The following is a 72,089-nucleotide window of genomic DNA, read 5'->3' as shown; positions in this document are numbered from 1 at the left end:
GGAGCTCTGGCCCATATGGTGGTGGAGGCCAGGAATTTGCTAAACCAGGACACGAAGGTGACTATGGTGGTTCCAGCAGCAGCAGTAGCTGTGGCAGTGGCTGGATGTTCTAATTACCTTACAGGAAGGAAGGAAAGCTTAGCAGAAGAGGAAAATGAGAGAAGTGATAGGGAAGTTACAGGTTACAGCAGATATGTGAACTTGGACAAACACAGTGGTAGCTGGGCCTAGCTGCTACACAGAAGACTAGTTTTTAGACAATACTCCAGTGTATGGGCAAGGACTGTATTCGTGACTAATTGTATAACAGGTCATTTTAGCTTCTGTTCTGTGGGAAGTGTACAGTATGCCAACAAAGGGTTTTACTGTAGACCTTTTTTCACTCATGCTCTTGGTTGCTAAATGTAATAATCTGATCATGATGCTGAATAAATGTCTTTTTTTTTTTAAGAGAGAAAAAAAGTAAGAAAGCAGTAAAATCCTCAGTGCAACAATTTTATTAGTACTAACCAGCAATTGCTTTAAGAGAAGATGCTACTGATTTAATATATTTGCCTGTCTATCTGTCTATTTACGTATCATCTATTGTCTATGTTTATCAGAGTTAGATGATGTAATTATTGCTTTTTGATCAAATGAAGATCCTGAGATTATTATCACAATTTCTTTATAATTGGTTATTTACTAATGACCAAAAACACTTTAGCACCTTCTATGTGCTCTGGGCTATCCTTGTTCTGGAAAATACAGTGATAATCAAAGGGTCTACTTGTGTTCCTAATGGAATATATAGTCCAAATACTTTATCAACTATAATCTGTTACACAAACCAGGAGTAAGAATCCAGTTTCATAACTGTAATTAACATTGGGCTGTGATTTTAACACTTTCTAAAGATTAGCAAATCACATTTTAAAATGTTACGAAAAGAGTTTGAAAAACTACAAGCCAGCAGGCAGTTTTAAGTTTTAGAGCTAATTAATTATAAATGTAGTTTTTTGATTTATCATGTTGTATTTTTCATGTTTGGTTGTTATATCTTAGAAGTCTGCTCTTTTCAGGGAAGGGACGAGAAAAGAGTGATCCAAAAGGGAGCAGAGAAGGAGTAACTGGGAGGAGTAATGGGAAGAGCAATTATAATCAGGATATATTGTATGACGAAAGAATCTGTTCTCAACAGAAGAGAAAAAAGAGCATACTATAATGTAACTAAGGAATAAATCATGGCAGGAAAAGCACAATATCACTATGGACTTCTGAGCACTCATTCTATAATACATTGACCCAGCCCAACTGCCTTTAAGCAAGTATTATTAATAGAAAATATTTGGGACCTTAGTTCATTAACTCCTGAGATTTGATGTCATGAAAAATTGACCTACTCTTGGCAGCCTGCTGTCCTTCCTCTGAGTGCCACCAGGTCTCCCCCTCCAGGGGACATGGTCAAGAGACTTGATACCCTATGAGCATATACAGGGGGAGGTAATCCTCCTCATGAACAGTCATAGGGGAGGGGAATAATGGGAAAATGGGAGGGAGGGAAGAATGGGAGGATACAAGGGATGGGCTAACCATTGAGATGTAACAAGAATAAATTAATAAAAAAATTAAAAAAAAAAAGAAAAATTGACCTACTATATTAAAATAATATTCTTATCACTAAATCCTGCATATATTTTTGTCTGGTAGTAAATTCACTGGAAATAACATAATGCCTTTTGTTATAGCAGGATATACACCTATTAAAGTACGTTTGTTTTCCTTGTGTTGATTCAGATCAATTAATTGAAAGTTTATTCTGAATCAACACATTTCCATTGTTTACTAATGTCTAATACCTTACTCTTACTACAGATTGAATTCATCCCCTCTACTTAATGGTGAATGTGACTGCTGATTAAGATATGTGAACATTTATTCACCATTTTCAAGCTATTGTAGCCTTGTAAACCCAAACTTTTCTACATCTGTTATTCACACCTAATTGCTTTCCTTTCTCAAATGCTTGTAGATATGTTTTTACAGAATTATTGTTTTAAGGTTTTCTCTGCATTGGCATACTGTTCTATAATTTTGTTTATTTAAAGGATTTTATTGGTCTCAGATTTAATTCTTCATGATATTATAATGAATCTAAATTATTGTCTTATCAATTGTTTCATCTTATTTTTATTTTGTTGTCTTTATTATTCTTTTTATTTGTAATGATCTATAATTTATTAATTTTGTAATAGTATATGTTTATCAAAATGTATCTTTAATAATGTATCCTTAATGTATCATGATAACATATTAGAATGAAGCAGTAAGCAAAGGATAGTTAGAAAACAAAAACATAATACAACAGTAATCACAGACAATTTTAAATTTCTCTTCTAATTCTGTGTGAACTAGAGTAGCCATAAATAGGTCATTTATAGATAAATGATAGATACATGATAAAAAATTCTGTGATCAGCTTTACATAGCCAATATTAATTCTGAAAGCAGAAATCAGCTGTAACTAAAACATGAATTGTCATGCATCCTCTCACAGAATCAGACTGAAGACCATCCACTCCTGTAAGCATCTTTTGTCTTTTTTTATTTATTTAATTTATTCAGATTACAACTAAGTTGTTATTCCCTCACTTGTATCCTCCCATTGCCCCCTCCCTCTCTATTTCACTCTATTCCCATCTACTAGGTCTATGACAGAAGGGGACCTCCTCCCCCACCATATGGTCGCAGCATATCAAGTCTCATAGTTAACTGAATTAGTTGTTAGAAAATGAAACAAAATTTCCCAATACAACAAAGCCAAAACTTTTTATTCATTTTTCATTAAAAATAATTTTATTTCTATTCATGTGTATGTGTACAGGTGGCCATAGAATCCAGAAGAAGTTATTGCAACCCAAGCACCTACGGATAAAGGCAGTTGTGAGTCATCCTGTGAGTTCCAGGAACTGAAAACAGAGCCTCGGTAAGAGGAGCAAGTGCTCATAACCGCTACTCCTTCTCTTTAGCCATCAAGAACAACAGTTTTTAGACAATTATAGTCAATAGTCTCCATATATGGCCACTTTACACATGAAGAACCAGAAATATATGATCTATTCTCAGGAGAGAAGACAAATGATGATTTGTAGCATATTTAAGGCAGGTATAAATATTCGCAAGGATATAAACTATGCTTAAATAGATGAATATATAGAAATCCTTGGAAAAATGATAGGCATTTTAAATTTCTCATGGTAATTTGAAAGTATAAAATATATATTTAAAGCAAAAATGTCATTTTCAATAGTCTGTTAAAATGTAGAGGAAATTGTCCATAAATATAAAGACTAGTCTATATACTTATTTAATCTTAGTCAAAGTGAAATTAATTTTTAGAAACAGCCTATTGAACTCTGTTCAACACAAATAATAGTACATGGTGAAGGAGAAAAGGAATTGAGAGTGGGATAAAAGCTACTATCAAATTTTGGAAAGATATGAATTAATAATTTTATAACAAGGTCAATAAATAAAGGAAGGAAATAATACAGAAACCAATAGGCAGACCTATTATGTTCAATTGAAAACGTGAAACACAAATAAATTACTTTAATAACAGTGAGATAGATATTACAAACAGAATACAAAATTAGACAATTCTAACCTGGAATTACTAACCACAAAACGCTCCTGAGCAGCATCTTTGATACGATTAGAAGGAAAGAAAATATATACCTGGTGTTCAGGATTCTAGACACACATTCATACACACACACATCCCACAACACACACACACACATACACACACAAACACACACTTCTATATATAGTTTCATACCAAAACATTAGAGTGGTTTATAGAAATATTATTTGTCCTCAAAATCATATGGCTTATATAATATAGATTAGATCATTATCCACGTGCCATGTAGTAGTACCATGATGCCAAAGTGTGAAGTGCCCACCACATCCAATGGACTCTGTAAAAGAAATGTCCAGTAGAAAAGGAGTCCCATGGGGGGAAAAAAAAAAAAAAAGACAAGTACCACAGGGAGAGCTGCTCCTGAACTGAGAAAACAGTCTTTGTCAGATACAGTACAAATGTGAGAGTGACTTGTCCAGGAAAGATAAAGGGAGACCTAGATTCATACCAAATTTCATTGTATCTTCAGATTTTAAATGATCTTTTTAACAGTTACAGTCCAAAAATTTTGGCACTTTATTTTGTTCCTTCTCTAAAACTAATGCTGTATTTTCCAGTGTGCTAATTCTAGTTTCTTCTTTTCTGTACAATGGACTCTGCCACAGTCTCTGTCTTTACCAAATGAGCCGCAATCTGATCCTGAACTTAGATATTAGCACCAATCCATTTCAACTGATGGTTTTGTTCCTGTTGTATAGGAAGGCTTCAAGAAAGCCAATAGTCAAGGTTGAATGTGATGCACTTTTAGTACTTTTATGATGTACCCTTGAATGGCTTTGTTTTTCTTGAAAAACCTCCCCAAAGAAGTTGTAGATGAGGAACCCAAGAGCAGGAACAAATGGAAAGCTTACAAAACACTGTTCACAAATACGCTCTTTTGCCCAAGCAACCAGCAGTATTTTCTGTAGTGAAACATTTATGAGTGCATTCTCGTACAAATTTATATCCACATAATCTCAAAATCACATTTAATGCTGGAGTCATCTTGATTCAACTCAGCTCATGCCAACCCAGTTTTCATCCTGACACAGAACTCGTAGAGAAGATGCCTATACGACACAGTACGTGCTCAGTACACACCAGCATCCTTTCTGTGCTGGTACCCTCTGAAGCATGCTGCTGCAAATTCCCCTTGAAGGTATGATTTCTCTCTGTAGCTGCTAAGCTCTGTTTACTTTCTGCACAGCTTCTGATTAATTTCAGTTCTGTTGTCAGCCTTTACCTCTCATATAAAACCAGGAGTTATGTTTTCTCTGTTTTTGTTGACTATGGAATCGTGATGGTTTTCATTGTGAGTGAACTCTGAAAGCCTGCTGTTTATTTGCACAGCCACATTCTATCTTTAAGTCTGCCCTTGTATTTTGAAAGAAGTCATTTTGACCGATGTTTCTTGAGTATTTATTTACAAGTTATATTACTTAATTAATCCTTTGCATATATATGTGCATCTGTATATGAAGTACGTGTGTGTGTGTGCATGTGGGTACATAGGTATGAGGGCACAAGTGAGTATGAATGTCTACTAAATCATTATCTATCTTATTATTATTTTCTTAAGTTTTGTTTTAGTTTTTCAATATATAAGGGTTTATTTTTATTCATTTATTTTTGAATATTTCATTCATGAGGAATGGTTTAATGTATTTACTAGCACTTCCTTTCCTCCTTCAAACTCCTTTGCTTCCCATCCACTCCCTTTCAAATTTACATCTTCATTAATGATTAGGTGTGTGTGTGTGTGTGTGTGTGTGTGTGTGTGTGTGTGTGTGTGTGTACTTGCTGAGTCTGTTTAGTGTTGCTCTATATCTGTTTAGAGTTGACAGCTTGGCATGGGATAATCTCTCAGGTGTTCAACTTTGGAGAAAACTGACTTCTCTCTCAACAGCTATTAATTGCTTTATAGTTCTTCCTCTAGAATTAAAGCCTTGGCATGTAAACCATTGTCATTGTGCAAGTCTCTATTAAGTGAACATGTTTATATTTTTGAGCTTCCTTTATGTATATAGTAGACCCTATCTCACAGCAGGCTCTCAGTGCTCTGCCTCTTACTATCTTTCTTGTCACTCTTTCACAATATTTGCCAATCCTTAGGTCTAGAGTTCTTTTGTAAATATACCATTTTGTTTTGGTTTACCATGGTAAGTTTTTCTCTAGTATTTTAATCAGTTTTGCCTTTCTGTAATGGTCCCTGTCCACTGAAATAAGAAGGCTTCTTTTAGAGAGGTGAGAGATACCCTTATCTGTAAATATAAGAATAAGTTTCTTAGAATGGTGTTAAACTTTGTAATTTTGGCAATAATAGGTTCTTGTTTAGGGTTCCTGATCTCACCAGCTAAAGGCATGTGTATGGGTTTAAATATTGGGAAAGAATTATCTTCTACAGAAGAGGCCCTAAGTTGAAATAAATGGCCTTTAGTTACACTAACATTAAATGCCATTATTACTTCCTTGATAATATATTTCCATATGAATTATTGTTGCAGGTCACAGGCTTTACAGCTGGGACTGCTGATTGCTTTCTATCTTTGGTTGCTTGAATAACATCTTCAGATACTTACAAGAGAGAATCACTGGGAAGGGAGATTTCAGGTTAGTTCCAGCTGGATTCCTCCAAGCCCTGTGTCTGAAGTAGGTTGTATCTTCAGAAACAGGATTTTACCTTCAAGCTCTGGGAGGGCAATCTCAATAATTTATATTGCTTTGAGAGTGTCTTGGCATATCCTAAACAACAGCTTGAAAGTAAATTTTTTCTAACTGGCATGGAGTTTTTCTTCAATAGTCTATGGCTCTTCTGGGAAACATTATCATGGTAAGTGGTGTAACTTTGTTTGAACTACAAATATAATTTATCTGTCTATCTATCTATCTATCTATCTTTCTATCATCTATATATCTATCAATCATCTATTGACCTATCAATCTAACATCTGTCATCTACACAAATGTATATATTTACAAATTATATAAATATATTATAATTTATAATGTAAATTTCTTCCTTCCTACCCAATTCCTACTTCCATTTCTTTCTCCCTTCATAGCAATTTCCCCCTAACACTCTACGTGCTTTATTTAACTTCATATCTGTCTTTTAATAACACCCTATATCCAGCTATTGATGCCCATATGGACATGAGTGTAAGCATCTACTGAAGCATCTTACCAGAAGATACATCCTCATAATAGAATGATTCTACTCCCTTAGAAATTAACAACTGCCCATAGCTTTGAGCTATTTGAACCTGATATCCTACATCAATCTATGCCAGAATTTTGACTGAGCTGATATTAAACAGGAGTTACTGATCCTACCCTGCAGGTAGCAGGGATTGCTGTGATAGCCGCTGTTACTAGGGCTCTGACACCTGAATACAGAACCTTTTACCTAAACAGAAATTGATTTATCCATTGAGCTATCTCCTACCCCTGAGATTATTTTTCAATATCCTTCCTGAAAGTTAAGACTCAAGTATTCTCAACTGCTGAGGCCAAACAAAAGCAGACATATTTGCTTTCTCTTAATCTCTCAACTAAATCAAATTATAATTTTGAGCTAAATAAATAATGAGAATCCACATTCTTTTTATTATGTAATAAATCAAGTTATATGACTTTTTCATTTCTTGTGGTCAAGTGTCTCAACATTGATATTAATTATTTACTTTTCTATATACTTATATCCAATTCATCCTGAAACTATGATCTTAATTCATAGCTGAGTCTTCAGGCATTTCTTTTCAACTCTAGTTCTTGGAGTTTATAGTGAATCTATACAGACTAAACTTTTTACATTATTTTTAGTATCTTTTACTCAAATTTCTTTTCTTTCTTATTAAAGACATTTATATACAACTTATCCAATAACTTTTTTAAAATACTAGTTAATATATTTAATTTATATATTATATATGTTCATAAAATATATTATATCATAAATTATATATTCTATAAGTTAATTATTATACACATATCCATTCACATATTCCCTTATACAAAAATTTATTTCCTTTGGTGTAATTTATATTCTAGTTTCAGAATGTAGAGAACATTCAATTTTATTGTTCTTGAAAGTCTGATCCATACCAAAGTTTTGCAAGTTTTTATTTTTAAAAAAATTATTTAATATAATTTATTCACATTACAACCCAATTGTTATTCCTTAGCTCTTATCTTCTTGTTCCCACCCTCCCTCCCTCTTTTGCCCTACTCCTCTCCCCTAGATCTCTGATAGGGGTGGCCCTTCTCCCCCACCATACGACTACAGCCTTAGCCTGCATCCCCTTCCTCTGTGGGCCCACAAGGTTGCCTTGTCAATGGGCAATGCTCAAATCACTGGCACCAGATTTCATGTCAGAGGTAGTTCCCACTCTCTGCTAGGTCTTTGTGGAGAGGAGAATGGTGGTTTTGCTTTCTGTCTCTCTGTCTTTCTCTCTGTCTCTGTCTCTGTCTGTCTGTCTCTCTATCTGTCTGTCTGTCTCTGTCTATCTGTCTCTGTCTGTCTGTCTGTCTCTGAGTCTCTGAGTCTCTGACTCTGTGTCTCTGTCTCTGTCTCTCTGTCTCTGTCTCTGTCTCTGTCTCTCTCTCTCTCTCTCACACCCTGCACAATAATTTTTTAAAATACTGATTTGGAGGATCCAACTGAGACCCATCTGCTCACTTTCCACATCTCTGCCTTTTCAGTCTTTGGTAGTTCATAAATTCTCTGGCCCTCTTAGTTTTTGTTTCCTTTTGTGTTTCTTATACTTCATTGTCTTCATTTCATGTTCTCCTATAGATTTCCCCAAGTGACTTAATTCTCACCGGATTCTGTACTTGCTACACATTGATATCTCCTAAATTCCCCTTCAATCTAAACCTTTCTCCAAAGATAATTCTTTCTATCGTTCTGTAAGTCTTAGAAGCCTAAAGATATTTTTATTTTTATTTTTTTTACTTATTTTTTTTATTAATTTATTCTTGTTACATCTCAATGGTTATCCCATCCCTTGTATCCTCCCATTCTTCCCTCCCTCCCATTTTCCTCTTATTCCCCTCCCCTATGACTAAAATTATTTTTAATTGACTTAATTTATATCCTAGTTTCAAAATATCATCTATGTTTCGTTTTCTCTATCCCCTCTTTTCTCCTTTCCTCCCTCTCCCTTCCTTCTCTCTTCTTGTTTCTTCTCTTAGCGCGCGCGCGCGCACACACACACACACACACACACACACACACACACACACACACACTGAACCACAAAAATAGAAAATTTTATGTTTCTTATGATCTGCTGTCTATTGCTGTTACAGTATAGTCTAACTCTAAATATCTACACTGCTACATTTAGGGCCCATTGAGATATAGTCTTTCTATAGCTGCCCTAAGTTCTTAAGAGAAGCAAACAAGCATCACTGTATTGAAGTCTACCGTAATATAATATGACACATAAATTCCTTCAGACATAGAGTGGTTGAGTTGCAGAAACAGTAAGAAATGATGACTTAATCCTCCTGTAAAATTTCCCTTCATAGTATCTGAGAGTACTATTTTCCAGTGGTGTTAAATATTTATTTTTTTCCTACATAAGGTTTTCACTTTATGCCTAGAACTTTCAGCAAACATATATGAAGACTGGAGAATCACCTATATGTCCATCTGACAATGTGCAAAAAGTAGGATACCCAAAGTTATAAGATTTGATTTTATTGTTTTTATTATGCATGTGTGTGTGTGTGTGTGTGTGTGTGTGTGTGTGTGTGTGTGTACAGGTATATACTCATGTGTAGGGGTGCCAGTGAAAGCCAGATCATTTTTAATCACTGAGCTTCTCTCCACTCCCAAAAGATATAGAATTATATTTTCAACTACATTATCCAATGTTCCTCTAGAGAACTAACATAATAGAAATGCAAATTTTTGGTGTTAATATATTTAATAGCATATCATTGCATTTTTAATATCTTCAGATTTATTTCAGTAATTCTGTTCAAATTTTGACTAATTTAATATACTTTGTATTAATTTAATTTTTAAAAGCCATGGTTATTTTGAGTAACTAACTTTAGAAACTAAAAAATCCTGTAGACTTTTTTTTACTTTATTGTTAAAGTTTGAAATTATGAAATAATTGAAGAGCATTATTTTTGTTTTTAATAATTTTAGTGTTTGATTAGTAAAATTTAACACCTGTTAATAACAAAAACATAGAAAGAAAAATAATGAGGGAAATAAAAATATGGTCAAAAGAAACAAAACAGATATTTCTCAGAATTAGATATGATCATAAGATCTTTTTATAAAATTGCTTTTCAATTTTTAGCATTCTAATTAAAATATAATTACATTACTTCCCCCTTCTCCCTTCTCTTTTCTCCACCCAGTGCTCCCATATTCCCTCCCCTCTTGTGAAACTTTTCTAATCTTATTCACTCTATCTCAAATTGATGGTTTACTTACACACACACACACACACACACACACACACACACACACACACACACACATGCACAACTGGCTGAGTCCAGTTAGTGTTGCTTGAGTGTACATGATGTCAGGGCCAATCACTTTGAATCAGATAGCCATTTAGAGGCCTCATTTCTGGAAAAGTCTAAATCTCCATCTCTCAGAAGCCATTAGTTTCTAACAATTTGTCTATGGGTGGGAATCCTGGGATTTCCCCCTTTTTATGTTAGCAAGTCTATTAGTGTCATAAATTCTTAGATCTTGTTTAGGCAGCCACATGGTTGAGGTATCATGGGTTTAGATATGCTCTCAGGCAAAGTTTTTATTTCTAGGAAATACAAGCTTACATCAAGTTCCTGTTCCCCTGTCTCTTCCAGTATTCCTACCCTTATTCTGTAATGATTCCTGGGTCTTAGGTGAAGGAGTTATCTTGTAGATGTTTGTGCTGGGCTGAAATCCTCACAATCAGTTAGATTGATCAATTATGGCCAGGTGGGGTTTTTTGTAAATGAAGAAAGAAAAGAAAAAAGTGAAAAGAGACTTTTTTTGATGAGAGGAGAGCGACACTTATACATGGGAATGAGCTAATTTTCAGGTACTGTTAGGAGTTACACTGGTCTAGTAAAATGGTCAAAGTAATTTATTTCTAAGACCTCAGAAGCCTCAGTTGGTTGGTCAGGATTTTAGTACCAGGCAAGGTTTCCCCACTGTAGAGTGAGCATTAAGTACTATTAGATAGTTGTTGGTTACTACCAAGATATGAGTGCCACTGTTTCACTGTTAGTGATACCTTGTCATGTTAGCTATTCCATTAGTTCATTCACATCACAGATAGATAAGACTATTTATTTATTAAATCCCTTTTTATTTTTCATACCACCTTCAGTTACTATAAAAACTAGACTACTGGAACGGTGATTTTAGGTTAGAGCCAACTTGAATCGTTAAAACCCTATGTCCAAACCATGGAATATTTTAGTAGTAGATACTTACTTTCTACCTCTGAGAGGCAACTAAGGGCATAAGAAATAGTCTATATTGTTTTAGGAGCCTCTTGTAGTACCCTATCCAATAACTTGAATGGAGGTTTACCATGCTTTGTATACAGGCTTTTGTTAGCCTAAGACATTTTAGAGCAATGTGTTAGGTTGACTTGGAATAGTTAAATAATTAGAATCCAGCTTCTAGTGCTTTTTTCACCTTTTCAATGAATGTAATACGATGGCTCTTAATTTCTATGTGCTTACTATCCAACTTAATAAGTACTTATGAAGGTAGCAAAGGGCTTTCAAAAAAAATTAATAAATACCTCAAAGAACTAGAATCAGACAAGTGAAGTAACTGAAATACAGGAAAGATATCTGCCATCATGTCTCTCTGTGTTCCCTCTCCTAACCTGATCCCTCTCTACTACCACTCCATCTGTCTTTTCTACTTCCCTTTCCCAGTGATATTTGAGCATCCTCCCTTGGATTCTACTTGTTACCTATCTTCTTTGGGTCTGTGCATTGTAGTATGTTTATCCTGTACCATATGGCAAAAGTCCATAATACGTGAGTATATATATATAACCAAAACCAAAGTGTCAACCTAATTAGTACACATCACTTTATTTAGTTCAATTTTAACTCTACTCTTAAATATCTTTGGCATTTTTTTCTGCCTCAGATATTTTCCCAAGGAACTCTAGGGACAATGAGCAACAACGACCAGCTTGCGGGTGCTGGCAGCTCAATGCAAGTCCTCTGCACGAACAATAAATAAGCCCTCTCGATGACCAAGACAACTCTTTAGCCATCACATTAGAGTGCAAGTTACCCTTTATATTAAGCACAATCCAGAAAGTGTGACTTGATTAACAGGCATAATTGTAAAGGTGCAAGTTGAGTATTTTCCATTTACACATATTGTCAAAATACGGTTATGGGTATTTCCCATAGGCACCCCTTATCCTGTATCATTTTTCTCTTTTCCACAGGGAGAATACCATATTTTTAAAAAGTCTTGCTTTGGCTGTATTATTTTAGTCTATGAAACAGATGGCTTTCAAATTACTGAGGCTGCTCTTGAGAAATGTGTTAGAAGTGCAGTCTTATGCAAGAACATCTTTACACAATTTCTTTTTTATGTGAATTTCATTTGTGAGACTGAAATTTTCATGTAGTAGACAATTCATAAAGTTAAAACAATAGAAATTTAACCTTTTTTTGTATTTTCTTTAATTAATAAAGTATGTTAAAGGGAGATGAAAAAATCCTTAAATAGACTAATGACATATTAGTGAACAAAATTTTAAGTAAATTTAAGTTAATTCAGGGAAGTAGAAGAAAACAATTTTAATTCTCATCAATTCATTCATTTTCTCTTAGTGTCTTCACAAACAAATTACCTTATACTTTTAGAATGAGTCTATCATTTTCAAATCTAGATGGTGAATAATCTTCTTTATAGTGTCTATTAACCCTTTCATATTCACTTTTCATAATGTATATGTTATCTTCCTAAAACAAGTACTTTTTATAATGTTCAAATGCTTTAAGATCTCAAGTAGACTACTAGGTGAGACAGCTTCCCCAATCCCCTGCTTGCAGGTTCCTCCAGGCAAACTCAGCAGCAGTGATGCCTGCCCCATGCCCTCTGCTTGTGTAAGTCATCTCCCAGGTCCCAGCTCTACCTGAAATCCTAGAGAAAGCAGCCATCAGGGACTAACAGAGATAGCACTTCTTAGAGACTGTCCGAGGCCAGCAGCCAGTAGGGCCTACCAGCTATCTCAGAAGCCTACTGCCACCAGACATCACCATGCTTGCCAATAACAGGAACAGCCAGATGACTAAAGGCTGATATAAAAATACACTCACCAATACCTAGGGCAATATGGCAACACAAGAACGCAGCAATGCTACACTACAAACCCTGGCTATCCTAACATACCTGAAGAGGAAAAAATGTAATCTTATGAAGATAGCAGAGGGCTTTTAAGAAACAATTAGTAAATCCCTCAAAGAAATAGAATCAAACAAGTGAAGTAACAGAAATACAGGAAAGATATCTGCCATCATGTCTCTCTGTGTTCCCTCTCCTAACCTGATCCCTCTTTACTATCACTACATCTGTCTTTTCCACCTCTCCCTCCCAGCAATATTTGAGCATCCTCCCTTGGATTCTATTTGTTACTTATCTTTTTTGGGTCTGTGCATTTAGTATGTTTATCCTGTACTATATGGCAAACGTCTATAATAAGTGAGTATATATTATACGTGTCTTTTTGGGTCTGGGTTACCTCAACTAAGGATGACCTTTTATAGCTCCATCAATTTGCCTATAAATTTCATGATTTCTTTGTTTTTTATAAATGAATAACACTCTATTGTGTAAATGTACCACAGTTTCTTTATCCATTCTTCAGTTGAGGGACGTCTAGGCTGTTGCCAGATTCTGGTTATTAGGAATAAAGCTGCTATGAACATAGTTGAGCAAATGTTCTTGTTGTACGGTGGAGCATCTTTCAGGTATATGCCCAGGAGTGGTATAGCTAGGTGCTGAGGTAACACTATGCCCACATTTCTGAGAAAGCACCAGATTGATTTCCAAAGTTATTGTTCAAGTTTGCACTCCCACCAGCACAGCAATGGAGGAGTGTTCTAATTTATCCACATCCTCACCAGCATGTACCATCACTTGCTTTTTGATCTTAGCCATTCTGACAGTTGTAAAATGGAATCTGAAAGTCATTTTTATTTGTATTTCCCTGATGATTATCGATATTGATCATTTCTTTAAGTACTTCTCAGCCTTTCATGATTTCTCTGTTGAGAATTCTGTTTAGCTCTACTCCACATTTAATTTGGTTATTTTGTTTGTTGGTATTTAATATTTAAGCTCTTTATATATTTTGGAAATTAGCTCTTTGTCAGATATAGGATTGATAAAGATCTTTTGCCAATTTGTAGACTGTCATTTCATTCTATTGACAGTGTCTTCTGCCTCACAGAAGCCTTTTAGTTTCAAGAGATCCCATTTATTAATAAATATTAGAGCCTGAGCTGATGGTGTTCTGTTCAGAATGTTGTCTCTTTTGCCACTGAGTTCAAAGCTGTTCTGCATTTTCTCTTCTAATAGATTTAGTATATCTAGTGTTATGTTGAGGTCATTGATCTACTTGACCTGGAGTTTTGTGCTGGGAGATAAAAATGAATCTAGTTGCATTTTTCTACATGTAGACATCTAGTTAGAACAGTACTCTTGTTAAAGATGCTTTCTTTTTTCCATTGTATGGTTTTAGCTCCATTGTAAAAAATCAAGTGTCCATAGGTGTGTGCTTTTGTTTCTGGGTCTTTGAATCTATTTCATTAATCAACCAGTCTATTTCTATGCCAGTACCATGCAGTTTTTATTACTATTGCTTTGTAGTACAGCTTGAAGTCAGGAATTGAGATACCTCCAGAAGTTATTTTATTTTAAAGGATTGTTTTAGCTATTCATTTTATTTGATTTTTTTGTATGTTTTCACATGAAGTTTAGAATTGTTCTTTAATTGTCTGTAAAGAATTGCATTTTTTTTCCCTTGGGGATTGTATTGAATCTATACTTTTGGTAAGATGGTCATTTTTACTATATTGTTCCTAATGATCCATGTGTATGACATCTTTCAATCTCCTGATATCTTCTTCAATTTCTTTCTGTAGAGACATTAAATTCTTGTCATGTATGTCTTTGGCTTCCTTGGTTATAGTTATACCAAGATACCACATTATTTTTGGCTACTGTGAAGGATGTAATTTCCCTTACTTCTTTCTCAGCCTGTTTGTTGTTTGTATATAGGAGGGCTACTGATTTTTTTCTTTTACTTAATCTTGTATCCAACAACTTTTCTAAAGGTATTTATCAGTTGTAAGAGTTCCCTGGTGGAGTTATTGGGGTTACTGGCATATCATCCACAAATAGTGATACTTTGACTTTTGACTTCCCAATTTGTTTCCCCTTGTTGTCCTTTAGTTTTCTTATTGCTTTAGCTAGGACTTTTAGTACTATATGGAAGCTATATGGAAAGAGTGTGCAGCCTAGTTTTCTCCCTATTTTAGTGGAATTGAGTTGATTTTCTCTCTATTTTGATTTTAGCTTTTAGTACATTTATGTATGGGCTTTATATCTCTTGATTTTTCCATGAAGGGGTGTTAGAGCTTGTCAGAGGCTTTTTCTGCATCTAATGAGATGATCTTATGATTTTTTCCAATTTGTTTATTTGGTGACTTACACTGATCGGTTTTTGTATGTTGAACCACCCTTGCACCCCTGGGATGAAGCCTAGTTGGTCATGGTAGATGATAAATATGTGTGTGGGGGGATCTGACCTGAGTAGAGTGGAAACAGGAGGATAAAAGGCCTGTAGATAAAAGAGAAAATGGTGATAGGAACAGCTCTGTGATAAACTGGAGATCTAAGTCAGGGTAGGCTCCTGCATGAATATTAAGGGAAATCTTAGAGAGACTCCTAGTATCAGAGGCTACAGATTCTTAGGAGTACACTCTCTAAATAGACAAGACTCATAGTAGAGGGACGAGAACACCAACCCATCCACAAAAACTTTGACCCAAAGTTTACCATGTCTACAAGATGTGCAGGGATAAAGACAGGGGAAAGATTGAGGGAATGTCCTACCAATGCCTGATGAAACTTAAGACCTACCCCAGGAGACAAACCAACCCTTGACAATATTAAGGATACTCTTCTGTGCTTTCAGACAGGAGCCTAACAGAGTTGTCCTCTGAGAGGCTCCACCTAGCATTGCCTCGAAGAACATGGTGAGATTCACAACCAAATATTGTGTGATGCATAGAGTCTCATGGAGAAGTGAGGAGAAGAAAATGCACCTAGAGGTGAGAGTAGATCTACCAGAAGACCAACAGAACCAACTAGCCAGGTCCCAGGGGGGGATTGGTGAGACTAAAATAACAACCAATGACCATACATGTCCTACGTCCTCCAACAGAGATGTAGTCAATGAGAAGCTCAGGCTTCATGTGAATCCTCTAGTAAGAAGATCAGAGGCTGTCTCTGATATAAATTCAAATGCCAGCTTTTTTAATCACTCCCCCTGATGCGACTGCCTTACCAGGCCATAGGAGATGAAGACAAGTAAAGTCCTCATGTGACTTGATGAGCTCGGGTGATCAGGAAGGGGCAATCTGCTTTTCTAAGGAATAGTAGAGGGAAGAGGAGCTAGGAGGAAGGAGTATACTGCAGGAAATATTTGAACTCAGGTCAGAAATAAAAAAACGTAGAAACAAAGAGAATAATGCAAAAAATCAACTAGAAGATGATTCTTTGATAAAATCAGCAAGATAGACAAACCCTTAGCCGATCTAACTAAAAGACAGAGAGATACTCTCCAAATAACAAAATCAGAAATGAAAATGGTGAAATAACAACAGACACAGAGGAAATTCAAATAATTATTCGGTCTTATTTCAGAAGACTGTACTCCACAGAACAGGAAAATGTAAATGATATGGACAATTTTCTTGAGAGATAACAACTTACCAAATTTAAATCAGGATCATGTTAACAATTAAATATCCCTATAACTCCTAGGAAAATAGTTGCAGTTAAAAGTCTCCCAACAAAAGGGAAAAAAGCCCAGAGACAGATGGTTTTAGAGCAGAATTCTACCAGACATTAAAGAAAGAGCTAATACTAGTACTCTTCAAATGATTCCACAAAATAGAACATAAAAAACATTGACAAACTCATTTTTGGAAGCTATAGTCACTTTGATGCCTAACACATACAAAGATTCAACCAAGAAAGGAAAATCAGACCAATATCCCTCATGAACATTAATGCAAAAATACTCAATGAAATACTTGCAAACTGAATCTAAGAGTTAATCCAAAATAACATCAATAGTGATCAATATTCTTTATCCTTAGAATACATGGATGATTCAACATATGAAAATCTGTCAATGTAATTATTATATGAAACTGAAAGGAAAAAACCCACATGATTATCTCATTAGATGCTGAAAAATCTTTTGACAGAATTTAGCATGCCTTCATGATAAAAGCATTGGGAAGATCAGCAATATAAGAACCATACCTAAATATAACACAGGCAATATATAGGAAGCCAATATTAAACATCAAATTAAGTAGAGAAAAGCTAAAGGCAACTCCACTAAAATCAGGGACAAGACAAGCCTGTCCATTCTCTCCATATCTATTCCACATAGTACTTGAAGTTCTACCTACAGCAAAAAAACAAGTAAACGAGATCAATGGGATACAAATTGGAAAGAAAGAAGTCAAGGTATTTCTGATCACAGTTGATATGATAGTAAATATAAGTGACCCCAAAAATTCAAGCAGAGAACTCCTACAACTAATAAACACTTTCAGTAAAGTGGCTCTATACAAAGTTAACTTTTAAAAAACCAGTAGCTCTCTTTTATACAAAATATAAACAGGATGAAAAATAATTTAAAGAAACAATACCCATTATAAGAGCCAAAAACAATATAAAATATCTTGGTGTAACTCTAACTAAGCAAGTAAAAAACATGTATGACAAAATTTCAAGTCTCAGAAAAGAAACTGAAGAAGATATTTGAAGGTGGATAGATCTTTCAGTGTCATGGATCTGTAGGATGAAGAATAAAATGGTCATCTTACCATAAGCAATCTACAGATTATATGGAATTCCCATCAAAATTCTAATGTAATTCTTTACTAGCCCATGAAAGGGCAATCCTCAACTTCATATGGACCTTCATATGGAAAAATAATATGGTTGAAAACACATGAGCTTGTGTGCATGTGTTCCTCTCTTTGATGTCAAGTGGTCTATCTTGGATGTTATTAGTTAGACAAAAATATACTTTCTTTTTTTCCTAAACCAATATCCTACACTTGGCCTGGAGCTCACCAAATAGGCTAGGCTAGCTGGTCACAAGACCAAGGAATATGTTGGCTCTGTTTCTTAACAATTAAACTTTATTATACAACCCAACTATTTTACACAAGAGGTCAAAAAAGGTTAAAGGGAAACATGAGTAAACCTTCTGGTATCCATTCCATAGGATAGGTCCCTAGGTGTCTCTGGCCTGTGCATTGGTCTGGCCTGTTCACTGATCTTTTTCCACGATCCACCTGTGCTTAAGCTCTGTCCGAACCTACTGCTCCTTTCGTCCTTGCTGCCTGTGGCTCACGTGCATGGGCCTGTCTCCATCTCCCATCAAGGTTCCATTAGAAACACAATAATCCGGGTGGAGTCCACCAATCTGCTCCTGAATTCCAGACCAAGGATGGCTCCACCTAGTCTACCTCAAGGTTAATCTCAGGGAGTATTTGTGGTATGTCAAAGGGCAAAGCTTGACAAGAGTGCTTTCACCTGTGAAAAAGTTTTCAATCCTTCCCACAGGGATAGTCCTACATCTACCTCTCCAATGTTAGGCTAACAAGTACACTCCATTGTGCCTAGATTTTTATACAGGTTATGAGGACCAAATTTGCACCATAAGTTCTTGTCCAACAGAGGCATCTTCTCAGCCTCATCATTACATTTGTATTCTGCTTATGATTTTTTGTTGTTATTTACTCTGACATATAGCAATTCAGCTTTTTCCCCTAGGCTAGAAGAGCCCTTCGTGTACTGGTCATTCTGACACCTGGTTCATTAAAGACTTCTTCTTGAATGTGTGTACTTTATGACCTTTGCATTTTTCCATTTTCCTCTATTCTTTCATGCATTTCTAGGTGAGAGACATAAAAGAAGCACATAGAGTGGAACTGGAAAAATTGCAGGAAAATGCAAACAACCAGATGAAAGAAATAAATAAAACGGTTCAAGCTCTGAAGACCTATAAAGAGGCAATGGAAGAAACTCAGGAATATACAAAAAAACAGATGAAAGAAATCCAAAAATCAGTTCAAGATCTGAAAATGAAAATGAATTCAATGATAAACACACAGACAGAAGAAAAACGAGAACGTGAGACCTCAGAGAAGAAGGCGAGCAACACAGAGGTGAGCTTTTCTAACAGAATCCAAGAGATGGAAGAACGAATCTCAGGGCTAGAAGATACAATCACAGATATTGAATCAACCATTAAAGAAAATGCCAAATCTGGAAAACTCCTGACACAAAGCATTTCTACTTTAAAAGATATAGATCCAAGATTACTTTTTTAAAAAAAGTTGAAATTGATTGCCTCCTCCCTTTTGTTTCTTTACATCTTGACTGAGATGTAGGGGTTGAGAAGTAACATTAAAATGTCTTAAACTATGTAATTATAGAGGCTAGAGTGGAATATGATAGACATGTGGGAACTAAAAGGGACATAATCTTCAGTTATCCACACACCATGAGATGACGTGATCATCACATGGATATGTATCTTCAAGTAATAGTTCTTACGACTACTAGGACAGCATTTAAAATGTAACTATACCATTTGTTGTTACCTCCTTGACAGCATGTATTAAACACTGCTTAGTAGCAAAATGATCTTCAAAGAGTTGCTAATGCATCATGATACTTAAAAAAAAAAAAAACTCACTTAACTTCTTCATGAGATTGTATCTGGCTTGATTACAAAAACTCTATGACAATTGCTTCCTAATTTAGTGTTGACTACTTCTAAAATGGGATCATGAATGTTCCCTGAAGACTGAGATTTTAAACATTTCATCCTCAGAGTAATTCTTTTGGAAGCTGTTGGTTCCATTAAAAAGTAGGACTTAAGCCAGGCAGAGCAAGGCAAATCTCTGTGAGTTGAAGGGCAATGTGGTCTATAGGGCAAGTCCAAGACAGCCAAAAATACACAGGTAAACCGTATCTTGGAAAAACAAAACAAACAATGCCCCAAACCAAATCACACCAACCAAACAAAAGTGGGACCTATTGACAAATATGCTTTTGAAAGGGATCCTATGGCCCTGGTGTTTCTGTTTGCTACTTGGATTGTGACATAATGCCAACATATAATCCTGTCATGTTGTGGTGTTTCATCTCAGACATAAAATAATCATAGACCAAACCTTCAATAATCATTAGCCAAAAATATATGATTCTTTCCTGACATTCACTGTGCTAGGCATTTTTATAATAGTGAGAAAATGCTAAGACAATTACTCACATATGGTCTTGTCCATCCTTATTCTCCAGCAGTGATTTCCATTGTAAGCACTCATTAATGGCTCAGAAATAAGAGTTATTTTATGTCTAAAATGATCCTTCTGGGACTTTGTTTTGGTGAATACAGAACTGTGTTGAGGAGCTATTAGAAATAAGAAATCTGTCTCACACATTTCAAAACTCCAAACATCATTACAAATTCTTTATAGTGAAAAATATTAGGAATTCCACACTTTTATTGTTGTAGGAGATTGAGAAAAGAGATAGGAGATATTTTTGAAAGTTTCCTAGAAATATCTTCCTTTCTACCTCACCATTTACCTCACTATTTCCTGCATTCTGACATTTTTTAGTACATTAAGGTATTCTATAGCATAGTAAAATAACTGGTCTTTAAGACTGTGAAAGTCATTGTACTATGTTAAGTGGTTTTCAAAAGAAAACAAAGAAGTGGGCTTAACTTACAGGAGAGATACACATTGGTCAATCCCTTTCTTCTCCTTTCCCTTGAAGAGGTTCTATTTAAATAAGACAACACTGACATGCATGGTTGAGAGTGTCTATATCTAGAATATATTTTAACATATATGAGAGGGTATATGTATAGTCCTACCTATAAGCATGAAGAATAACTAGTTGAATGACTTCTAATAACTGTGCAATCAAATTATCAAGTTTAAAATTTTTGTAGCAATTTATTTAGACTTTTTCAAAAGAACAAATGATATAAATGTAACTTGTATTCACCACATGCAATTGTTGTCTCAGAGGCTTACTGCTGATTAAGCTCATGCGTTCTACCTCTTTCTGAACTCTGCCTGGCTGGTTCAAGTAAGTTGTTCTGACTCACACTCCTCACCCAGCTGATTGGTTCAAACGGAATTCTCTCAGTTCTATTAAATTGCTCTGCCTGGCTTCAAATGAACTCTAGCAATCTTTTAATTTTCGTTCTCTGCCTCATTCTGTCTTCACTTTTGCAACCTGTCTCTGTAATACTGCCCCAGTAAAAACTGCCTCTGAAATGCTATCAACTGAAGTGCCATGAACTCAACTCCACTACATAGCCTCTCAACTGACTCCCAAGTGTTGACTCTCAACTGACTGCTGACTGACTGACTTAGCTGATTTGCTCTATATACTGTTTTTGTTTGTTTGTTTGTTTTGTTTTGTTTTGTTTTTTCCTTTACGAGCCAGGGCTTCTCTGTGGAGTCCTGGCTGTCCTGGATTCACTTTGTAGACCAGGCTGGCCTCTAACTCATAGAGTCAGCCTGCCTCTGCTTCTGCCTCCCAAGTGCTGGAATGAAAGATGTGCACTACCACTCTGCACTGCTTGTAAGTAGACTCTCTACCTTATCTTCTCTTATGCAAGTTTGGCTTATCATATCTCTGACTCATTCTGTCAAATCTTTCTTTGTTTTGTCACTTTGTCTGTCTCTAAATTATATGTCATTATTTGGGATTAAAGGTGTCTAATAAATCCTCCCTGTATTCAAGTCAGATCCCACAGACATGGGTCTTTGGATTTGATTTGTGGCCAGAACAGCCATGTTGCTACGTCAAAATTTCTCTAATATATGTGAAACGAACAAAGAAAGGATTAATCCATAGAAAGCATTAAACAAGGTAACAGGAGGCTGAGGAGACAAGATAAGAGAAAAGGTGAATCTACTGAAGTAGATTTTGTTCCCAAAAAAATGCCATAATGTTATCTAATTCTTGTATGTGTATTTTAAGAAAATAAAACATTAAAAATAAATAAAATCACCCAAATAGGGCTTTCAACGACATTGTTAAGATACCCAACTGGTGAAATGTTACATGAAAATAAGAACAGTATTCTATCTTATTATTCTATAACTTAGTGAAAGGCTCAGGGCCTCCAGTCATGTTATTTTTGTAACAACTGAGGAGAATTGTGTAAATGTCTGAAAAAGGAAATAAGAATGTCACTCTAATTAATTTTCAGAAGAGAAATAATCTTTTCTGCTGTTGCCTTACATGTGAGATATTTTTCAACCTAATATGTAACATTACCATTTCAGTCTTACCAAGATTGCCCAATAGTTCTATTATTACATTTAAACACAAATTTTTCACAAATGTCTCACCAAAGAGAGAGAAAAACAAACAAAAAAATATATAAAAGAAAAAGAAATCAGTTCCCACTAATCTCATTGAAAATTTAAAAACAGACAAAGTGAGAATTCAAAGTAGGTGGTACAACTGAAAGATGTTTGGACACTATGTAACACTGGGAAACACTGGATTTAATTCAATTTGTCTGTTCCTAAAACTTAGCAAAATTTCACACTTTTATACCAAATACAACTTAAATCAATGGAAGAAAAAATGAGTGTAAAAACTATTTCAGTATACAATAAATACACTATATTAACTAATAAAAGAGAAAAATGTAAATAGGATACATACCTTATACACTGTTTAGTGATTTGAATAAAAATGGCTCACATAGGCTAAAAGGGAGTGGCACTACTGTTAGGTGGGGCCTTCCAGGAGGAAGTATGTCACTGCAGGTGTCCTGTGGGATTTCTGAAGCCCGATCCAGGAACAATGTCTCTCTCCCTTCATATAGACTGTCGATGCAAATGTAGACTCTCGGCTACTTCTCCAGCACCGCCTAGTCTGTTTCTGTGCTTCCTGCCATGATCATAATGGACTAAATCTCTGAACTGTAAGCTAGTCTAAATTACATGTTTTCTTCTATAAGTGTTGGCATGATCATGTCATCTCTTCACAACAATAAAACACTAAGATATACTGTTACGAATTATAGAAAGAGTATTCTTGTAAATTTTCCACTCTAAGTAGCATGCTTAATGTGCTCTTTACCATAGTCCTTAAATATGTAGGGAAGGGTATACGTCTGAGAACAGAGAGCAGATCATGGTGCAAATATATGAGCTATCTGTTCTCTAGTTTTAAGCACAAAATGTAAAGATGGCTATGTATTTATTTAGAACCTTTAAGCCTCCTTTTCTTCTTTAATTCTGTCTTTACCACTGTCACTTCCAAAACTTGCTTTTAGTCTTGGCCTTATGGCAACTTAGTGTGATAACTGTGGGTCTTATATGCCAGTATAAAAAAAAATCCTAGCCTTCAATCTAGCTTAGTATTTTCTTTTTATACATTCTTTTTCAAGTAAATTAAGCTTCCCGTTATTGGTTTTAGCTTAAAAAAATAGGAAACAGGACAGAGCTCATAGATTTGCTGTGAAATTTCAAATACTCCTTACAATGTCTAATTTAGTGGGAGCAACTGTACAGTAATGCTGGTTCCCTCTCCCAGGAGGATCCTGGCCCCATTCTTCTGCAGCCATGCCGTTTGTCTCCCTTGGCAAATCACTGCCATTTTATCAACACAGTCACCTGGGATGCCTTCTATCCTCCATTTTCAGGTCCTTTTAATTTCATGCCTGAACTATTTCAATAGTCTCTTGTCTCTGATCTCCAGCTTATTTCCCCTTCCATCCCTCTTGTTCACTGTTGCCAGACTAATCTTTCTAAAGTGTCATCCTGATGCTGCCATTTCTTTGCTTAAAATATTTAGAGAATTTATACTAGATACAAAGAGAATTTAAAACCATTTGCTGACAGCAGAACAGGTTGCCACAGTAGGATTTAACTAACATTTGTTACTTGGAGTCTAAGAACCAGGCATTTTACACACATTTCCTATAATCCTCAGAGCAATGAAGCAAGACAGGGATTGTTATTTCTTTTTATAAACAGGAAATTGTGGATCAATCAGAGGTTGGAAATAGCTGAAATACAGCAGCTAACAAGTACGAGTGGATAAAGAGGTCTCTTGTTTTGTTTCCGGAAAACGTTTTGTCCTTCTTCAATTATAAACTTCCAAGCAAATGAATACTTACTCTGTACAGTTCACATTTCTGTATCTCATTTGTTTCCAGCCATTTGGCTCCATGGTGATATCTACCATTAAGCTATGAATCCCTTGCAGGGAAAGAGGCTAGTCTATTTTCTTTTCTGGATCATATAGCCCATATCTGGAACAGAAGGTATATTCAGAAAAACTACATATTGACTGAAAAACTACTATATTAAACAGAGAAACAAGACATTCATGATGCCTGATGTGGTGGTTGAGATTCAAGAACAATTTGAGTTCTTCACAGGTAACATTGTTTCTAAGACGGTGAAGGTGTTAAGCCTGAGAGAGGTGTGTTGGAATCAGACGAGGGACTGGGGAAGAAAACCAACTGTACATTATGCATTTAAAATTTTTTAAATTACATGATGAATTTTACCTATCCTGTTCTAGTCTCTGATTAGTTATTGTGGGTTTCATTAGTGTTCAATTCACAGTATACCTTTTATGTTCTAGTGAATCTGCTACCTAAGGATCTATTCTAATAGTAATCTTATTTTATAAGGAAATTATATCATCTGTCTTAGGAACAAACTATCATTTTATTGTCTACTGGGGATATTCTCAGTGTAACCTTTATGACTATTTTTTGTTTTGTTTTCTCGTTATTGTTTTTGTTTTATTTTGTTTTGTTTTTGAGATAGGATTTCTCTGGGTAGCCTTGACTGTCCTGGACTCAATTTGTCGACCAGAATGGTCTTGAACTCACAGAGATCCACTTACCTCTGCCTGCCCAAGTGCGGGGATTAAAAGTATGTGCCACCATACCTGCCTGCTCAGGGTAACTTTTAATAAATAGTAATATACAATTTTTAATCTCTCTCTCTCTCTCTCTCTCTCTCTCTCTCTCTCTCTCTCTCTCTCTCTCTCTCTCTCTCTCTCTCTCTGTGTGTGTGTGTGTGTGTGTTTGTGTGTGTGTGTGTGTGCGCTGATATTTTTGGGGTGGTGATTGCCAAGAAATGATTAGAGGACATTCATATCTGCATCTAGATGTTTCAAATATATTTGTGAAGAATAATTTAATACAAAATATTTGCAAGTTAAACCATAAAATTTAATAAATATAGTGACTCTCAAATTAGAAAAAATAGATAGAGCCAATAGAGTTTCCCATTTAACTGCTAATACAATATGAAGATGGTTAGGGCTTTAAAACATTCAATAAAATCTCTTCTCACACAAACAAGCCCACAAGCATGAATTTCTGGTCCCTCGATAGCTGAGTCTCCTTGCAGAAGAGAATTGGCAATAAACATTTCATAATTCCTTGCCTCCTAGCAACAAATGGTTAGTAGTATAAGTGAGCTAAACTGCTCTTGGAAACAAATTACTAGTACTTAAGCAGAGGAAATTTTGGAATTAAGTACAATTGCAATTTCATACTTCAGTTGACATATTGGATAACAGCAAAAATTAAAAAATAATGCAAATAACAATGAAATAATCATACAAATATCAAAAATAAAAATTAGATCTTTAGTATTACTGTTACTTGAAAATTGAATTTTGATCAGAGCTGATTAGAGTTTTTGGAATTTTAGGTCATAAAGAATTAACAATAAAGGAAAAGAACCATGGAGCAACAATAGATATTTATCATGATTGTAAAAACGCTCCTATTTATTCGATTAGGAAAATTTCCATTTTTTTCCTGAGTGGCCAGGCCTGTCTGCTTTGCAACATAATTGGTTTCGGCTGCTAGCTTTCTGACAAAGTCAATTATTTCTTGTATGTCTTGTGGTCCTAGGAGAGATCTCAATACCTACTGAGTTTAGTTTGAAGCAGCTCTGTTATGGACTGAAAAGGGAGAACGAAATCATGATTCCTCTGCATGAAATGTTCTGCATACAAATGCAGTCAGACACAGGAAATGTGATCAATTCCTGTCATCAGCATAGGGAATTTGTCTTTTCGTTGAAAGCATTCCATTTTTTTTTCTCTTAAGTGATAAAATTTAAAAGTCTTATAACTGTAAGCTTTCAAAATAAATTAATATATTTTCTGCTACTCAACTAGATTTTATATGAAATAAGGATGAATATGGCCCTAATTCTTGATACCAACTTAGAATATAGTCGTGTGGGAAAATTAGGTATATGTGTGTGTAAATAGTCAGGAAACAGTTTCTCAAGGTATTCAGTTACAGTTTCAAATTGAAGAGACAGTTTGGTCTTGTCCTCTTGAACATGGAATAAGGCCCTACTAGTTTCCCTTCTTTGGTCCTTCCAGCGACTTGCCTGGTCTACATCCATTACATTTGTGACTCTTCCAGTGGTCCACTGGTTGGTCTATACTTCCAGTGGTCTATACTAGTGACCCCATAGCCACAAGACTTGGCTGAGACTCAAGTAGTTTACTTGTGTCCTCTTTATCTACTTCCATTGTTCCCTGTCAGGGACCTCTACCCCAGCCCCCTGCTGCATCATTTACCTCTTAATCTCAGTTATTCTTCGTTCCCTTCAGACAGGTCCCCCTCCTCGGCCAGACCCTTTGCATCCCTCTGTTGAGCTACACAGCAAGTCTTACTTAAGCAAACTCTAGGATCGTCCCCTCCTGCTAGACTATCATCAACCCCACCCACTACACTGATCAGAGACTTCTTACTGAACCCAAAGTCTGAACAATAATTTTAGATCTGGGGATAATCAGACTTATATGCTAAAATACAGTATAGACCCAATATTGAAAACTAAACATCCTTCTTCTGTTCTAAATCATGTCAGATTTGCATAATAACAAGTAAATAACTGAGCACTCACCTAAACAGGCAAGACCAGATAAAAACACCACAGAAAACTTCAAGCATTGTAACTTCAGATATCTAGATCTTATCACAAAACAAAATATGAACAGCAAAGGGAATTTGACTCCCAAGAAACCGGCACCCCTTTGTAACATGCCCTAAGAAAAACCATTAGCTGAAGCACAGGAATACAAAATTAGCAATTATGAATAAGTTCAAGGACTTAAACACAAATGGTTATATAAAATAATAAAAATAATTGAAGATATTAAGTAGAACTTAACAAGTAAAGGGAATGAATCTCTTAAGAAGTCAAACTGAAATAATGTTTGAAATGAAAAGCAAAAAAAAAAATCAAACAAAAAAGTTTAGATGCAGGTATCATTTACAGACTAAAAATAGTAGAAGAGAGAACTTTTAGTATTGAAGAAAACATAGAAGAAACAGATAACTCAAAGAAAGAGTTAAACAACAACAATAATAATAATAATAACAACAACAACAATAATAATAATCAGACTTAAAATACGAAGTCGGGAACTTTGTGAAAAGAGAAACTATGAAAAAATGATTAGAAGAAGAAGAAGAATTCTAGGTCAAAAGCACAGAAAATATTTATAACAAATATATAGAAGAAAATTTTCCAAATCTTAATTGAAGGTTCCTAGCAAGGTGCAAAAGGGATTCAGACTCCAAGAAGACAGATCTAAAAAGATACTGCAAGTGACACATCGTAATCAAAATAAGCACTGTATATACAGGACAAAGAAACCATTTGATAGGAAAAAATAACAACTCACATGTAAAGCTAGGCTCATAGAATAGCACCCAACTTTTCAATAAAGAGTCTAAATTATGTTTTTGAAGATCTTATCTATTTTACCTTATCTGTCTATGTAATCATACCTACCTGTCACACCTAGGATGTATATTCTTGTGACATAAATAGACTAGTAATTACATGACCATGATTTGATCAATTGATAATTAACTTGTCTAACTAACTTATCTTAAACAGCCTGCAATAGCACTTTCAAGGTATTAGAGGTAAATCTTGTATTCTACTTGAGTGGTATGTGTACAATAACTCATATTAGACTAGAAATATATATACATATATATATATATATATATATATAATATGTGAAGAATATTCTTAAATTTGAATTCTATACCAATGTATCAAAATTAAAGTATCAGAGTCCTACAGAATATGGCATTTAAAGATGTTTTTTTTATCATTTTAAGGATTCTTTGACAATAAAGCAGGCTAACTCCTGGCAACACCCAGCCTACCTCAAGGAAGATGATGAACATCAAAGAACCTCCTTATGGAGATGTCTTCAAATGTGGCAAACAAGCCCCTAAGAAAAATGTCCTTATTTTGACTACTGACAGGATTCGGCTTAAAACAGTCAAGCTTGGTTGCAGGCAGAGTCAACCGCAAACCTCTGCTAACACAGGGTAAGCAAGTCCTCAACAGTTTCTGGCTTATAAATATTTCTGTCAGATATATTGGGCAGGAGCTGAAGACAATGCTCCAAGGTTACAGAGAGTTATGGGTGACTGTTTAGGCAGCAAACTGTCTCTGTCATTTTTTTTTTTTTTTTTCACTTTGGAAGTGGCTAAGCTGTACTTCCTGTTTATTCAGGTAATTAATTTTATTCCTTCTCATGTATCTGATGGGGTTAAAGACCAAATAGGTTAGTTTCACAATTAAGCTTAATTGTTTAGGGGTTAAGATGTTTTAGGCCTAGATAGGTGTTTTAAGTTGATAGAGATGAGATATGATATAAATTGATTTACATTCTGAGTTTTAGACTCACTAAGATAAGAAAATGTTTTCTTTTAGGTTGCCAAATACAAATAGCCAAAACACTATAAATGCAACATTAATATAGGTCCTTATTGTTTCATGGTTCTTCTTGCTCCTTGTATTTATTTTATATATGTATAACATAAATGTGTATGTAAAAATATAAATCAATCAATCAATCAATCAATCAATCAATAAGAGTTTAAAAATAAAAAGGACTGGACCTATGTTTTTTACAAGTCCTGAGAAAATATAAATGCCAGCCCTCTCTGTTTTCCTCAACAAAACTATCAATTACAGTCAAAATTGAAAGAAACACATTTCATGTTTAATATGAATTTAAGCAATTTTGTCTATGTATTCACTAAATTAAATTAGGGCTGCTTTCCTGGAACACAGGAAACTAACTACACATTTCTCAGTAACCATTCAGAGCCAATGGGATGTGAAAAGGGGATGAACTCTTCCAAGTGTGTCCCTGCACCCATGCTGGCTTGTTAACAGACTTGCTCTTATGCAAGTCTTCTGCAGGTAACAACAGTTCCTGGCATCTCAGTCATGGGCTTTGTCTATGTTTACAATGCCGGGAATGATTTCTACTTCTGAAGCCATACTGAAGTACAACCACAAAGTCTTAGTTATCAGATCTGCACCCCAAAACACTCACAGTATTCATTGGACAAATCTTTCCTGGCAGATCAGTATCAAAGCATGCAAAGAGTCCAGTCCATTGAGATCTTTGATGGTCTTTCTCTATCCTAGTGGACACTATGAGTGATAGCTAGCAGGGGGGAAGCTCACATTCAGTCCTTAGAATGTAGACCTTGCCCATAAAGATGAGGGTTCTAAGATCTCCATGTCCAGCATTTGTAGTGTGGTAAGTGTTCATTAGGCCAGAAGACAAACTCCCCACCCTTGTAAATCAGTATCAAGTATCTCTATGACTGAGTTTGAAGCAGCACCTGTCTGATCCAAAACCAGTTAACACAAGGACACTAATCATTGATGCAAATGCTCACCGAATATACATATATGAGGAAGATGGTTTTAATACTAGCATTCTATCAATTTAAGTGCAATATTTTGTTACAGTTTTAATTTGTGCTTGGTTTCATAACCATTGTTTTTAGCTATCTGTTAGCCTTATGTTATATCTATCTTCTTTGACCTCATCATGATGAAAGAACTTACACACTCTTATAACAGCAGCCAAAATTGTTCCTCATCAGATTAAAGTAAATGTTTAAAAATGAAGTAAATATAGTACACAAGAAAAATCTATTTACATTATTAATAGAATTAAAATCTATTATGCATGACAATGTAAATAAACCACAAGAGTCACAGCCAGGTAAATATCAAACTGGCTTACTTATACATGGAATTTGAAACTTAAATTCACAGCAGTAGATAGTTAAATGTAGATACTAGTGACTCTGAGGTATAAAATGTAAAGAAAGAATCATGTTCTAACTGCATTTTATTTTTATTAAAATGGGCACACTTGGAGGATCTAGTGCATAGCAATATGACTACAGTTCGTAATAATAAGTTGTACCCTTCAAAATTTTTATGAACATATTAAAAGTGCTCTCATCATAAATAGTCATAAGACTATGATGTAATGGATATTTTATTTTTTTGTAATGGATATTTTAATTAGGCTTATTTGCCATAATATATACATGTATTGAAGCATTTTTATATTTCATAAACACATATAATTGCTGAAATAAAATTTTAAATTATGAGCATCTACTAATAAAAAGGAAGTAGTTGAATGGCTTTATATCAATTAACACGCTTACAATAATAATATTAATTTTTCTTCTGAAGTGAAAATTTAGTATTAGCATAATTTATTATTGTCCTATGTCTAAGAAATAGTATGCATAATGAATTATATACATTTTTATGGGACAGCTGGGCAAATATGTTAAGGTGGGAGAATATTTTGCCACATTCGAATAAAATTCTATAGACAGGGAACAACACATAATGCTAATCATCTCATGCTCTTAATAAGTTACTTAAATATTCTTTATAATTCATTCAACAGAAACACTCAAGACACTCATACCATTTCCTAAGTGTTCATTATAATATACCATGGCAAGCAGCCCTTCTATTACTCATTAATATAGTGAGGACCCATGTATCTCTTTCTACTCTTCCCATTGTTGGTTTCTAACTCCTATAAATGATTTTCAGCTGTGATTACTTACAGATGAGGGCCAGAAGAATCTAATTCATGGAATGTCATACACCATGGATTTTTATTTCCATGGAATATTCCTAACAAAGACAAAGAACAAGTGAGTGTATACCTTAAGAGACAGAACCTCATTTTCTCCAAAATGTAGAAACTGAATTTTAATTGATCAAGCTATCATAATCAAAAGTAGTAGTAGGCAGTCTGCTATTTTTCCGAGAATTCTTTTATTTGTGCTATAGAAGATTGCGGCCTGTTGTGTCCTTACATTGTCTTTCTCGTGTGAATGTATTTTTGACCTAATTTTCTTTTCTTTTAGTGACAATGTCACAATACAGTTAGGTCTTATTTTAGATTGATTGCCTTCTTAAAGGTCTCATATCTAAATACAGAATCAATTTTAAGTAAGAACTTACTCATGAATTTGAGGTAGGTAATGGTGGACAGTTACATGATATGAAACCATAATTACTATTTTCAATGAACTGACTAGTTTGTCTTGAAACTATTGGATTTCAAATTTTAATTTCCAATATCAAATCATTTTCCTATGAAGTATTACCAAATGAGTTTATTTAAAGGCAGAAAACACCACCAACCTATTTTTGAGAAAGCACATATACAATGCATAAGTCATTTAAAATATATTTTGAGTCACACTCCATTTTACAGCCCACAAAAGTTCCTTGCATTCCGGAGGTCTGCCAGTACCACGGACAGCCAGGTGGGATCCCCTTAAAAACCCCTATCTTCTAGGTTCTTTTGGTTCATCACCAAATTGGGCAAAATGCAACTGGTTGGTCCTCTGCTTTCCATTTTCTGGTGAACAGCTTGCCTGCATTCCTTGTTGCCTACCAATACAAAGCACAATCAGGAAAGACTCTGCTCCCCAATCTCATGCCTTCCAAGTCTCCTTAAAGCACAACCAATCGTGGTAAGCTCAACCCTTTTCCCTGTACTCCATTTTTCATCCTACAACTCTACCCGCATTCCTGGAGGCCTGCCAGCACCAGGGAAAATTAGATAGCCATAGCCTAGCATTAAGAACACAGTCCATAAGATACAGGGCAGCAGAGCCCATCTGTTCTACAACAATAAGCCCAAGGTCTCCTAACACAATAGAGTCACAAGAAAATGACCTTAAATCTAATCTTATGTAGATGACAGAGGTCTTTAAAGTAAAAATGAATAAATCCCTTAAAGAAATACATAAAACAAGAAATGAATAAAACTGCTCAAAACCTGAAAATGGAAATAGAATGAAGAAAACACAAACTGAGAGAATCCTGGAGATTGAAAACCTAGATAAGAGAACAGAAACTCCAGACATAAGCATCATCAACAGAATAAAAGAGATGGATGAAAACATTGCTGGTGTAGAAGATATGAAAAGGGAACCGATATATTGGTCAAACAAAGTGTTAAATATAAACAGTTTCTAACACAAAACATACAGGAAATTTGAGACACTGTTAAAAGACCAAAACTTAAAATAATAGGAATAGTAAAAGGCCTATCTCAACGGCTCTGAAATTATTTTAAGTTTTTACACACTTTATTTTTTATTCAACTTAAAGCCTGATTCCAGCACCCACCAACTCTTAGCTCCTCCGAGTCCCACCCTCAACACCCCCTCTCCAACTGCCCCATTCCCTTATTCTCAGATTTTTGTTTTCATCTTCATCTTCCTTACTGTCCTCCTTCTTGGTATTCCTCTCAGTCTTGCTTTTCTTGGCTACAGGGACAGCTCTCCTATTACAAGGAGTTGCTATCAATGCTTTGGCTTGTGTGGCTCCTTTCTTTGCAGGTGTTGCAACTGCTTTGCTTAGCTGATGTGGCTGATGCCTTTTTGTCTGGAGTCACAGCTGTTTTTTTTGTTTATTTGTTTGTTTGTTTTTGTTTTTGTTTTTTTTTTTAGCTCTTGAGGCAACTGTAATCCTTTTTGTTTGTTTTTTTTAAAAAAGCAGTTTCTTTGTAGGAGTTGTAGCTTTCTTGCTTTTTTTCTGAGTGATAACCACCTCTTCTTCGCTGCTCTTTTTTCATCTTCTGACATTTCTTCATCTTCTTTCTCTTCTCCAACTTTTTTTTTTTTTTGAAGAGTCAATTTTTTTTTTGAGTTACCATGATTTTTACTGGCCTCCACAAGTTTCAACATGATGGCATGGTGACCATGGTGTGTATGATGAGTTAGATGCACACAATAGCTCATAGGAACCCAACCAAGTTAACTGTGTTGGCCATTGTCCCTGAAGACACTGGAGCACATATGACTTAGTGCCATCTGTAGCTTGTATGTGAAGTTAAAGTGCCATTTTCTCTTCAGTCTGTTAAAGAGTTCCTTTGTGGTTAAAAATCTTATTAGTTTGATATATCTTATTTCTTTGTTTTTGCTTTTTTTCATGTGCATTGGAGGCTTTACCAAAGTTACATTATTTTCTATCCTGTGTCTTCATTGTTTGTCCTATATCTTCTGGTAGTTTCTTTGATCTATTTTTAAATATTTCAGTATAGGTGTTAAGTGTCAGTTCTATAACTATAAATATGCAGTTTTCCCATCATCACATATTGAAAAGATGACTTTTTTTTTTTGGCTTATGTTTTAGGAGCCTTCCTTAAGAATCAGCTGAGTAGAAATCCATGTGTCTACTTCTGAACTCACTATTCTGCCACACTGTGATTTGGGTTAGCATAGGTTTGTAGTACATCTTGAAATCAGTTCACATGATTCTTTCAGATGCTCTCCGTGTTTACTCAAAAGTGTTTATACATTTGAAGTCATTAGTGCGTCCACATCAGTCTTTGTATTGTCTTTTGTACCTTATGAAAAATGCCTTTGGCAGTTGGTGAGAATTTCGTAGACTCCATAAGTTTCTTTGGATAATATGGACAGTTCAGCTATATAAATTATATATGATGTACACTATAATTATTTTTATTTTGGGATCATTCCTGTATTTTGTCAAATTGAGTTTTATGGATTTTATTGAAGATGTCTTCAGTTAACCCATAAATATAGACACCTATGTTAGGTATATAAACACATGTTGATATATAAAACTAACGCTAGTCAAAAGAGAGCAATAATTTACTACATTAATTTGAGAAAGAAAATATTTTATAGCAATGTACATACAGGGATATACTTCATAAAGTTACTGGTCAACTTCAAGAACACATAAATATATTTAATGTGTATGTCTCTACCAAAATAGCACTGAGGAGTTGGAAAGATAGCTCAGTAGTTAACGGTACATACTGTTCTTGCATAAGATTTCAGTCCTTTCCCAGGGTTAATTGACAGCTCCCAACTGCTTTGAATCTAGAATCTAGGGATGTTCAGGCATGTATACTTTGAGTTAAATGACATAAGTAGAAACTAGCAGTACTTATGAAAAGTATCAAAAACAGAAGAGAAATGCTTGTAGTACTCTATGAAAACATAATTAAAAAATATAGCTAAAACTTTGAGTTTTGCCTTCACAAAGAGAAAAGCAATGACTTATTCAATCATGTTAAGTGAAGTAAATCAGTAAGGTCTTTGCTTTGCAAGATAAGCAAATGAAATAAAATGCAGAGATGCAATAGAGAAATAAACTTTTTAAAAGATTTATTTATTTATTTATTTATTTATTTATTTATTTATTTATTTTGGTATTTCCAAACAGAATTTCTCTCTGTGTGTAGCCTTGGCTGTCCTAGACTCCCATTGCAGACAAGGTTGGCATCAAACTTTCAGTGATCCACCTCTTTCTGCCTCTGGAGTGCTGAGATTGAAGCCATGTGCTACCACACCCAGATGTTTGTTTGGTTGGAATTTTTTAGGTAAAATATTTTTCTAATTAATAAATATTTATCTAAGCAAAAAATATATGAAATCCATATAAAAAATCAGCAAGAAAAGTACAGTTTTGAATTCTTGAATATAGGAAGGTTGAAGAATAATATAAGCAACTTTATGTATAGAAAATTAATAACTAGATGAAATTGGCCAATTTATCCACAAAGAGAAAGCACAAGGCCCAGTGCTTTCATTGGTTAATTCTCCTCAGCATCTAAGGAAAATATTCTATTATTTCCATGAAACATTTTTCAGATGACAGAAAGATAAATAATATTTGCTTACTCAATATGTTTATTATCCTAATACTGGAACCAGACTATGCTGTCAAAAGACAGCCACTAACAGTATATGTCATTATTTCAGATGTACAAGACTCAATGACAGATTAATGAGTTAAACTAAAACTTTTACAAATTTTATACCTTGGCAAATAAGATTCATGCTACTTATAAATGTTGCTTTGCTCTACAAAATCAATTAAGTTGAAGAATAATATTGACAATGAAAAATAAAAGTCATGATATTCTGCATTATATCTATAAATATATAAGAAATATTTAAAAAATCATTTATCACCCATTCGTGATAAAAACAAAACTCACCAAACTCAAAGTAGTTAAATTTCTTTTTAAATCAAGTTACTCTTAATTTTGAAAACAATACCTGTCTGCATTATATGTACCTCTAGAATGGAGCAGGCATTTTTGTAGTAACCAACCACCCTCTCATTTATTTAATGCCCACTATACAGGGTGAAACCCACACCTCCCATTGTTTAGTGGCCAACAATCTGAGACTGATTATGGCATAGATATAGGAAACATTCAAACACCAATGTTCCACTAAGAGAATATAGCAGTAATCACATTCCGCTGTGCCTAAAGCTCAATCTTTCATTCAGCCATCATCAGAAAAGCTTCCTAGTGCAGTAGATTGGAACTAATATAGGTCCAAGAAGTGGAGACTATGCAGAGAATGGGAAATTTGAGAACGCTTTGTCCAAAATAGAATGTCTTCATCAAAAGCCATCAAACCCCTGCTCTCTGTGCTTAGAGAGCTATGTCAGAGAGGAGACAGAGGTATTAAAAGCCAGATGTGATTGATGGTTCCAAGACAAACAAACAAACACTGAGCCAACCAACCAAACAGACAAAAAACAAAACAAAACAAAACAAAACAAACAAACAAAAAACAAACAAACCTGTCTTCCAGACACAACAGAACTGAAGCATATAAAAACTCACATAAAGTATGGCAATGTGCAGAAAGCTTAAACAGGTTCAAGACAGAGGAAATCCCAGCACTGAGGGGTGAACACAGGTTCCCATCACAAATCAAGTAGCTATATGCAATTAACACTCACTTGCAATTGAAAAATTAAGTTTCTCCAATTGAATCTGACAGGCTATGTTAACCACATTTAAATGTAGGCTCCGTGCAAGCCAACGTGACAAGGACGCAGTGGTACTTCTGTGGACTTTTTTTTTTTTTTTTTGTCTCATATTGTTTTATTTGGGCATTTTCTTAATAGTCTTTTGTTTGTGTATTGTGGCTCCTGATTTTGTGAAGTTTTGAAGTAAGTGTATATTTCTTTGTTCATGTTTTCCTTTGTGTGTGTCTGTGTGTTTGTTTGGTTTTGTTTGTTTGTTTGTTTGGATAGCTGGTTGTATGTTTATTTTCTTTATTCTCTAAATAGAGAGAGAAAGGAAAGATTTATATTTAGGGAAGTGTGAAGGCGGAGACCATCTGAGAGGAGCGTGGAAAGGTGAAAAACATGGTAAGAATGTACTTTATGAAATATTTTTTAATTAAGAAATTTTTGGTTACCCTTTGTTGTGTATTTGTTTGTTCTTATTACTTTTTCTTTTTTTTTTTAACCTCCATCCACAAACTGTTGATCTATCATTAAATCTTCCATATATTAATGTATGGCATGCTCCAATTCTCTCCAACTGCCCTATCCTCCTCCCAACTTCACATCTCCTCTTCCTCCTTCTATTGTTTCTCCTCCTTTTTGCTATTTTACATAATTCATTTAGTTAAATTAAAGATGCTCATATAATATGGACTCAGGTCCATCCAGCAGAGCATCAGCAACCTGCCATGGTCCATGTTCCCAATGCTCTAAAGATGGTGGGACCTGGGAGAATGGAGTCAATAAATGAAGCAGACTAAAGTATCATTCAATAGCCAACTTTATTCACAGGCTCCAGTAAATTTATACTCTGAGATTAAGAAAGGTCATGTGAGTAAAGTTCTCTTAAGTTCAAATTGTATACAATTAACAGGGCAAGTTGCACAAGGCAAAAGCATGTTTTCCATAAGGGCATATAAAAGATAGTTTAAACATTTAACTGAATAACAACATTAAGCAATAATGAATAATCTGAAGTAAATGCACTTGGCACTGTTACACCTGAGAGGAACATAAGAACACATTTGAAGAACAACTGGATAGTTTGAAGAAATTCAGGTGCAAAGACTCTTATTTTACTGGAGTATTCTTTTAAGTACTCAGAATTCGCCTGACAGGTCTCCTGCCCTGACACACAATACTGAAGACAATACAAAAGATTAAATAAATTAACAAATCTCTTAATCCCAAACAAATCACAGGACAGATATATGCATAAATATACAACATTTTCTACATTAATCATATGTTAGGTTTCAGACTAAGTTTCAGTAAAAAGTTGATATTATACAAAGTATGTTTGCATCATCAAAAAGATATGATAACAGAAATAAGACTGAAACAATCCTATTTAAAGTAAAATCCAACTTTGTAACAATATAAACAGTATGGTACCCATATAGACAGACATATAAGCCAGTAAAATAAATGGTCTGTATATACTCAGTGAGTATTTCTGTAACTTTGAAAAACCAGTAGATATAAAACACTATTTTCTACAAGTTGTGCTATTAATACTAGACAACTTCTTGCAAAGGTTTAAAGACAAACTCATATTGAACACCAAATCCCAAATAACTCAAAGGGAATCTTTGCCCTAAGCATAGGTCTCCAATCTCTAGAGCTCTAAGATAAATTATAAGGAAGAGCTGACACAAAATTTATTTGGCAAAAATTTAGTGAGGATGGAACCAAAGTCATAAATAACAAGAGAAAAATGGATGATATGAATTACAGAAAATCTTTGAAATACTTATCAAAGGAATCATCTGAGCTGCCTGTGGAGACACACAGAGAATAGCACCAAGATCCAGCCTGATATGCATAGTAAAGCCCTTAATAAAAATAAGGTATGGGGAAATAGATTATTTTTTAAAATGTTTGCCTTGTACATATTAGTATGTAAGTATAATTCCAAACCCAAATAAATAGCGGGAAATGGGACAATGTTTATGGTTCAGTCAGTAGGAAGGCAGACATAATGAGTCCTTGGGAGTTGTTGACCACACAGCCACCTCTATTTGGCAAGCTGTAGGTAAGTAAGAGTCCTTTTCATCACAAAAAAAAAGATAAACAGCTGAAAAATTACATCTGAACTTGGCATTCTCAAACATGTACATGCACTTGCTTAATACCATCAATCATTAGGAAATGTAAGTCAACACTATTATGAAATATCATCGTGCCATTAAAATAATTACCATAAAGCAAGGAAAACAACAATACGAAAACACAAGAAATAATAACTGCTACTGTGCAAAATGTCCTTGTTTCTGTCAGACAGAATTCTGCCTAAAAATAGGCAAGTTTAGATGCAGGCATGCAGGCAGCATTGACAGTCAAACTCTACTAAGAATGGGTAAGCAAGTCCTCAATAGTTTCTGCCTCAAAAATATGTCAGATATATTGTACCAGAAGACTGAAGATGATGCTCCAATGTTATAGAGAGTGGTGGTGACTGTTCAGGCAGCAAACTGTATCAATTCTTTTTTTCATTTTGGAGGATGCTAACCTGCACTTCTGGTTCAGATATTTAAGTTTTATTCCTTCTAAAATCTCTGATGGGGTTGAAGACCAGATAGCTTAGTCTTTCAATTAAGCTTAGTAGGTTAGGGGTTAAGATTTTTTTTTTTTTTATCAAGGTAGATGTTTTAAGTTAATAGAGATTAGATATGATAGATACCTACAAAATATTTTGAAGACACTGAAAGATTAATTCTCAACTTCATATGGAGAAACAAAAAGCCCAGAATAGCAAAAATAATCTTATACAATAAAAGATCCTCCGGAGGAATCTCCATACCCAATCTCAAGCTGTACTATAGAGTAACAGTAATTAAAACAACATGGTACTGGCACAGCAATAGGCTGGTGGATCAATGGAATTGAATCAAAGACCCAGAGATCAATCCACACACAATTGGTCACTTGATTTTGGGCACAAAAAAAAAAAAAAAAAAAAAAGCCAAATCTATTCAATGGAAATACAATAGCAGCTTCAACAAATGGCTCCAGCCTAACTGGATGTCTAAATGTAGAAAACACAATTAGACCCATATTTGTCACCATGCACAAAACTCAAGGCCAAGGGGATTAAAGACCTCAACATAAAACCAGAGACATTAAATCAGTTAGAAGAAAAGGTGTGGAAAGAGCCTGGAACATATTGGCACAAGAGACAACTTCTTGAACAGAACACCAACAGCCCAGGTTTTAAGGTCAGCAATTATCAAATGGGACCTCATGAGGCTGAGAAGCTTCTGTAAGTCAGGAGACACTGTCAAGAGAACAAAGTGACAGCCTACAGACTGGGAAAAGATCTTCACCAACCCTACATCTGACAAAGGTCTAATATCAAAAATATATAAAGAACTCAAGAAATTAAATACTATCAAATCAAATTACTCAATTAAGAAATGGGGCTCAGAACTAAACAGAAAATTCTCAACAGAAGAATATCAAAGGCTGAGAAGCACTTAAAGAAATGCTCGTCCTCGTTAGTCATCAGAAAGATGCAAATCAAAAGGCCACTGAGATTTCATGTTATACCCATCAGAATTGCTAAGATAAAAAATACAAGTGACACCACATTCTGGTGAGGATGTGGAGAAAGAGAAACACTCCTTCATTGCTGGTGGGAATGCAAACTGGTACAACCACATTGGAAATCTATCTGGTGCTATCTCAGAAAACTGGGAATTGGGCTTCCTCAAGACCCAGCTATTCAAGTCCTTGGAATATATCCAGAAAATGTTCCACCACACAACAGGGACATATGCTCAACCATGGTCATAACGGCCTTATTCATAATAGCCAGAACATGGAAACAACCTAAGTGTCCCTCAGTAGAAGAATGGATAAAGGAACTGTGGTACATTTACACTACGGAATACTACTCAGCTATTAAAAACAAGGAATTCCCGAAATTTGTGGACAAATGGATTGAACTAGAAATGATCATAATGAGTGAGTTTATCCAGAAGCAGAAAGAGTCAAATGGTATATACTCACTTACATCTAGACACTAGCCCAAGGGGCATGTCCAATGAAAGTCTTCACTTACCAGGAAAGTGGGTCAGAGGGGAGGATATCCTGTTGGGACTTTAGGTGAGAGATGCAAGGGAGAACAGGGAAATAGAAGGATCCAGAGGGTCCTAGAAAGCTACAAGAACATTATAATGGACGGATCTGGGCCTAGGGGTCCTTCTCAAACTTGACACTAGCTAAGGACAATATGTGCAGTAAACTTCAAACCCCTACCCAGATCAAGCCAATGGACAGGACATGCTCCACCATTAAGTTGAGAGTGGAGCCTGACTGTCATAAGAACTCTGCTGCCCCATATTTGACCACATCCCCTATGAGCATATACAGGAGGTGGAGGTTGTCCTCAATCACAGTCATAGGGGAGGGGAGTAGTGAGAAAGTGGGAGGGAGGGAGGAATGGGAAGATACAAGGGATGGGCTAACAATTGAGATGTAATATGAATAAATTAATAAAATATTTTTAAAAAGGTGTTTTTTGATCAAGGTAGATGTTTTAAGTTAATAGAGATTAGATATGATAGATACTGATCTTCATTTAGAAATTTAGACTCAACAAGATAGGAAAGATGTTTATTTCAAGTTCACCAAATATAAATAGCCAAATCATGATTAGTCTAAGAGTTAGATAATTCCTGATATCTTGTGTTTGTTGCTGCTGTATGTAGCTTATTTTATTCATGTATAATAATATAAAAGTATATGTTAAAAAAAACAATAAAATTACAAAAATAATAACTGTTAGTAAACAGGCATACTAGACCTCTTGTACATATTGTGGGTTGTTTTAGAATTGTGAAAATAATACAGCCTTTTTAAAAAATAGCATGGTGATATTTTGCATCATTCTAATAGAAATACTACTTGATCAACAGTACATTTCCTGAACATGTACTCATATGAATTGAAATCATGATATCACTGAGTACCTGTATTCCCTTTTACCTCAACAAGTATAACACTTAAATTCCTTATTTACCATTAGTGAATGGACAAACAAAATAGGCCAGTTACGTAAAAAAGAATAGTCTTAATTATACTAGAGCAGGGGGAACTTTTGAAGACATTGTGATATATCAAATTACCCAGTCACCAAAAGGAAAATACATTAAAGAATCCATGTGCATGAAGTTTATAGAGTAGTCAGAATCATAGAAACAAAAGTTAGTTATAAATTGATTTGAGCAGAGACAAATTACCTTCCTAATTTTTTTGTGAAGTATGTCCTACTTCTGAGAATAATGTTTAACTGGTGTGTACTTTTAAAAGGTTTAAGTTAATAGCTCTGTGATACTTATCATATACATATTAAAATAAAAATATAGGTAAATATTAGGTAAGCAATTTTCAATTTTTCCTGTGATTTCCCTTTATTATAGCTGTTTAAAAATATTTACATGAAAAATAAAACAGTGAAATGTACAGTTACAAAGCCTTCTCATATTAAACAAAGAGGAAAAAATTTAAAACAGACAACCATGGAAGATGCCTTTCCACATCTTTCACTCTTTGGCAGTGAAAAAAACTGAGGAAAAGATATTTTGTAAATTAACCTTTGAATATAGAGTCTTATGTCTTTTATCTTACATAAAGAAAAAAATTCAAGTAAACAGATGAAAAAGGGAACAGACAAAAAGGTTAGCTACATTATGGTTTACTTACCTTTTGAAATTCCACCTATGTGATTAATCACCAGGAACAATAATGTTACTTGAAAAAGTCATATAAGCATCATATAATCAGTTTATCACCGAAGTTTGAGGAAAGGTTGTGCTAAGCTGCCTCTGTGTGTAGGTAACACTGACAATGTGATGTTACTGCCCTCTAATGGGTGGAATGTGACAACATTAGTTAAAATTACAATGTATAAGAAATTATCAATAATGATAAATGCAATATACTCTTATATTTGCATAATAATGTTCACCTGATAAAATATGTATTTGCCATTCCAATAAGGTAAACAAGAAATGTCTTAATCCTGTTTCTATCAAAATATGGAATCTGAGGAAAATAATTTCTATGGTAACAAAATTCAAGATAGCACAATAGAACAAATTAGTACTTACAGTTATGCACTAGAATATGATCTTCAATTCACAGCACAGTCTCTACTACTTAGAGTTTTAAGCTGAGAATTCGGTCTGTAATAAAATGTACCTATACATTAATAATTTAACTATATATTAAAATGTGCAATATATATATATATATATAATTAAGCCTTAATTCATTTAAAAATTATACACTAAATAAAGTGATCAAATAAACTGAATTATATCTGTACTATGCATTGTATTAAAACAAGCTCCGTTTGTGCTTGTTTCATTTTATAGTATTTTAAATTTAATTTTAAATTTTTCATACATGTATGTAATACATCTCATCATGTATGTTCATCTCATGCTCCCCTGCACGAAATCCACTACCCATCCCACACATCTTCCTCCCCAATTAGTCATAAATGTTGCCTTTATTTCCTAAGGTGAGAGGTAAGATGAGAGCCTTACTCAAGCTTTACTTATACATGACTTGGGCTGAGTTCAGAGCATTTCTATCTAACTAGCCCTAGGCCTTGGCCTGGAAGCTTCTAGCCTCCATACAATATAATCTTCTGCAAGCCCAGACATTGAAGACTTCAGCTTCCAGCCTCTATCTGCTAACCTAGGCCTAGAATATTTTCAGCCTCCTAGACTTGCTTCTGAGTATGCTCACCCTTTCTAGTTTCTAGTCTGGCTTGTTGGTTCAAGTCAGCTGTTCTGGCTCAAAACTCCTCTCCAAGCTGACTGATTCAAACTAGCTTCTCTCAAATTCTCACTGAATTGCTGTGCTGGTTAAAAAAAAAAAAAAAAAAAAAAAAAAAAAAAGTGCCTCTGAACTCCACAAACTGCACTCAAGTGACCTGCTGCAAACTGGACTAGAGTCCTAAACTCTACTTTACTCTCTCTATGAACACTTTTGCTTTCTCTCTGTGCTGCTCTTAAGTAGCTTTTTCTTCATGTCTGTTCTCATGAAAGTTGGGGTTATCTTATCTCTGGCTCATTTTGGAAAATCTTTCTTTCAGTCACCACTTTGCTTCTCAGTTAGAAATCATTTTGGGGCTATTAAAGGTATAAAATAATTTCAGCTAGAGATTAAAGGTGTGTCATGTTGAAATTCCAGTCAGAGAGATTGAAAGCATGTAGTGTCTATATTTAAGCCAGAGGGGATTAAGGGTTTGTACTAAAGGCATGTCTCTACTCAAGCTGGATCACACACAGACCTAGGTCTTTGGATGTGATCGCTTGACAAAGCATCCATGTTGCTACATTAAAATTCCTTTCTAATTTATATTTTCTCTCTCTCCTTTTATATAATCACTAAGTTCAACTAGCACTAGCTTGGAATCATCTATTGAGGGTGGATAGCACAGCCATGGCAATTCTGCCTAGAGGGAAGCAACACCCAATTTCCAGCAGCAATCAGCTGGCAGTAGCTCCTCATCTGGGATTAGGGACCCTCAATAGCTCTTCATTAATCCATGCTGGAAATTTAACTGCCTTGATTTTTCAATTCTTTGATATGCATCCACAGACAATGTGAGTTCATGGGTGCATCAATCATGCTATAATGCATGGATAACAATTTCCAGCATCCTTCTCATCTTCTGGCTCCTGTACTCTTTTTACCTGCTATTGCAAGAAGTTCCCTCAGCTTTAGGGATAGTGAGCAGGTTTTTAAATGAATGTTTTGTGTTAATGTTCTTCATATATAAGTGGCTACTGATTTTGAATGATATGTAAACAATATTATGTTCATATTGGGTTCAGATCATTCAAACCGTCATTTAACAGTCTAGTAAACGGAGGCAAAAGAAGATATATGAAATGCAAGTGTTGGATCATTGCCTGGTTTTCAGTATTCCATAATGTGTCTCCTCAAATACAACTGTAATTGTGCTTCATTTTCATCTTCAGCTATGCCTTCCAGATATTTGAATGTTACCACAGGAGGGTCATCCTTACAACTATGACAGAAGCAACACCGCATGGCTCAGTGGTTACCTAAAGTATTTTCTAGTTACTCATTTTACAGGTCAAAAATGTCACATCAGAACAGAGGGAAGAAATTATATATACATAGATGTGTGTATGTCTGTGTGTTTGTGTTTGTGTGTGTGTACAATAAAGCAACCAAATAAAATGAATTATAACAGTATTATACATTGTGTCAAAACAAGCTAAGTTGGCACTTCTTTCATTTCTATATTTTAAATTTAATTTTCAAAGATTTCATTCACATATGTAATACATCTTCATCATATCCATCCACTGCTACCCGGCATATATATTTCTATATGTATAAATATACACATAAATGTATGTATGTGACATATTAATGTCACCAGTCATAATGTCCCAAACTCAAGAAGAACATGCTTCCTCACTTTTCTGCTTCAATTTGTTTACTTTCTATAATCACAAATATTTACATCATTGGTTAGTATATTCTATAACAATGGATGTCAAAGACATGCAAGCCAACCTGGCCCACAAAGACTTATAACAGACCTAAAGAGCAAAGCAAAAACATATTTAAAATCCTTTATCTGTTCCTTCCCCAATTTGTTTTTCTAACAGAAATTAAATGAAACAGAAAATTTGCTTGTCAAGAAATAAAAATACTTTCTATTTGCTCTTCAGTGATATATGTGCTCCTATAAAAATTTGAGCATACAAAAATAAAGATTTCTAAATTTTAGTGCTGCTGAACTGAAGAATAATTTTCAGCCATTTTTTACATTCTTCAAATCAAAAGAAAACATTATGATATTAACTTTACATGAGCAATTTGAAGTCTGTCATTATATGTAGTGTTCCTGGACCTCTATTTTAAAATAGAGCTATTGATTTTTAAAGAAAAATTTGAGCAAATCAAAAAGAGTAACAGTTCCTTAATTGATGTTTCTTAGATACAATTAACTACTAATAACTTTCTAAATATTTTATAAGAAATTAGTTCAGACTTCAACTGGAATTAGTAGCCCTTATACAGGGCATAATTTTATTGCCTTTAAAAGTGAATATAATAACTTTTTCCTCAACTGCCTTTTGTCATCAAAATTTCCAGTCAACTAGAGACAATTTAAAATTTTTTTTATTAATTTATTCTTATTATCATCTCGATGGTTATCCCATCCCTTGTATCCTCCCATTCTTCCCTCCCCCCCATTTTCCCCTTATTACCCTCCCCTATGCTGTTCCTGAGGTAGATTACCTCCCCCTCTATATGCTCTTAGGGTATCAAGTCTCTTCTTGGCAACCTGCTGTCCTTCCTCTGAGTGCCACCAGGTCTCCCCCTCCAGGGGACATGGTCAAATATGAGGCACCAAAGTTCGTGTGAAAGTCATACCACAATCTCCACTCAATTGTGGGAATGTTCTGCCCATTGGCTAGATCTGGGTAGGGGTTTAAAGTTTACCACCTGTATTGTCTTTGGCTGGTGCCTTAGTTTGGGTGGGCCCCTGGGCCCAAATCTGCCTATCATAATGTTTTACCTATAGGTTTCTAGGACCGTCTGGATCCTTCTACTTTGCCATTCTCCCATGCTTCTCTCATCTAGAGTCCCAATAGGATGTCCTCCCCTCTGTCCCAGTTTCCAGGTAAGTGAAGGCTTTTGTGGGACATGCCTCTTGGGCTAGTATGCAGATATAAGTGAGTATATACCATTTGAGTCTTCTGCTTCTGGGTTAACTCACTCATTATGATCATTTCTAGCTCAATCCATTTGTCCACAAAATTCAGGAGTTCCTTGTTTTTAATAGCTGAGTAGTATTCCATAGTATATATGTACCACAGTTTCTTTATCCATTCTTCTACTGATGGACACTTAGGCTGTTTCTATGTTCTGGCGATTATGAATAAGGCTGCTATGAACATGGTTGAGCAAATTTTCTTGTTGTGTGCTGGAGCATCTTCTGGGTATATTCCAAGGAGTGGAATAGCTGGGTCTTGAGGAAGCCCTATTCCCATTTTTCTGAGATAGCACCAGATAGATTTCCAAAGTGGTTGTACTAGTTTGCATTCCCACCAGCAATGAAGAAGTGTTTCTCTTTCTCCACATCCTCACCAGCATGTGGTGTCACTTGTATTTGCATTTCCCTGATGAATAAGGAGGTTGAGCATTTCTTTAAGTGTTTTTCAGCCATTTGCTATTCCTCTGGTGAGAATTCTCTGTTTAGTTCCAAGCCCCATTCTCAATTGGGGTATTTGGTTTCTGGTGTTTAATTTCTTGAGTTCTTTATATATTTTTGATATTAGACCTTTGTCAGATGTATGGTTCATGGAGATCTTTTCCCAGTCTGTAGGCTGTTGCTTCGTTCTGTTAACGGTGTCTCCTGCCTTACAGAAGCTTCTCAGCCTCATGAGGTCCCATTTATTAATTGTTGATATTAAGGCCTGGCCTGTTGGTATTCTGTTCAGGAAGTTGTCTCCTGTGCCAATATGTTCCAGGCTCTTCCCCACTTTTTCTTCTAACTGACTTAGTGTCTCTGGTTTTATGTTGAGGTCTTTGATCCACTTGGATTTGAGTTTTGTGCAAGGTGACAAATATGGGTTCAGTTGCATTTTTTTTTTTTTTTGCACATAGACATCCAGTTAGACCAGCACCATTTGCTGAAGATGCTATCCTTTTTCCATTGAATGGATTTGGCTTCTTTGTCAAAAATCAAGTGACCATATGTGTGTGGATTCATATCTGGGTCTTTGATTCAATTCCACTGATCAACCCACCTGTTTCTGTGCCAGTACCATGCTGTTTTAATTACTATTGTTTTATAGTACAGTTTGAGATTAGGTATGGAGATTCCTCCAGAGGATCTTTTATTGTACAAGATTGTTTTAGCTATTCTGGGTTTTTTGTTTTTCCATATGAAGTTCAGAATAGAGATGATTTTTCAAAATCAAGAGATATTTGAGAACAATATACTTAAAAAGCCAAGAAAAAAAATAATAAAGGAATTTGTGAAAATAGTTTGTTTGGACTTCAGCATGCATATTTAAACATGCAATAATGGTTTCAACTGTACGATATTTATGCATATATGAAGGCTTTAATCTGTCACTGTTAAGGTATTTTGCCATGGTTATTACTAATGAAATTAGCATAATTTAAAAGTTTCCAGTAAAGATATATATATATATATATATATATATATATATATATATATATATATATATATATATATATAAGCAAATAACTCCTATCACAATGTGTGATGGAGTTCTAATTTTTCCAAAATATCATAGATTATAGTTTAAACAGATGCTGTGTGGTCATTGTAAAAGCATTTAGCTGTGCCTTTCTTTAATTAGTATGACAACATTGAAATTGAAGATGGTCCATGACTGTCACGCTTGACAACAGGAAGCAATCATAGTTTGTAATAGTAACAATATAGAGATTTCTTCAATACATTTTATAATAATTCCAGGCAGCTTATATTTTAAAAATCATTCAATGCCTTTGTAAGACATTCTCCTAGATCGATACCATGATTTATATAGTAGATTATTGTTTTAGTGTGGTACATCTATTTGTAACTAACAAAAATGATGTAGCAAGAAAGATTTCAGCATTTTGGCTCTCATATATTTAGGAATTGTCTTTATTTTGCCTTTTCTTCTTTGGGATGAACAACTACAGAATAATGTACATATCAATATTACATACTAGGACAGGCTTAGTTACTTCTCCGTTGCTGAAAAAAGATGTGATAACATTTACTGAGAAGCATGATCACAGGGTTAGAATCCATCAGGGCACAAGGCAGCAGAGAGATAGGTATGGCGCTGGAACTGTAGCTGGGTCCTCATGTCTGACCCACAAACAGAGGCAGCGCAAGGCACTGGTAATCAAATGGACTTTTATAACCCTAAAGCTCATGTCAGTGACACAAATCCTCCAACAACACCTCCTCCTAGTCCTTTCCAAACAGTACACCAATTGGTGACCCATCATTCAAATGCAGGAGTTTGTGGAGGTCATTTCCTTTCGAACAACCACAAGAGAGAACAAAGAGAATATGAAGTGTATTTTTAACTCAGTTTATTTGCAGGGCCTTCAATAATTTGTTGTCCTCATTACCTATCATTTCAAACTAAGCATTATTTTATTAGAAGAATGTCAAGGAGAACACTTAAAATCTACGTCCCATTTTCATTATTTAAGGTAATATACTTCAAATGGAATTGAATACACATGCTTCATTGTACTATTCCGGAATCAAGTAAGCCCATGAGAGGGTTTTATGAATATCAGAGTTCCCCTCAGTTTAATGTCCTTACAACCAACCCATAACTGAATACCCCTCAACATCTAGTGAACATAACAAAATACCATTTACATGAAGTTATATAATAAGACACCAATGATATATTTGTCTAACTCCTAGTTTTCAGCTTTTCACTAAACAAAGCAGAAATAATGAAGCATTGTAGTAATATAGCATTAATATTCGTTCCCAGTGCTTTACAGTGCTTTTCTAACACATAGGAAAGATAGTCTCCACACATATGAAAGACATGAGAAGCCATTGATGCTTGTCACAAGTTGTAGGTACGTTCTATGGGTTTTGTAGAGCTGAGAAATATTCCAAAGTATTTTAGGATTGTAAAAATAAAATGAATGCATCTATGAAGTTAGAATAATGTGGCAGTAACAATTTCTAAAATCACCAGTATGTATTAGGCAGAAAAATAAGGAATATTTTCACAGTTTCCACTTAATTGACTGATTCAATAAATAGCTGCATAAGCCACTTAAATATTGTGTTTGGTTGTATCATCATTTGCCTTTTTAATGTCTCAAACATTGAGCCCTATGTGAATAACATATTAATATTTGTCTTAGCTCTTTAACACTTATAGTACTGTGAGAAATACTGGGTTTTGGTTAGTGATTTAGCTTTAATGCTGAAGGATCAAACCAAGTATTTTAGATGTTATATTGTATCAGTCAGCTCTGTGCTACTATGATGAAATACCAGGAGCACTGACTAATAAGGAGAAAAAGGCTTTCTTAGTTCTTGTCATTGAGACTAAAGGTCAGGACTTGACAGTTCCACTGAGTAGGTGTTATGTGTAATAGAAATCATGTATAACGAAAGCTCAAAAAGTATGGGGTTGAGGAGAACAGACATTCTCTATGATAGTAACCGTCTTAGAGAAATACTCCACATCTCTGGTGGCCCAAGACATCCCATTTATCTTTCTTTTACAAGAGTTCCACAAATTCCAACAGTAACCTGGGAACTAAGCTTTCAATAACAATGGGTGCTTGGGGACGCAAAATTCACAAGCAAGTCATGGAAGTTGTTACTTTTCTAGAATTGCTCAGCAATGTATTTGTGCAGATAATAAAACGGTGATGAAAAACTGATTTCATTCGAGTACCTCAAAAGTATGACAGAAAATAAAATTTGACAGTCATTGTATTTTTATATTACTAAAGGGCCTGGAGAGAAAGAAATAAGCATAATATAGCAAAGAAAATCCCATGCTATAAAAAGACAAGTTTATAACATTACAAGCCAAGTGTAGTAATAGTTACTAATCAAACAGAATCCCTTAACACGATATAGCGAAAAACCTGAAAGGAATTGCCAAATTCAAGCCACTTATCTTGGTATATGTCAATATTTCACTTAAGTATGAATATAGCTACAACTCCCACTTTGCAGGAATCTATTTGTTAAAAGTGTGGTAACCCCATTCCTCTGCCTTTCCCCTTTCCAGCACATAAAGCACTTTACTGGCTTCTCAACATCTCTAAGATTATCATACATAATTTAAAGGACTGAAACCACTGCATGCTTTCGAGCAACCATCTCATTGCTTTGAATTGAATTATGATGTCTCATTTATCCCAAGGAAAAAATTCAATTTTCCAAAATCATCTTTTTCTTTAAACAACAAAGGCATGCTTTTGTCTCCTACTCAACTAATTACAAAGAAGCTGGCATTTGTCCATTAGGAAATGGGTATTAATGTCCTGATGGAATTAGTTAGGTTTCAAAACTAGTAATGGCCAAGAAAAGTTTCAAAATATAGCCTCAAAATAAATTAAGACAGAAAAATCATTACTGGTCCCAAAATGTCATGGTTTATTTATATATGAATGCTGAATCAGGAAGCTGCCACGTGGTTGAACTGCTATTAATAGAAATCATTGCCAAAGGGAATAGAGGTTTATTTTATGTTTCCAATTTAAGTGATCATCATTTTATGATGTGTTCCCAGTGGATTCATAAATAAGTTTATCTTGATTGCATTTACCACACACAGGAAGAGTTACCATGGTCCTTTCTGGGCCTTATTTCTCTAATTCTAAACCACAAGATACTTGGAGGTTTATGATTCATGAAGTCAAATTCAATTAACTGTTTAATTTCAGGGTCCTTGGTCTTATATGACATCTAAACTACATGATTTTTAGATTTTGATTATAATTTGTAATTCTAGAAAACCTGTGTTAAATCTTTGAATCTCAAGAGAAATTATTTCAGCATGAACTCTACAGTGCTCTTTTTTTCTCCTATGGCTTATATAATGTGCTACCTTTCCTGGAGTATGGTGTTCAACACAGGATTCAACTGAGATATGGAAGATTTACTTGAGATGCTGCTTACCTGGTTTCAGTCATCAATTCTCCTGACCACACATGAGCTGCAGCTATGTTATCATGGACTGCATATCTTATCATTTAAAAAGGACATTTGTCAACTCAAATTCCTTAAGCAAGAATGATTTTAAATAAGAAAATTTACATTTAGGATGCAAAGAAACATTTAAATTATGTTTAGTTGTATAAAATTTGGATCTCATAAACTAGAGAGCACCACCAGTGAAATGTGCCTGCTTTCTGCATTGGGACATTAATATAAAAGAAGAATAACTCTCATGATTAGTTTAACTAATTAATTAGTTAAAATGTTATTTATAACAAAGTGATTGCTCTTGTCATTAAACCAAGCACCTATGCCTTCTAAGTCATGAGTCTTAGTGAGATTTTAAACTGAGAACAAAGCATATGAATAAACATTTTATTTTTGGATGTTTTCCATAAAAGTCTCTATTATTTTAACCTAAACAAGATTGCAGTCTTTGTTATACAAAGCAAGCCAAGACACTAAGAGTGAATAGTAAACAAAAGCTATGTGTACAGCAAATGTAATAAGACTTAAGGAGAACTGCTCCCATAGTTACCACCTTTACCAAAACTGGCCTGATTCCAGTGTTTATTTATTATTACTTATTGTCATATCCAACATATATATCTTTATAGACCTCAAATGAAGTTGGCCATCCTTGATTTTCCTGTAAACAAATAAAAGCAGCCTTGATTTATTGTTCCATATTATGACTAAGAATAAAAAGTACCTATTATTTTGCATTTTCTCTTTGTCAGTTTATAGATACACAATTTTACCACTTGAAGTGTGAAATCTATTAGAAAGAAAATAAATTTACTTTATTTGTAATATAATCTGCAGAGTGGTTTTTGACACTCTTCACCCACATTATAGTAAATTCATTATTCATATAGTGTGGAAAATCTTAGAAATTAATTTCTAAAACATAGTGAAATCATGACTCATATCCATACACACAAAAATAATAATGAGAAAAAGAATTTAATTTACTTATAAAAATTAAGAAACTGGGAAAAATTAAAACCCTTAGTGCAAAGAAAAAGCCCAAAAGTAGATTTATATTTTTTTAAATTTTTTATTAATTTATTCTTGTTACATCTCAATGATTATCCCATCCCTTATTTCCTCCCATTCTTCCCTCCTTCCCATTTTCCTTTATTCCCCTCCCCTATGACTATTCCTGAGGGAGATTTCCTCCCCCTGTATATGCTCATAGGGTATCAAGTCTCTTCTCGGTACCCTGCTATCCTTCCTCTGAGTGCCACCAGATTTCCCCCTCCAGGGGACATGGTCAAATATGAGGCACCAGAGTACGTGTGAAAGTCATACCCCACTCTCCACTCAACTGTGGAGAATGTTCTGCCCATTGGTTAGATCTGGGCATGTCCCATGAAAGCCTTCACTTACCAGGAAACTGAGACAGAGGGGAGGACATCATATTGGGACTCTACATGAGAGAAGAATGGGAGAATGGCAAAGTAGAAGGATACAGACGGTCCTAGAAACCTACAAGTAGAACATTATGATAGGCAGATTTGGGCCCAGGGGTCCCGCTCAAACTAAGGCACCAGCCAAGAACAATACAGGTGGTAAACTTTAAATCTCTACCCATATTTATAATTTTTATATTTACTTATTTATATGAGTGCTTTGTTACATATATGAGTCTTTTGCCTGCATAGATGTGTGTACATCACATGTGAGCCTGACTCATAAGAAGGTTAGAAGAGGGGTTCAAATATGGTGGAACTGGTATTACAGGTGGCTGTGAATCAACATTTTGATACCCAAACTTGGGTCATCTGCAAGAGCAACAGCTGTTCTTTACTGTCCAGTCATCTCTCCAGCCACACAGTCCTCACCAAATAGTTTTAAGTAGCATGTTTTAAAATGTGGGGAATTTGAACATTTAAATAAATTCTTAGTCAATTGTATTTCTTCTTTTGAGAATATCCAATCTCTATAGTTTCCCTTTTCATTATATCTATTACTTGTGAATGTAAAATGAACTTATTCTCTATGACATTTTCACATAATATAGTGTTGTTTTCCCTACCCTTCAATGTTGCTTGCCTTCCCACTCTTTAGATAAGCTCCCTGCTTTATTTTTTCATTTCCCCCTTTATAGCTTCTGTATCCTGTTATTTTCCTGTTTAGAGCATCTTTTCATTCCACCCCCCACCTTCGCCCATTTTATCTTTTGGTTTCTGGGATTACTCACATCTAAAAATTCTGACAAAGACTCACCCAATAGGAGAGAACCAGTTCCTGACCCTGTTAAGGATGTTTTGTTCTGCTTGAAGACAGAAGCCTAGTAGAGTTGTCCTCTGAGAGGCTAAGCCCAGAAGCACCTTGAAACAGAAGCTGACACTCACAGCCAAATACTGAGCCATACATAGAAAGTAGAGATTATACATAGAGTCTCTACATAGAAAGTTGAGTCTTGTGGAAAAGTATGAGGAAGGAGAAAAGGACCTGGAGATATCAGGAGTTTAAAAAGAAGACCAACAGAACCAACTAACCAGTATTAAAAAGGGCCTGCTGAGACTGAAACACCAACCAAGGACCTTGCATGGATTGGACATAGACCCCTACAAAGTTGTAGCCAACAGGCAGCACATGTGGGTCCCCTATTAATAGGAGTGGGGACTTTGTTTGACATGTATTCTCTGGCCACCGTTTCAGTTATTACCTCCTGAAAGGACGTTTTTTGCCAGGGCACAGAGGAAGAGGACATGCTCCACTCTGATATGATTTGATGAGCTGGAGTGGATGGGAAGATGAGGGAAATTCCCCTTTTCTGAGGAATAGGGGAGGAGGGATGGGGAACAGGGAGTGAAAGGATTCAGAAGAGAGGAAGGATGAGGCTATGACCAGGATGTAAGGTGAATAAATTTTTTTTAACTGAGAGCTAAAAACACTGATAAGGGAGAACATGTGATGTTGTCTTTCTCGGTCTTATTTACCTTACTTATGTTTATTTTCTGTTTCCATCCATTTGACTGGAAGTTTTATGCTTTTATTTTTCTTTAAAGTTGAATATAATTCCTGTGTGTATATGTAGCACATTTTTATTGTCCTTTAATTGGTTTGCAGTCATTTAGGAGTCATTTAGCAACGATTACCATCTCCTTCCTATTGTGAAAGAGTAGCAATCAGCATAGCTGAATAAGTACCTGTGCAGTGGGGATGTTGTGTCTCTTGGACATGTGACAAGGGGTAGTACATCTGTGTCGTATTGTAGACCTATTTTCAGCCTTTTGAGAATTATCTACATTGATTTTCAAATTGGTGAGACAAGTTTGCAATCTCACCAATAGTGATTAAGGCATTTCTTTTCCTCCACATCATTTCCAACATTGTTTTCTTGTTCTTAGCTATTCTGCTTCCTTGAATTAACCACTAACCTCTAACACCAGCTCTCACCTTGTGGGTTGCAATGCCTTTAGGAGTTGAAAGACCATTTCAAAAGAATCCCATATCAAATATTTACATTACAATTCTTAACAGTAGCAAAATTACAGTTAGGAAGTAGCAATGAAATAATTTTGTGATTGGCATCACCACAACATTAGAAACTGTATGAAAAAGTCACAGCATAGGAAGGTTGAGAACAACTGCTATGAGATCAAACTACCTAAGAGATTTCCTTCTTTGTGGTGAAGTTCATCTGACTTTGATGGCTAGATCCAACCGAAAGTTTAGTATAAAACTTTTGTAGTTTAAATACAGATAGTCTCCCTTTTCATTTGTGATTTTGTTGATTTGGATAGTGTCTTTCTGCCTTTTAGTTAGTTTGGCTAACGGTTTGTCTATCATACTGATTTTCTCAAAGAACTGGCTCTTGGTTTCCTTGATTCTTTGAATTCTTCTCTGTTTCTAATTTATTGATTTCAGCCCCACTACCTATCTTGTGTGTGTCTGCTTGTTTTTTTTTCCCAGTGTGTGCCATTAAGTTGCTTGTAAGAGATGTTTCTAATCCCTTTATGAAGACATTTAGGGCAATGAACTCTCCTTTTAGTACTGTTTTCATTGTGTCCCATAAGTTTGGGTATACTATATCTTCATTTTCATTAAATTTTAGGAACTCTTTACTTTCTTTATTTATTTCTACATTGACCCAGTTGTCAGTTTCTGTGTGTGTGTGTGTGTGTGTGTGTGTGTGTGTGTGTGTGTGTGTGTGTGTAGGCTTTTTGTTACTTCCATAGTTGTTGAGGTCCATCTTTAGGCCTTGGTGGTCTAATATGATAAAAGGTATTTTTTCAGACTTCTTATATCTGTTGAGGCTTGCTTTGTGACTGACTATATAGTCAACATTAGAGAAGGTTCCATGACATACTGAAAAGAAAGTATAATCTTGTGTTTGGGTAAAAGTTTTGTAGATATCTATTAGGTCCATTTGATTGATGATATCTGTTAGTCTCGTTATTTCTCTGTATCACTTCAGTTTTGTTGACCTGTCCTTTGAGGAGAGGGGCATATTGAAGTCTCCCACTATTAATGTGTGGGGATTGCTGTGTGATTTAAGTTTTATTAATGTTTCCGTTACAAATGTTGGTGCCCTTGTTTTAGGGTATATATGTTCAGAATTGTTATGTCATCTTGGCTGAATTTTCCTTGATGAGTATGAAGTGTATGAAATGTCCTTTCTCATCTCTTATAGTTAAGACTAATTGAAAATCTTGGAAGACCTTCTTTTAGCCCTTTACTCTCAGGTAATGTTTGAGATGTGTTTCATGTATGTATGCAGCAGAATGTTGGGTATTCTTTACATATCGAATCTGTTAGTCTGAGTCTTTTTTATTGGAGATTTGAGACCATTGATGTTGAAAGATCAATGAACAGTGACTATTAGGTCCTTTTATTTTGATGTTGGTTGTAACAGTGTGTTGTGTGCTTGTCTAATTTTTGTTTTGCTAAAGTGGAGTTATTTATTTCCTTTGTCTTCCTCGGTATAGTTAACGTCCTTAGGTTGGAGTTTTACTTGTAGTATCTTCCATAAGTCTGGATTTGTTGATAGATATAGTTTAATTTTTGTCATGGACTATCTTGTTTTCTCCATCGATTGTTAGTCAAAGCTTTGCTGAGTGTAGTAGTCTGGAGTGACATTTGTGGTTTCTTAGGGTTTACAAGACATCTGTCCAGTCCCTTCTGTCTCTTATGGTCTCTGATGAGAAGTCAGGTGTGATTTTGATAGGTTTGCCATTGTATGTTAGTTGATCTTTTTCCCCTTTCTGCTTTTTAATATTTTGTCTTTGTTATGTACATTTATTGCTCTGATTATTATGTTGTAGGATGATTTTCTTTTCGAGTGTACTTTATTTGGTGTTCTGTAGGTCTCTTGTATGTTTGTAAGCATCCCTGTGTTTAGATTGGGGAAATTTTCTGCTATGACTTCATTGAAAATATTTTCTGGGCTCTGAAGCCCAGCATCTTCTCTTTCCTCAATTCCTGTTATCTTTTGGTTTCATTTTTTACGGTATCCTTGATTTCTTGAATGTTTTGTTTTAGATTTAACATTTTATTTGGTGGTTGCATCAAATTCTTCCACTGTATCTTCTACACCTGAGATTCTTTCCTCTATCTCTTGTAGTCAGTTGGCAATGCTTAACTTTGTAGCTCCTGTTTTCTTCTCTAGGTTCTCTCTTCCCCAATTTCCTCAGTTAGTGCTTTTATTATTGTTTCTATTTTCATATCCAGATCATGAAACATTTTTTTGATTTCTTTTACCTGATTGTTTGCATTTTCTTAATTTGGTACATTGATTTATTTATTTCCTTTCTATAGGCTTCTGTCATGGTCTCTCTAAGGGCCTCAATCTGTTTGACTGTATCTTCTTGTATTTCTTTACTGATTTTATTCATTCCTCCATTATCATCTTCATAAGGAAAGATTTGATGTCATTTTCTTGTATTTCATTTATGTTAGAGTGTCCAAGATTGATTGCATTAGAATAACTGGGTTCTACAAATGCCCTATGATTTTGATTCTTTTTGTGTTTTTAGGCTGGCCCTTTGCCATCTGGCTATCTCTGGAATTGTGTGGCAGTTTCAGGTACTTTTCACTAGCCATTGAGAGCCGCTCATAGGTAAGTGGCATTAGGTTGAGATCCCTCACCTGCAAGGATCAGGGAATTCTTCTCTGGAAGTAAGATCTACCTGTGTTCCACATCATTGTGTTTCCTCTTGGTATGGAGTCTCAGACACTGGTGTTTTCTGGCCCACATTTCAGTCTGAGACACAGAATGCAGGATCTGTGCACAGGCAGGCAAGTGGCAAGACTTTGGATACTGTAAACATGCCTGTAAGTACCCAGGTACTTTTCTGTCATTTGCTGGGTGGTCTGAGGCAAGACCCAACTGTGTTCCACACCATGTGGTCCCCTCTCACCTGCAAAACAGCAGCACTGGTGTTTTGTAGATCTCAGTTTGGTCCTTTGGTTTCTTTGCAGTCACTGCTGTCCTGCTGGTCAGACACTATGTGATCAGCACAACCATCCTGGATCCTCTGACAACTGCTTGTTTGTTTTCTTCATTTTCCTTTCAAACTAAAGTTTTTATCAGAAAACTTGTATTTTATTTTTATAATACCATTACTGAACTTTGCCAAGAAGTATTGACTTTCATGCGAGGTTACATGTGGGAAGTAGGGTTAATTTCTTGTTTCCACATTGTTCTTGATGCACAAAGAATTGGTAATGTACTTTCGGAAATGGATAGGTAGTCACACACACCATTTATATCAAATGTATTATAAGGCTACATAAGAATTAGTTGTTAACTTACAAAATATGCATGCTTGCAGTTTTCATATTTTAAAAACTCAGAGTAAAAAGTGTGGAAGGCATATTTATAGTCAAAATATTTATAAAGCTATATCTTTGCCCTATATAATGAGAAGCTGAACATAATATTAAAGTGGGAATTTCTATCTCCATGCTTGTTGTGTATATGTCTTCTTTGGAAATGTGGCAAGAATCAGGAATCAATCTCCATGTCCTCCAAATTGCAACTGTCAGACTCTGTCCCTATACTTAGTGTAGTTTCTCACTAAAATTCATCTATTGTAGTAAGTTCATATCTTCTTCTGAATGTACCTTAGATAACGCCTGTGTACTTTTGATGTCTTTGGAGTTCAAGAAGGATAGATGAGGAGTGAAGAAAAGGGGATGGCAGATAACAAAGCCTTTTGGGTACAGCAATGACAAAATGATGCCATGTAGTTTCTGACCAAATATCTAGGAAAACAGAATTATTGTTCACATAGTATTTTGACATGCATTGCTTTAATTTATTCTTGTTTTGTTCAAGAGTCCAAGCTTTATACTGAAGTGCCTGTCTGGATCCAATTTTATTTGGATTTTTTTTTTTCAAAACATGTGATATGGAGACTTATTTTGCTTGCTTTCAGAGCACTTTAGTTTATTTTCATTTGTTTTAAACGTTACTTAATTTTCAGCATCTGGTCTTTTACTCCTGTATCTCTCTCCTCCAGTATCTGATTTTGAAGTTTTCTGTAAACTCTGTGGCCTACTTATAAAAGCACCAGGATAATATGTTTGTTCCCTTCTGTCCAACAGAGTTGAGGTGACAGGGAACTACACAGACAGGTATTTGCCTCATAGTGACTCCCCCAAATATGCCATTGTTGGGTCAGAATTTCTTGGCTCTGCCAGAAAGGCCACATTAAGAATTTATTACTTAGTGTCATCAACTTCCATTCCTGAGTAAAGTGCCACGGGCAATTAGTGTCTGATGAGAAAGAGGGAGAGAATCAATCTTCCCAAGGACAAATTTTTGAGAAGTCAGCTGATTCCTAGTGGTTATCCACAGACACATGCTCATAAGAACAAAACTAAATCCACTCAGTAAGCTGTGTTTATGTATGTGTGTGTACACAAATATAGCTTTATATATAAAAATTAAAGAAGTCATGAATTTGAGAGGGAAGGGACATATGAAACCATTGTTAGAAGAGAAGAAGATTTGGAAAGGAGGTAAACACCGGACACCTCCTATAATATATATGAATTTTCAAAAGCTTAGAAATCATTTTTATAGCCAGAAAAATTAATTTAAAAAAGAAAAAAAAAACCACTTTCCTTCAACTGTTGACCTTGTGACCTTTACTTAAATAACATTGTTTGTTTATTTTTGTTTTATTTCATTTTACTTCTTATGTTTTGTTTTGCTTTGTACTGGGGAAATCATGTAACAGAATCACATGTGCTTCTGCTCATTATATCCGTGTACCATTCTCTGTCTAAAACAGCATGGAGAAATATGAAAAGTCAACCCCAAGAATTCTTGAAGAGTGCCTACAGTGTTTGTCTTTCTGCATCTGGATTATGTCACTCAGGATGAGCTTTTCTTTTCTTTTTCTAAATATTTTTTACAGTGTATTCAGTTTACATCTCACCTTGCACTCCTGTTGCCTCTCCCTCCCTCTTTTACCTATTTCCTTCCTAGGTCTCTAACAGAAAGGGACCTCCTCCCCCACCATATGACCACAGTCTATCAGGTCTCATTGAAATAGCTTGCGTGCCTTTCTTCTGAGTGCTACCAGGCCTCCATGTCAAAGGGAAGTGATAAGATTGGGACACCAGAGTTCATGTCAGAGACAGTCCCTGCTCTGTCCTATATGAATGAGCTGTCCACTTCTAATACTATCCTATAAGTATAGGATACCAATACCAAAATTCATAGACCCAAAGAAGCTAAGTAACAATGAGGGCCTAAGGGAGAAAGCTTGAATCCCATCCAGAAGTAGAAATAAAATAGACCGCCTATATTGTCCTTGGCTGGTGCCTTAGTTTGAGCAGGACCCCTGGGCCCAAATCTGCCTATCACAATGTTCTACTTGTAGGTTTCTAGGACCCTCTGGATCTTTCTACTTTGCTATTCTCCCATGCTTTTCTCATTTAGAGTCCCAATAGGACGTCCTCCCCTCTGTCCCAGTTTCCTAGTAAGTGAAGGCTTTCATGGGACATGCCCCTTGGGCTAGTATGCAGATATAAGTGAGTATATACCATTTGATTCTTTCTGCTTCTGGGTTAACTCACTCATTATGATCATTTCTAGCTCAATCCATTTATCCACAAATTTCAGGAATTCCTTGTTTTTAATAGCTGAATAGTATTCCATAGTGTATAGGTACCACAGGCGGTAAACTTTAAGCCCCCACCCAGATCTAGCCAATGGTCAGAACATTCTCCACAGTTGAGTGGAGAGTGGGATATGACTTTCTCACATACTCTGGTGCCTCACATTTGACCATGTCTCCTGGAGGGGGAGACCTGGTGGCACTCAGAGGAAGGACAGCAGGTTGCCAAGAAGAGACTTGATACCCTATGAGCATATACAGGGGGAGGTAATCCCCCTCAGGAACAGTCATAGGGGAGGGGAATAATGGGAAAATGGGAGGGGAAGGGAAGAATGGGAGGATACAAGGGATGGGATAAACATTGAGATGTAACAAGAATAAATTAATAAAAAAATAAAAAATTAAAAAAGAAAAAAGAAGAAGAAAACATGAAGATAAAGGGAAAACTATGCTGTTACCCAGAGTCTGGAAAACACATCTTATTCGGGTATTTTTAATGCTTCCTCCTGTAAAGATTTGAATTCCTTGTATAATTTACTCTGGATAAAACCAATTGGCTATGAAAAAAAAAAAAAGAAATAAAATAGACATCAAGAGTAGATGAAGAGAGGAAACTGGGTGGAAAAGGTGGGAGGTACGGGGAGGATGAGGATGAGTTCAGGTTGGGGAAAGTGGGATAGGAGGCTTTAGGGCTGGGAGAGAGATGGGAAGTTAATGGGTGGAGATATCTTGTACAATCTGGAGACCTGTGACAGAATAAGTTCCTGGAAGGCTATGGTGTGATTCTAGCTGAGACTCCTAGCAACAGGTGGTATGGAGACTAAAGTGGTCACCCCCTATAGTGAGGCAAGACTTCCAAAGGAGGAAACCCACAAATCCACAGTGGAGGAAAACAAAACTTTTGAGCCAAAGGTTACCTTGCCTACAAGATGGGCAGGGATAAAGCCGTACCAGAGTTTGTAGAATTGGCCAACACTGGATAGCCCAACTTGAGACCCATTCTATGGGAGAGAGCCCACAACTGTCACTATTAATGATTCTCTGCCATGCTTGTAAACATGAGCCAAACTACCTGTCCTCTTAGAGGCTCCACGCAGCAGTGGATCAAAACAGATGCTGAGAGCCACAACCAAACATGGAGATCTGGGAATCTTGTAAACAAGTCCAGAGAAGGAGAGAACATACAAACGCGCAGCAAAAATTCCATGAGAAGCCCAAAGGCAGCAACCTAGGCCTATGGAGGCTCACAGAGACTAAACCACCAACCTAAGTTCATGCATGGAATGGAACTAGGCCCCCTACACTTGTGAAGCTGATGGACATCCCTGTCTTCCGTGGGTCCCTTAACAACTGGAGGGCAGACTGCCACTGACATGGACACAGTTGCCTGCTATTGACCACTTTCCAATAGCTGAGAAAACTTGTCTGGCTTCCGTGGAAGAGGCTATGTTTAGTTCTGCAGGGACATGAAATGGCAGAGTGGGATTTGCATGGGGGAGTCCCTTTTCTGAAAGAAAGAGATGGAGAAATGGGATAAAAGGGTAGTAGGGTGGAACTGGGAGGAAATGAGGGAGGAGGATGTTATCTGTATGTAAAATGAATAAATAAATAAAGAGAAAAGTCGTTGAAGATAACCGAGTAACAAAGTTGGTGGACTCTCATTTTTACTTTTTAACTTGTTTTATATGGAATTTACTATTCTTGTAATCCTAACTTAAAATGCGTGTGTATGCATGTGAATACAAACATCTTTGGATTATGTTTTATTTACAACTATGGCATTAATGTGCATAGTCTGATGTCTATTGCACACCTCGCTGACACCCTACTTCTGCTTCTTTGAAAACTGGTTGATCTAAGTCCATGATTAGGCTCACAAGAACTACTGAAGAAATGCCTTTATTTCTTGTAGAAAAATATTATATAAATAAAATCTTAGCCATTCAGAACAAAATTAAAGTAACTAAAATTTTGTTTTTTGAGCCAGTAGAGTGATATGTATATTGCATTTTCAAGTATTAAATCTGAAAATGAATGCTAAAAATGAGCCAAAATCTTCTGGTTGGTCTACAAAAGAGATAACTAATGTTTTTCATTTAAAGGGAGCTAAAATTAAAATATGGCTCTATTAAATATCTAACATAATTCTAAGGTTTTCTTTTAACTCAGAAAATTTAAATAAAAAAAGAAAATAATGAAAATACCTAAACTACTCAACTATATATAGAAACATTTCATGGTTTTGGAGCCTATATGAAATGTAGATGTATATTGTAGTGTTGACATTTCTTATTTTACTACTGGGAAAATAAAGTCATGACTCCATATTAATTCATTACTAATAAACAATGCATTCTGTTATGCATATTCATATATTACAATATATTTTAGTATCAAATTAAGTATTTATATATTTTTAGTTATCAAAATAAATTCAATAGTACCTGGGCTCATTAAATCATCAGACTTAATATTTATACATGTAAGTGAAAATCATCTTGTTAAACATGTAATATAATTAATGGTACCTAAGTAACTTTTGGACAGATGTTATAAAATTTCATGTGATATTTCTTTTTTTCCCTTTTTTAAAAAAATTTTTATAAATTTATTCTTGTTATATATCAATAGTTATTCCATCCCTTGTATCCTCCCATTCTTCCCTCCCTCCCATTTTCCCGTTATTCCCCTCCCCTATGACTGTTCCTTCAAGGTTTTTTTCACCCATGTTACATTTTTATATTAATATACAAGCTGCTTTGGACCATTTTATCCTCACTGTGTCCCATAACAAATCTCTAATGCATCTGGACACTTTTTTCTCCTCCCTTTCTTTTGTTCATCATGAAAAAAAATTTTCACAGATACCTTTTGTATCCAAAACTGTAATCAGTGGGTTTAAATATAAAGATGTTTGGCTCTATAATTTTGTCTCCTATCATATTTTGCTAAGACAAATTCATTGCCTAAGGTTATTTGTTACACACACACACATACATATATACATACATACATATATATTACATATGTATCTGTATCTATAAACAATAATAACAAAAGAAAAATAAGGGACCAATCTGAGAGGGGTATGAGAGTTATTAGAGGGAGAAAAGGAAAGGATGGAAATAACAAAACTGGATTTCAATTTCAATTTAAAAATTAAATGAATACACTATCTCTGTATGTTATTTCTTATAACTTGTATGGATGTCTATAAAATTATCTGATAATTAAACATTTAATTTAAAGAACAAAACCAAACAAGCATACAAACAAATAAAAACACTCAAAGTGTTTGCCTAAAATTTTATGTAGAGAAGAACTTTATTGTTTAACAGCATGTAATAAGTTATATTAGATTGTTAAATCATTCCATAAGTATGGTATGTATTTTACTCTTTAATAAGATTATAAATTTGGGTTCTTTGTTGTTTTATAACAAAATATTAAGGAATAAATTTTGTACAGCAAAATATGGTTTTTGTATCAATTGAAGATTTTTTCCAAAAGAGAAAAAGAAGAAAAAGATGAAATTACAAGGTTAAAATATGTCATACAAAAGTTTACAAATTATATATATATATACACCAATTAAACATTTCAAAATATTCTTATATCAAAATTAAATACACTAATTATCATGGTTAATTTTTAATTACTAGTACAAATCCCCACCACTGAGGCAACTTATAATAGAAGGCATTTAATTGGCTGCTCACACTTTGTATTACAGCCCATGAAAATCATGTTGGGCGACATGGCGGCACGCAGGCAGGCATAGTTCTGGAGGAGTGGCTCCAGAAGTAGCTCTAATAAGACCTCATACCTTTTCCACAAGCTCCATGGAGAGTGAGAGCTGAGAATACTATGGGCTTTTGAAACCAAACTATGTGCAAATGACACATCTTCTCCAACGAGAGCATTCCGCGTACTTCTTTGCAAACAGTTCCAATACCATGAGTATTGAAACAGCCTATGGGGGCCATTCTCACTCACACCACCAAATTAATATAAAATTTAAAACTAACTTACAATTTGCTATAAAGAAGGTTCATGTTTATAAAAGCTGACTTATAAAAAGCGGCTTTTACATTTTATGCCTATGCACAATGGGACAATTTTACAAACTAGCAATTAGAATTTATCCAAATGCCTTAAACCCAAAGATCAGTTTGGGCACAGGTTGTAATGTTCCCACCGGGATAAAGTGTTTTCTTCTGACACTTCCAATCCATTGTTGCCTGAAACATATGGGAAAGATTTCTTCTCCTTGGAGCATTTTAGCTAAATTACATAGTAATAAGACAACACATTTTTATGGACAAATATTTAAATCTATTTGTGAAATTTTACCTAGTGCACAAAATTTTACAATCTGCAATCTGTCTTTCTGCATTACTAACTTAAGTAAACAAATGTTACTAATAACTTATCAAAATTCACCATGCACTTCTTAGACCAAGATAGGACTCTCATTTTTCTCTATATAAAATGGTTTTTTCCTTAAAAACATACACAATTTCCTTATAAAATAGTTACTGGGCATCCTATTATGTAAGATATTAACTACTTACGGTGCTTCTATTAAAGGAAAGTATTACATACAACTATAAAATAATTTTCTAATTGCAAACTAAAACTTTGTAATTGTTTGTGGTGTACTTCTACAGTGAATACGAAGAAAATGAAAATCTAAAATAATGAAGACATAGCCAGGTGGTTTGTCAAATGGAACAAGGGCACCACATCAAAGATTTGATTCAGCTTTGAGAAAAGGGAATCCATCAGGTACTTCTGATTATTAATCTGGCCACAGAACTTCTGGAACAAAACTTTTCAGATTCCGTCTCTTACGTCAACCTTCCTTCAGCGTCTCAGAAAAAATAAACACATAGAATACAGAAAAGCTGAGTGACATTCACAGTTTTTGTATCAACAATTGAACATTTCAGTAACAACACTTAAAAACCTCACAACATTTGCATTAAATATCATATTTCGTACTTATTAATTGCTTTTGTATTTAGATATTTTAAAAGTTGCCTGAGTTGTTTAATTTTGGCATATTTGCTTATGTGATTGAAATAAATTTTGATAATTGTTTTAGTAAAATTGCAAATGTACTTATTATATGTTCTAATTAATCATATTTTTAATAAACATTTGCTTGCAAAATCACTTCATTCCTTTAAACCCACTTTTCCTTTTTAGAAAGTTCAAATTTTCACAGCCATCATAAAAACAATTCTATTATTATTCAGTATAATTTGAATTTTTAATAGTAAAAGACTCATTTTAAAATATTCCAATGAGAATTCAATTATGAAGGAATTTTGTTTTAAATTTCAAGTCATTAAAAAGTAATTGGGATAATTTTATTTTATTATGACAACTCCATATTAAACATGGTAAGATACAACAAATTAAAATCTCTGAGAAGCCCTACACCATACGTAGACATCCTCCGTTTATAAAGTAAGTTGCTCAGGACTTGCTCCTGTCTTGGCAGAGTTTGGCCACAAACTCTGCCTGCAAATACGTCTGTCAGATGTATTGGGCCAGAAGGCTGAAGAAGATGCTCCAACATTATAGAGAGTTTTGGGTGACTATTCAGGTAGAAAACTGTCTCTGTCATGTTTTCAGTTGGAAAGCTACTAACCTGCACTCCTCGCATACTCAGGTAATCAAGTTTATTCCTTCTCAAGTCTCTGATGGAGCTGAAGAACAGGTAGCTTAGTTTTACAATGAGGCTTAGTTGTTTAGGGGTTAAGATGTTTCCAGTTCTAGATAGGTGTTTTAAGTTGATAATGACAATATGTGATAGATATTGATTTACATTCAGATAGGAAAGATGTCTTCTTCAAGGCTGTCAAATACAAATAGACAAAACACCAAGAATGTAACATTTATATAATTTTGATTGTGCCATGATTCTACTTGCTATAGGTAATATATTGTGTATATGTGTAATAAAAATGTATATGTAAAAAAATAAAAAAATAAAAAACAAACAAACAAAAACAAAGTAAGTGACTCTTGATTCTACTGACATCTGTAAGGGATACCTACTGATATGGGTCAGCTCTATTGTTATAGCAATAGTATAAAACCAAGTAAGCTGTGACAGCATGCATACCATTTTATATATAATAACCCATTTTACTTGGTTTAATAAATATTTAAGTTGTACAAAATATAGTTAGTTAAGAATATGCTTATAATATAAAAATGACCTTTGGATTTTGCCAACAAAAAAAAAAATAAATGAGCAACAACACTTGAAAGTCATTTCTCTTTCTGATTAAATTAAGAAATGAGATTATTTTTCTTTGCTCACAAAATTTATGCAAACTGTTTGAATTTTTCACAATCTAAGCTCTTGTTTCTACCCTTGTCAGAAATAATATTTGCTACATGAGGAAAAGATAACCCTGTTTTCAAATATTTAAAGTGATATTATCTTGTTATCTAAACCACTATGCTGTGTAACAATTCATTTATTTTCTGATAATTTAACTAGAAGAAATATCAAAATAAAAGAAAAAATTATTAACCAACAAAATGTGTGACAAATTTTACATATTAAAAATTAGTTTTCCTAAAATCACAATTTGTGCTTCCACTTGAAATTATACTCTGAGTAGACCCAAATCAAACTAGATAAAGGTATAATTAGAAGATTATTAGTTATTCAAAATCTTAAAACCTCAGATGAAATACTTGATAGAATAGAAATCGATATAGAGGTAGGAAAAAACCACATAGCCTATATACTTGCAAGACATATTGTTTGGCAAGTGAAAATGTTTTGTTTACCTCAAATGCCTCCTTAGGTTTTTAGGGCATACAGTGTTCTTAATTATTTTAAGTGTCCTTTTATATTGCTCTTATGTCCCATGAAAATACCATATCAGAATCAAAGGAAAGAAAAACAGAAAACAGAGTCATATAATAAGAGTCTCTAAATCAGATACGATCTACTATTTCTTTCTTGATAGCTTTGCCAAATTCCTCATTTCTGAAAGCAGTTTTCCTGTTACCTCAGGCTCATCTGTATCCAATACTAAGAATGTGCATTTTTAGCACATTGTATGCCTTATCATACACAAAAATCAATACTAAGATTCAACGACAAAAGAAAATGCTCCTTTCTTAAAGTTTCATGGCCAAAAGAATAAACGTTTTATTCATGAAAGAGAATTAAAATATGGGAAAAGAAGATCAAATATTTTGGGTATGTTTTATTCTCATCAAAAATCATCAGATGCACATATCTGTGCTCACCTATTATTCTTGTTTCACTAAGGGCTTCAAAATGTATTCATATCAAATTATTATCTTCTGTAAATCCAAATGGTAAAAAAAAGATCAGATAGCATCTGAAACTTGTAATACAGTTTTCCAAATTTTGCAACAATTTGTTTGCTTGAACCCCCAAGTGTATTTGGTAAATGACTTAATTTATGACTTTTATTTGATGATCTGTAGTAATAATGTCCACTGTAAGCATTTTATACTGAGGCATCTCTTGGGACAACTTGAATTCATGTTCCCTTGCCACTGTCACTCATATTGGGCTGAATAATAAATTATCTTTTACTCTTTTCAAGGTGAGGGATATATTTTTGCTTCAATGGATTTACTCTTTAGTTGTACACAGTAGCATCATTATAAGCTAATATTTACTAAAATAGCTAAGCATTGTCAATATATCTTAAATTAAATTACTTTTTTATTTCTTAAATTAGACAATTGTATATTTGAAGCATAAAATTTAAAGTACTATCAATGATCATATATTAAAATATTGATATATTTCTTCAGTATATATTAAGATTCATAGAGAATTAGACAGAATAACATCATGGGCCCTCTTTTGTGCCTCTTCAAAATATAGGACATTATGGAAGCATATTTCCACAATGGTATCCACCCAGTCCTCAAAGATCTCATATTTCTTGCTCATCTGAATTTATTTGTCCAATGCCTACTCTTACCACACCATCTACAAATCCAAGAAGCCTAAGAGCTTCTAGAGAGGTCTCTACAAAGACTTTGCCTAAAATCTATTTTTAAATGTGTAAAATTATCTTTTATTTGCCCGATACGATTGTTCTTTTTTCAGACACTTACTGCTGAATACCTGGACATTTTCTAGCTCTTTCTGAACTCTGGCTGGATGGTTCAGCTCAGCTGTTCTGGACCAAACTCCTCTTCAAGATTATTGACTCAAATGGGCTTATCTCATGTTATGAATTTTTCTGCTTCTGAACTACGTGAACCCAACTGCACCCAAATGAACTGCACTGAACTGCCTGTACTTTATTGTATTGTATTGAACTCAATTCTACCATACTGACTTCTCTACTGAACTCTCTAATGTAGTCTACTGTATTGTGTTCTGTACTGTCTCTCTGTGGTACACTATTATAGTCTCCAAACTGTAGTGTACTGCTCTTAACTGATTTATCTTTATTCTCTGTTTTTTTGTGAGGGTTGGGTGTATCCTATGTCTGACTCATTCTGTAAAATCTGTCTCTGCTTATTCACTTTGTCTGACCCTCAATTAGATATAATGTTCAAACACAGGTGCTTTCTTCTATAAATTAACTTTATGTTCTTTGTTTGTGATTAAAAGTGTGTAATAAGAGAGTATGTGTATTCTAGCCAGAGAAATCAAAGATGTATAATTCCAGCTTGATCACACAGACCTATATCCAAAGACCTTCCAGTTCTGTGCGACCCAGCTAGAATACAGACACAACTTTAATCAAAAAGACACAGGCAAACAGATATGAGTCCTAGGCCAGTCTGGTATAAAGCAAGTATCAGATAAAGAAAAGCATAGATCTAGGTATGGTGATACATGTTTTTATTACCAAATGAAGGTAAAGTTAGTTTGTAGAAGGAAACACCCATGTTTGAAATGATGTCTAATTGAATCACAGAAAAGGTGATGAATCAGAGAAAATTTGACAGAATAGCATATACCCAACTCTCCCAAGAGGAGAGAAGAAAGGGAAGCTACTTAAAAGGCAGTTTCTCAGAAAGAGTAGAAGCAGTTTTTCCAGAACAGTAATAGACAGATAGATTGCAGAGACAGGGGAGAGAGAGAGAGAGAGAGAGAGAGAGAGAGAGAGAGAGAGAGAGAGAGAGAGAGAGAGAGAGAGAGAACTCCAGTAAAGAAGGAATGAGCCAAAAAATGAGAAGAATCCAGGAGATTATAGCAGATTTCTGAGTTCGTTTAAGGCCAATCAGAGCAATTCCAGACTGAGAGAGATGCCAAATTAAATAAGTAGCTGGGAGAGAGTTTGAGCCAGAATATCTGAGTTGAACCAACCCACCCAGAGCTCAGAATGAACAAGTAAGGGTGAGCTTAAAAGTAGTAAGTCTCAGAGGCTGAAAACGTTCTAGGCCTAGGTTAGATTGTAAAGAGGCCAGAAGCTTTCAGGACTAGGCCTGCATTAGTAGAATGAGTCAGTAAACTTCTGGAAAACAATTAATCCAGTAGAGTAAAAGTTACTTTTTATAGTATTTCGATGTGATCTCATGCTAGCGCAGCCATGTTGCCAGTGTAAAATTCCACACATCTTCTCCATATCTGTTTAAGCTTAAAAGTGTACACAGTTTAACTACCACAAGGAAAACAATTATAAATGCCATAAACTTAGAGGTCTTAATGTCCTTATGAAGATCCTTTAATGTGATGATCCTTTATAACTGCAGGCCTGATCATCGGTCCTTCAGCAAATGTCCATTTCAGCCTCAAGGTTTCCCAGTCTGCTAATCTGTAGAGCAATCAGCCTTCCTTCAGCTGTTTTGTTGAGCTGTCCCAATGCAGGGGTATCTGCCTTCCGTTTCTCTTTTTTCCTTGAGTTGTGCCTTTTAGATGGCTCCTTCTTTTTCTCACACCTGTCTTCATCAATTTTGATGGAACCCATAGTGTTTCTTCTTCTGTGGAAATAATAGGTAAAACCTCTTCCCCATCATAACACATTCCCTGAACTCCATTCTGAAGTCAAAACCTCTTTAAAGCACACAGGTTGATTAAATTCATCATGGTTTCCCCCTACAATCCAGTATTTTTCAGCAGCTATTGTTCCTACCTCATTGGCATTCAAAAACTTTCAAAATAAGTCATTAATTAGTCTATTTCTTGGAGTTCTTATTTCCCCATTCTGTTTATTGAGGTACAATTACATCTTTATGAAGCAACCTACAAACTAGACTATTAGGCATTCACATTTTCTGTCTGACTCCACACTAGTGAGCTGGGTACTCACCCATTTAAACAGAAACTATTACATTTAAAGAGCCAAATTACATAAGATGCAAATACACAGAGTCTCCAATACCTGGTTTAGGTTTCTTAAGTTGCTATGTGTATTGCTCAAAGAAAATGCCTGCCTTGTGTTTGTTGCTAAGGTATGAGCTAACCCCTTAGAGACTTTTCCTTCTGTAAGAAATTACCTCACATATTTCTTGCTGATATGCATTCATTAGTCCAGTGCCTACCCTTACCATACTTTCTACAAATCCCAGAAGACTGAGGTCTGTAGGAACGCCATGCCTAAAATCCCCTTTCAAATGACCTCATCTCTCATAACCAAAGATAAGGACATTTTGATGTGGAGAATTATTGGCTGTTGTTCGTCCAATTACATAGTCATTAGGGTCAAAATTAGCAGCAGTTCTAATTTATTCATCTATTGGTGCTCATTAAGCTTTTTAAATCAACATTTTACACTCTTCATTTACATTTTCAAAAACTAAAGTTTCAATTGGTACATATTTCACACCTAGATCTGGTATTGCATTGAATAGAAGAGGTTAATCTATGTACAAAGTCAATAAAGATATCTATGGGACTTTGCATAATCTTTGTGAATGACAGAGGCCTTTTTCTTTGTTTGTCCACCTTATCTTAGGCTCTTAAAACTACTACAGTACATTGTATAATAATAGTTATCAAATTGCATCTTCTGTCTTAAGTCAGCATATTGGCCTTTACCTAACAATTGATCTTTCAAGATATTAACACTTTTAGACCTATTACAATTTTCCATAACTGCAGTTTCTTCTTGCCAAAATGTTCTAATCTGGCTCCTTCTCATTCCATGGCTCATTCTATCTGGTATCTGTCTCTAAATCTATTACTTATAAAACTCACACATAATACTCACACTACACTCCCACTCCTGTTCTACTCTGCTCACTCTTCACTCACCTCCCTGAGATACTCTTTGGTAGTCTCTCTGCTCTGTGCTGTTTCCTTAGAAGTTGAGCGTATCCAATCTCTGATTCATTCTGCCAAATCTTTCTCTGATTAGTCTCTTTGTCTGCCCTTCAATTAGATATCACTTTCAAACATGGGTGCTTCTACAAATTGACTCTACCTTCATCGGGATTAAAGATGTGCACTAAGGGCATGTCTGTATCCCTCCCAGACCATAATGTAATTTAAGGCTTGTCTGCACTTCTCTCAGATCACACAGACCTGGAAGGTCTTTAGATGTGATCCAGTGTCAGACCAGCCATCATACTGGATTAAAATTCCTCTATATAAAATACAATACCTATTGGAAATCACCAGAATGTTGGTGAAAGGCATGGATTATATGATCTCTGAGAATTTATGGCCATAATAACCACATAAATACATAAATATAGCAGTTTTGGATATTTTCACATGACATGCTGCACACACACACACACACACACACCAATACACCAAACCACGGCTGTCGACAACAGCAGCAGCATGTAATGTGACTAGGAGTGGCTCTGTTGGGAAGATAGGAGTCAGCAGGAGTGAATGGGAAAAGATGAACGAAGAATAGTGGTGCTAAATGTGATTTCAATACATTCTATGAATGCATATAACTGTCAGAACAAATACACAACAAAGAAACTCATCAAAGGAATGAATCTTTGATCTTGAGTTTCTTGCCTCCAGGATTGTATAGGAACTAATTTGTATTGTTTTAAGCAATAGTTTGTAGTCCTGTGTTACAGTACCACTAGGAAATCAATATATTATTTTAAAAATAAATAGATA

The 72,089-nt window shown here is 35.0% G+C and overlaps 1 pseudogene; it reads left to right on the top strand.

The window, feature by feature from the left end:
• LOC127206846 (heterogeneous nuclear ribonucleoprotein A1-like) overlaps positions 1–113 on the top strand; it is a 1,017-nt pseudogene extending 904 nt beyond the window's left edge.
• The last annotated feature ends 71,976 nt before the right edge of the window (positions 114–72,089 follow it).

The sequence above is a fragment of the Acomys russatus genome, chromosome 2, assembly GCF_903995435.1.
Source record: "Acomys russatus chromosome 2, mAcoRus1.1, whole genome shotgun sequence".
NCBI classification, from domain to species: Eukaryota; Metazoa; Chordata; class Mammalia; order Rodentia; family Muridae; genus Acomys; species Acomys russatus.
Note: the sequence above shows the minus strand (reverse complement) of the source record. Positions and strands in the feature narration are given on the sequence as shown.